This window comes from Amphibalanus amphitrite, unplaced genomic scaffold (assembly GCF_019059575.1).
Source record: "Amphibalanus amphitrite isolate SeventyFive unplaced genomic scaffold, NRLGWU_Aamphi_draft 001164F_arrow, whole genome shotgun sequence".
NCBI classification, from domain to species: domain Eukaryota; kingdom Metazoa; phylum Arthropoda; class Thecostraca; order Balanomorpha; family Balanidae; genus Amphibalanus; species Amphibalanus amphitrite.
Window position 1 is genome coordinate 96644 of NW_024882658.1, and position 70830 is coordinate 167473.

General features: G+C 49.7%; 6 protein-coding genes across 7 annotated transcripts in view; 3 read left to right on the forward strand and 3 right to left on the reverse strand.

Moving 5' to 3' along the window:
* LOC122370731 (mitochondrial import receptor subunit TOM70-like) overlaps window positions 1-5575 on the reverse strand; it is a 15650-nt gene extending 10075 nt beyond the window's left edge. The window contains exons 1-4 of the mRNA XM_043346597.1: window positions 5301-5575; window positions 4212-4385; window positions 3409-3616; window positions 2803-2962 (exon numbers count right to left, since the gene is read on the reverse strand). Of these exons, the coding sequence (XP_043202532.1) occupies window positions 2803-2962; window positions 3409-3616; window positions 4212-4385; window positions 5301-5528 (770 nt within the window). The 5' untranslated portion in view covers window positions 5529-5575. The remainder of the gene's footprint in view (window positions 1-2802; window positions 2963-3408; window positions 3617-4211; window positions 4386-5300) is intronic.
* Window positions 5576-17577: 12002 nt separating this feature from the next.
* On the forward strand, window positions 17578-21548 carry LOC122370732 (uncharacterized protein Rv2082-like). The gene is made up of 2 exons (XM_043346598.1): window positions 17578-17760; window positions 19724-21548. Exon 2 carries the CDS (start codon window positions 19729-19731, stop codon window positions 20995-20997), a length of 1269 nt encoding a protein of 422 aa, XP_043202533.1. The 5' UTR covers window positions 17578-17760; window positions 19724-19728; the 3' UTR covers window positions 20998-21548.
* A 5-nt stretch (window positions 21549-21553) lies between these two features.
* On the forward strand, window positions 21554-22588 carry LOC122370733. The gene is made up of 2 exons (XM_043346599.1): window positions 21554-22259; window positions 22305-22588. Exons 1-2 carry the CDS (start codon window positions 21554-21556, stop codon window positions 22586-22588), a joined length of 990 nt encoding a protein of 329 aa, XP_043202534.1.
* Window positions 22589-29459: 6871 nt separating this feature from the next.
* Window positions 29460-31295, forward strand: LOC122370739 (proton myo-inositol cotransporter-like). Its single transcript, XM_043346608.1, has one exon. It carries the CDS (start codon window positions 29460-29462, stop codon window positions 31293-31295), a length of 1836 nt encoding a protein of 611 aa, XP_043202543.1.
* A 1090-nt stretch (window positions 31296-32385) lies between these two features.
* On the reverse strand, window positions 32386-40845 carry LOC122370745 (eukaryotic translation initiation factor 3 subunit K-like). Its single transcript, XM_043346614.1, has 5 exons — window positions 40511-40845; window positions 40058-40277; window positions 35213-35329; window positions 34463-34562; window positions 32386-32600 (listed from the first exon to the last, which is right to left on the reverse strand). Exons 1-5 carry the CDS (start codon window positions 40561-40563, stop codon window positions 32446-32448), a joined length of 645 nt encoding a protein of 214 aa, XP_043202549.1. The 5' UTR covers window positions 40564-40845; the 3' UTR covers window positions 32386-32445.
* Window positions 40846-60594: 19749 nt separating this feature from the next.
* LOC122370742 (transforming acidic coiled-coil-containing protein 2-like) overlaps window positions 60595-70830 on the reverse strand; it is a 27978-nt gene continuing 17742 nt past the window's right edge. For both annotated transcript variants that reach the window (XM_043346612.1, XM_043346611.1), the window contains exon 2: window positions 60595-64325. In XM_043346612.1, the coding sequence (XP_043202547.1) occupies window positions 60996-64319 (3324 nt within the window). In that variant the 5' untranslated portion in view covers window positions 64320-64325 and the 3' untranslated portion in view covers window positions 60595-60995. The remainder of the gene's footprint in view (window positions 64326-70830) is intronic.

Consider the following 70830-nt stretch of genomic DNA (forward strand, 5'->3'; position numbering starts at 1 on the left):
ATTGCAATTGTTACAAAAATGACTCCTCTTTGTTTTGCACGTGGCACGTGCATAGGGGGTCACCCATATGCATCGAAAGAAGTCAAATACTTGGTAGAAGGAATCAAGCTATACAAAAACTACCGCAAGTAAATCGGCCCAGCGGTTGCTGAGTTTTTTTTTTAGCCTTTCAAAAGCGTTACAGCCCGGGCCGGGTCGGGCAGGGCCGCTCTTACTGAGCTTTATCCGTTATATTGAAAAGACTTCGCTTGCTTCGCTCGCTCCGTAACAACAACGGGAAGTTCAGCATCTATTTTCCCATTTGAAGCTAAGCCCCATGCGCACAATCTTATTTTAATGGAGCAAACTATGAGCTGGAAGATTCGTATTCCATTTCTCATCTATTTCTCGTTTGAAAGCATTGTCGTTTGTCGCCGAGGCAAAAACCCTCGGCGGTAAACGGGTAAACCACTACCAGAAGCGTGGGTACCATGACCACTGTGCCGCAGCAGCTTTAGCCTTCCAATCCGGCAGCCAGATGCACATCGATGTTTTCAAACAAAAATTTCAAAAAAAGTCCAACAAAGATCATGAAAAAATATGTCAATGTCGCACAAAAGAAACGTCTCCAACGTCCCAACGATCCGGCCAAAAGGGTTAGCAGATACGTTCGGCGCTCTCTCGCGGGGACAGATGGGGACTACGGACCCGGCTGTGCAGCACCCGACTTAGAGGACCGCGATATTCAGCAATATCAGCTCAAAACAAAGGAGTTTTTAGACAGCCTTGGAAGCACTGCTGTGGAGCGTGCCCAAATCGCTGAGAACACTGCTGATGACAAGGAAGAGTGGCACCGCGAGCGACGCAAACGCGTCACTGCGACATTCTTTCACCAGCGAATATGCGAGACTCAACGTCAAACAAAAACATCATGAACAGACTTCTTTACGATACAACAAAAGTAGATACACCTGCTCTGCAGTGGCCGCGTCAATGAGGAGCTAGCTATACAAGCATATGAAAAGCAAACAAACACAGAAGTGGAAAGACCAGTTGGGCTGGTAGTGCACCCGAAGCATCCATTTTTCGCTCAGCATCATGCCGATCTCATTTTGTGCTCCTTGTTCTGTGTCAGTTTCGTGTCATGTACGAATGCAATATGTCAATGCATGCCATGGATGCAATATTATGTACCGGTTATACTGGTATGTTTTCATTGGCTTCGCCTCTGCACTGTGTCAGCAGAGCAGACGCCATACTGGGGATTTATGTGTGATGCATCGCTGATATATAACTACTGATGCACTGTTTTATTACTTTCCGTGAGTATTACAATGCATAGTAGTACTGGTTGTTCCTTCTTGGTCTTGAGCTTCACCATGTGGTTGCTATATACCGATACCACATTATTTGCCGACGTGCTGTGAATTGTGATTGCTATACAAATGCAGCTTCAGAGTTCAGAGTAGGTACTATGCGACTGCAATATTACTGACGTATAGACAGACTGGCCACAATCAAATTCAAGCATGCCATCACAGTTCACATGCAATACCCATGTTTATTTCGGGGAAAAGGTAAAGTATAGGCGCCAAGGTTGGTAGTTGGTAACCTGTGTTTGTTTGTTTGTTTGTTTTGTTGGGTTAGGCCCTTTCGGTCGACAAGACCATTGCAGAGCCGGAAGGATGATAGGAATTAGGGGGAGACATTGGTCTGGGCAGGCACCCTAGAGAGTCGCCGGGGCTGAGCCCGTCCAAAAGGACAAGTCGACCAGCCCCCCAAGCACTCTCTGCACCCGGCTACGGGGTGCAGCTCCCTCGGGAGCAGCGGTGCCGCTCCAAGGGAGCAGCCCGCATGAGATAAAGTTGCCTGTCCAGCCCGGAGGGGGGTTGCGGCTTGGAGGAGAAGGATTTCAGTATCCTGAGGATAGAAGCACGGATAGGTGTGGTAACCTGTGCATCGATATACTACTTATATAAAATCCACTAATCTTATACAATCCACCCACCATCCGTAATTTCCTCCGACAATCCCGAGTTCGCTTCTGTTCCAGCAGAGTTTCACGGCCACCGGCACATGCGGGAACCCCAGACCGTAAATCACCGTGTGTTGACAGTCCCTCCCCGCCGGTCTGCGCGACTCGCGGGTTTTATTACATGGGGGAGCGGCAGGGACCGAGGCGGAGACCCATACGACATCTAGCGGCACTCCCTTGAACCAACAAAACCGTCAAAAAGTGGATATGAATCGGGCTTAATTCCAGTCACAGTTCAGATATTTCTGAAAAGTAAACTTCATTTTCGTGTGAAGAAATGTTCTGTGCACATTTCTATGTAGCCGGTTTTTTGTTTTATGCCTCACACAAAAAATGAAAGATGAGCAAAGTTTTACTTTCATTTTTTGCAACATTGCAAAAAGAAAATGGAAAATCGGAGTACATAGAATTGTTGTCCACTTTGAGGAGATGCGGGTGCCATTCATTTTTTGCGCCTAGTTTGAATGACATTTAATGAATTTCGGCTCAAACTTTTCAGTTTTTCCACCTTTATCGTGCAATATTAACGTGAATATTGCACGGAATCAAACAGCTTGTCCAAAGTAGGCTTTGTATACCCATGGAGCAGGTACATGCCAAATTTGAGGCTAATATCTATATCGGTTTTCAAGATATTGCGGTTTTTCACCTCCCATTGACTTAACATTAACATCGCACCCTTAAGTGTTCTATGGTTGAAAAGCCGACGCGAGGCCGAACGCGTCATCGATCGAGCGCTAGCTCAAGGTCACGAGGTCAGACCGCACCATCCTTAACCCCGCACTGACCTGAGGTCGGCGTCGTCGGCGGTCGGCGCGCTGGTGTCCTCCTTCCTCCAGCAGTCGGACAGGGGATCCTCGGCAAACGACGAGAGGAACGTCTGCACAAAGTGTTTGGACGGCATCACCGGCTGACGGTTCTGCAGCGCCTCCTTGGCGTGTCTCTTACCTGGAGAGATGAACGAACACATGCTAGTACATAACTCCCACTATGAACGTTTGGAACGCCAGGGACAGCTCAAGCGATGTACGAATTACGACGAAGTGCTGAAGAGGTATTTAAAGAAAAAAATCCAGCATGTGTAAAAGGACGAAAATGCAGACTATTTTTAAATTAAATCGTGTATTCTTAAACTCAAACAATTATCAGACAACCACTTAACTATTGCTTTGACTGGACCACATTATGTAACGACTACCACAAATATTGAATGAAGCATACCCGCAAGAAACGGTGAAGACACCGAAGATCGTATTCTACCAAAGCAACGCAAGACTATCACCCAACTCAGACCAATGCCGCTACCATCCACTGGACGCTTTGTTGCACTGATATCGGCTCCCCTATCTCTGACTCGTCCCCAGCGTCTCCCAGCCGCACCGTCGGCCACCTACCGAGCTCCTTGAGCACGCGGTCGGCCATCATTAGGGTGGCCTGGTTCTGGAAGCCCTCCAGGATACAGACGGCCGTCACATCCCGCAGCGCCTGTGACAACTCGCCCAGCGCCTCGCACGCCTTGGCGCGACGGTGCAGCGCCTTGGCGTAGCGCGGCGCCAGCTGCAGCGCGCGGTCACAGTCGTGGCGGGAAGCCGCGTGGTTACCCTGGTGTGGGGGAGGGGGACATTGTCACTAAACATGGGTCAGTCGTGACGGGACGCTGCGCGGTTACCCTGGAGGCACAGGGAGCGGACTGTCACCACAGCAGCACCTCGAGGAATGTCACACAGTGCACAGGTGGTACAGAATGATGCAAAAATATGAAAGAACTTTCCTAGTTTTGATCAACAAATGAGTCAAATGTGAGCATTGAGCAGTGAGCCCACATGGTTGAAATTTACATGCTAAAGAAGCTGTAAGAAGGCTAGTGTCCTCCTGGCCTGGCAAAAACACATGCTCCAATCTGAACTAGCCTGAAAACAAAGTGTGATGAATTTCTGAAGAAAAAAAAATAATGCATGCAGAAATGGGTGAATGAACAAATGAAGCAAGTGTAGGTAGGTAAGTATGGCATCAAAGGATTTGCATCTTTCAAGATTTCCCTTTGAGGCACAAACAAAAACATTGGTATTATCATACATAGAGCTACATAAAACCTACACATACATGAGAATCTCACTTAATAATAACTGCATGCACTCAGTGTTTACCCACTTGCCATGCAACCAGTCAGGAACTGGAATTACCAGTCACCACTTACCAGTTGTTCATGGGCAGCAGCCCGGTTCTGGTGGAAGGTAGACAGGTCCTGGGCCTGGTCTGGTGGACACAGCTCAATAGCTGAGTCATAGCACTTGATTGCCTCATTGTATTTCTGCACCTTGAAGTACTTGTTTCCCTTATTTTTTGATGCACGAGCTTTGTCAAGTGGTGTCTGCAAAAAAATAAATGAAGGTACAATTGCAAGGATAAGAAATCAAATATCTACAAAAACAAATATCAATGTTGATGTTTACTAAGCAGAGGAGCAAAACATTGATGGTCAAAGCCTAATGCAGTATTCTAAAAATAAACAATAAAAAAATTGACATCAAAAACCTGTTGACTGTTTTGAGCTTTCCTCTAATTATTGTTCCTTTTTTAACTGGATTATCTACACAGCTGTTAGTGGCATTATCAATAACAAAGCAATCAAAATAGGAACAAATTGAATTTAGTTTGCATAATCATTAACTGTTGACATATTTGTAAAATGTTGATAAGTAAGAAGAAAATAGGAATTATTAACATTTTTTCTTTTACATTGCTCCATATCCAGATAAGGCATACATTTATAAGCATAATTTATAGAATCTATTGCACATATTGATATTGATCCTAACAATTTATAGATGCCAAATATATGATACATCTTCTGATGTTAATGCACTTTTGATATATTTGGATTTTATCACTTTTCTACTAGCAGATACATTCATCATACACTGTATCTACTTGGCAGCTTTTTTTAGCAATTTTTCTTGAAAAGTAAGGATCATATATACAATTATTCTGCCTTTGTAGCACCACATTTAAAAGCATAATATATCATACAATTGAAAGTGTCTAACTTTAAGATCAAAGATGGCATGAACATGGTAAAACAATACAAAATTATTGATTTATTTATGGTAATACGATATGAAAGGAACTGACTATGAAGACCACTCACATGTTGTGATATCAACCTTCTAAGCTATTATGAAATTAAGTTATAAGCAATGTGTTAGCTCAGACTAAGGATTTCAAAATTACAACACATCAAACCAACAGAATGATCATTTTATTTTCATAAACACGCGTATTTTACCTCTGGGACTGGATCTGGCGGTGTTGCGGCATTAGCGGCGCTGTCACTGGATGCCGTTTTCTCCACTAAATCTTTCTTTTCAGAGGACTTTTTGCCTTTGTCCTCGGTCTTGGATGACTTATACAAATAATAACCAACTCCAAGTACCACTGGTGTTCCTACTGCTAACGCAATTTGCCATTTCGGTATCGCACCAGACTCGGACACTGCTCCACTGGAGGCCGCCATGTTTGAAGAGAATTTGCTACCAAATTTCCCCCATTATTTTCGTTCCGCTTTCACGTTACGGTCCAAGGGCGGACATCGATACAAGTGGCGCTACTCTAGCGGTAAATCTGAGAACTACTGACCGATCTCTGGTCAGGTGACCTTGACCGGCTCCTGAGATTGGGGTCACGTGACACTCGGCCCGTCGGCGACCGCTCCGAGGCGAAAATTCAAGTTTGCAGTGGAACTTTGCATAGACGGACACCAATGACATATGATTCTAGATTAGCATTCGATACAGCGTTTAATTCTACACAGAATGACACTAAATTTAAGAGATTATCTGCCATCACTTCATCGCACTTTTTGTGGAACAGAAAGAATGTCGAGGCGACGTTGCATACTAACGCAATGGGAGCGTAGCAGGGCGGCGTGCGATATGTACAGATTTATTGCTTTTGCCAACAAGTGGGGCAATAATAAATTGAATCTAGAATGACATTTGGTACTAAATTTAACGGGCTATTCAATGCTACTAATTAATCGAAGAATTAAAATAACATCTCGTCGCGGATTTCAATTTGCTTACTCGTTAATATTTCCCAGGTTAGGTCGGCATTGCTCGTCTGACATTAACCTTCGAGTTTGCATCAAGTTTTCATGTTGATACGTAGGGGAAGTTGGGGGAACGCCGAATACTTTTTTTCTGACGCCCGTAGCACGCAAGGTAGACAATATAAGCTATTCTTGTTGGCGTCATTCGAGAGGCCAGTCTTTTGCCTTCCAAACATACCAGGCGCATTTGATGAATTCGCATACCGTTAAGCGCACAAACTAAAAATATCAAAGAAGTGACTTTTTCGGCGTTGCCCCGGACTGCGGGGAAAGCCGAAAATGGGAGAAATGATCTACGGGGAATGCCGACATTGATGTTTTGCCACTTTATCTCAAACTTTATCCAGAATTTATCAAAGCTGACACGCGTTTTAAGAGCTTGATGACGCTTGGTGCACACTGGAAGTTATAATTGTGTGATATAATAAGAAAATGCCAGGTAAATAATTCCTTATAGGTAACAGGTCGTTGTGTCGGTTGAAAGTGTAATTTGTGTGACTAAAAATTCGTGCTGTTATTCTACAGCAGTAAAGTCCACGTAGCGTGCTTTAACGTGCGTAATTGCACGTTTTCGGCATTACCCCAGCCAGCCATACTTTCATTTGCAGGCCCATAACTTTTCAACGTGCCGTATAAATTTCAAATGGGCAGCACACTTATGCAAAGACATGCTGAAGATTACTTGACCGAATTGGCCAGACAAACGGTAGCATAATGAGTAAGAAATGCAGCTTCAAAGGCGCATGTAGTACAAGGAACGCGTACCTTGAAAACGCTCTTGGCGCCCTCACAGCCGAAGTATTCCGAATGACGACTCGTAACAAACATGCGATAATTGTAGTCACTTAAGCTTCAGAGCATCACTGACAGGTGGCATCCATGTCTTACGGTTTTCGAAATATCTCGAATTTCGGCTTTGCCCCAACTCCGGCATTGCCCCAACTTCCCCTACAATGAAATGTCGATTCTAGATGGCTTTTCAATAAAGTGCTCAATTCTACACAATATGGCACTATTGAAAAGGATAAATCTGCAATCCCTTCACCGCACTATTAGTGGAACAAAAGGATATTGCATATATTTGCGATGGGAGCGGGACGCCGCCGCGAACGATGCATGCTAATTGATTGTTGCCAATAAACAAAGGAATAATACGTTGGTTCCAGAATATTGTCCGGGAACACTTTTTACGGGCTTTCTAATGATACCGGGTATTTGAGGAATGAGAATGATATCTCGTCGCAGATTTTATTTTTCCTACTTGTCTTTATTTGGAGGCCAATGGAGCACTGCTGGCCATACCAAGCTTTTATCAATTTGTATTGGCATGCACGATAAAATGTCGATTCTAGACAAGCATTCGATACAACGTTCAATTCTACACAGAATGACACCAAATTCGAGGGATTATCCGCCATCACTTCACCGCACTTTTTGTGGAACAGAAGGAGTGTCGAGCCGACGTTGCATTTTAATGCAATGGGTGCGTCCAGGGCGGCGTGCGATGTGTGCATATTCATTGTTTTTGCCAACAAGCAAGGCAATGGTGAATTTAATCTAGAATCATGTTGGGTTCTAAATTCAACGGAATATTCAATGCTGCTAATTATTTGAAGAATTAAAGTAACATCTCGTCGCAGCTTTCAATTTCCTTACTCGTTAATATTTCCCGGCTTACCTATTCGGCATTGCTCGCCCAACAACCAATACCTTCGAGGTTCACACCAAGTTTTCATATTGATGCGCAAAATTATGTGCAGATTCTAGATAGCTGTTTGATAAAGCAATCAATTCTACACAATATGGCACTGCTGAAAAGGATAATTCTGCTATCACTTCACAGCACTATTTGTGAAATAGAAGGATGTTTCATCGTTTCGCGAGAGGAGTGGGACCCCGCCACGAACGATGTATGCTACTCGATTGTTTGTTGCCAATAAACAAAGGAATAATACGTTGGTTCGATAATCGTCTCCGGTCCGGGAATACATTTTACGGGCTTTTTAATGATACCGGCCATTCGAGGAATGAGAATGATAACTCGTCGCAGATTTTATTTTTCCTACTTGTCATTTGGAGAACCATGAGCACTGCTGGCCATACCAAGCTTTTATCAATTTTTATTGGCGTGCACGATAAAATGTCGATTCTAGACAAGCATTAGATACAGCGTTCAATTCTACACAGAATGACACCAGATTCGAGGAATTATCCGCCATCACTTCATCGCGCTTTTTGTGGAACAGAAGGAGTGTCGAGCCGACGTCGCATTTTAATACAATGGGTGCGTCCAGGGCCCGATTTCACCAAGTGAATATATTCCATTACGGCGGCGTACATATTCACTTTTGGCATATTATGACATATTCAGTTTCACTAAACTCCGTACAGGGATACTTATTCAAGACAAAGACAAAGTATGACTGCATAAGTCCGTTGTTTTTTGGCATGCTATTACATTTGAGGTACTTCTGGTACGCCGATCTGCTTTTTCAACAGCTGTTTGCCGAGTTTGCTGGCATTGAAAGTATGCTACTTTTTGTGGCATACTTTGAGAAACAGCTTGGCATACATCAATTTTTTTGTATGATAATGTTACAAATTTAATGACTTCGTCGATGCAACGTATGATAAAAACATGCCACAGGCTACGCAAAAGTTTTTGATGTCATAATGGTTATTTCTTGCTGGATATATAGGGTATCGTGTGTCAGGGCTTATATTGAAATTAAACCCCAGAACAGCTATTTTTATAAGGCTTATCTCATCGTGGCATCACTGCGATTAAAATCACCCCATCATGCAGAAACACAAAAGGGAATTCCTTTTTTCATTCGCATTCCCGATTACATTGAGTTTTCCACTTAAAAAAAAACGACAGTTCACATCGTATTTTGATAACACAAAAGGCCAAAAGCGTTACAAATCTATCTCACCGTGATTATTACACCGTGCTCTTTATACAGCGTTTTACCGAAGAGGAAGTAAATAACTGGCGAGGGCGAGAGGAAGGACTGAAGTCCAGTCCAGCAACGCCTTGTTGACATGCCCAGCATGTTGCATCACAAGTCACAACGCATTCGTTTACATTCGTTTTCATCGCCCACTTTTGCTATTTCTTTGCAGTACCCATATGCTGTACAATGTCCATATTTTTTTGTGTGTGTTGTGGCCAAATGATTCAATTTATCACCGGCTTCCCGCTTCCGTTCAGGTTCAGTCTGCCGAATGATTCCGAAATATTCTCCATATTTGAAGTCGTCGGTAGACCCTTCGATTATTTAAAAACTTGATTCAAGTAATATTTCAGATAACTTGTCGGCTAGTCGGCCGTGCTCCTTGCTATCGTCAGTGATCGGTAGTTAGATAGGTATAAGATAGGTGCCTCAAGTAGGTAATGCCATTTCTTGTTCGACTTTATTTATATTTGCTTTGAACCACTCCAGAATTGCGTAGAAGATGTGAACAAATATTGAAGCAATATCTAATGAGAAGTAACTTGGAAGAAAAAATTAATATCAATTCAAAATCCAATAAAACCCACACACGCCAGTAACGTCAACTGTGCTGCGCGGCTTGCTGCCGATTGTTTACATTTTTGGCTTTGGAATGTCATGCTCCCAGCAAAAATATCAAGAGCATTATTAGCAATATTTGTTTAGGCACTTCCTCTTGTATGATCAGCAAATTTAATTCTTATTAGCGTAGCTAGAATTTTTTTTTCCATAATATTGTATATCTGAGCATTACAGCTCGTCGACTTTAAATACGGAAAAATATAGTGACTGCATGTCCCCGACAAGAAAAGATATATGCATGCGCGCCGGTGGCTCCCAAAGTACGTAAAGCGGGCGTATTGAATATATTCCTGTGGCGAAACCGAATAGTATTATCGTCGTACTTTGTCGGTGTACTTTTCCAAAGTACACCAAGAATATATTCACTTGGTGAAATCGGGCCCAGGGCGGCATGCGATGTGTGCATATTTATTGCTTTTGCCAACAAGCAAGGCAATAGTAAATTCAATCTAGAATCATGTTTGGTACTAAATTTAACATACTATTCAAATGCTACTAATAAATCGAAGAATGAAAATAACATCTCGTCGCAGATTTCAATTTGCTTATTCGTTAATATTTCCCAGGTTACCTATTCGGCATTGCTGGCCTGGCAACAATAATCTTCGAGTTCGCACCAAGTTTTCATATTGATGCGCACAATGAAATGTAGATTCTAGATGGCTGTTCAATAAAATGCTCAATTCTACACAGCATGGCACTACCGAAAAGGATAAATCGGCTATCACTTCTCCGCACTATTTGTGCAACAAAAGGATATTGCACATTTTGCGATGGGAGCGGGGCGCCGCCGGGAAATATGCATGCCAATTAATTGTTTGGTGCCAATAAATAATGGGATAGTGCATTGGTTCTAGAATCGCATCTGGGAACACATTTTACGGGCTATTCAATAATACTGATTATTCGAAGAATGAGCATGATATCTCGTCGCAGATTTCATGTGTCCTACTTGTCTTTATTTAGAGGCCCATTGGGCACTGCTGGCTATACATTCTTCAATTCTTCTATCAATTTCTTATGGACGTGCACGATAAAATGTCGATTCTAGATAAGCATTAGATACAGCGTTCAATTCTACACAGAATGACACCAGATTCGAGGGATTATCCGCCATCACTTCATCGCGCTTTTTGTGGAACAGAAGGAGTGTCGAGCCGACGTCGCATTTTAATACAATGGGTGCGTCCAGGGCGGCGTGCGAGGTGTGCATATTTATTGCTTTTGCCAACAAGCAAGGCAATAGTAAATTCAATCTAGAATCATGTTTGGTACTAAATTTAACCGGCTATTCAATGCTACTAATCAATCGAAGAATGAAAATAACATCTCGTCGCAGATTTCAATTTGCTTATTCGTTAATATTTCTCAGGTTACCCATTCGGCATTGCTGGCCTGACAACAGTAGTCTTCGAGTTCGCACCAAGTTTTCATATCGATGCGGAAAATGAAATGTCTTTTCTAGATGGCTGTGCAATAAAGCATTCAATTCTACACAGTATGGCACTGTTGAAAAGGATAAATCGGCTATCACTTCACCGCAGTATTTGTTGAACAAAAGGATTTTATATAGTTTCGCGAGGGGAATGGGGCCCCGCCACGAACGATGTATGCCGTTCGATTGTTTGCTGCTAATGAACAGGGGAAAAGTATCCTGGTTCTACATATGGAATCACTTCCTAGATTATGTTCTACGGGGTATCAAATGATATTAGTTATTCGAAGAACAAAAATGATATACCGTTGAAGATTTTATTTTCCCTACATACCTATCGGAATTCGAACGCTCATAGAGCATTACTTGACAGACCTGCAAATACAAAGCCTGGCCAACAAAGCACCATGAATCTCCAAATAAAGACAAAAAGAAAATGAAGCCTGCGACCAGATACCATTCTCATTCTTGTAATAATTAGCATCATTGAATAGCTAGCAAAATTTATTCCAGGACACAATTCTACATACCAATTATTGTTATGCTTGTTGGCAAGAAACATCAGTCGGCATATATTCGCACGCGGGACCCGCCAGGCTCCCGTCACGAAAATATGCGACATCTTATTGTTTCACAGAAGTGCGGAGGAGTTCCATCATATTTTTCCTTTTTAATAACATTATACTGCGTAGAAATTAGTGCTTTATCGACCAGCTGTCTAGAATCGACATTTTATTTTGCACGTCAATAGGAAAACTTGATACTGAAACTCAAAGTTTATTGTTGTCAGGCCCAGCAACTGCCGAATGAGCCGCGAACTACGAACTGTATGAACAAGAAAGTTGAAGGCTGCAACAAAACAGCGTTCTTGTTCTTCGAATAATAAATAGCATTAGATAGTTCAACAAATTTAGTATCATGCATGATTCTAGATTCAATTTATCGTTCCCTTTCTTCTTGGCAAAAGCAACAAATCTGCACACAGTACACGCCGCTCTGAAAGGCTCCCATTCATTGCGTTAATATGCAATGACGGCTCTTCTATTCCACAAAACGTGCGATTAAACTATGTGGGATTATCCCTTATTTTTAGTGTCATTTTGTGCAGAATTGAACGCTTTATCAACAGCTTGTCAAAAATCGACATTTTATCGTGCATGTCGATAACAAAATTAATATAAACGTAGATCTGGCTAGCGATGCTAATCGACCTCCAAGTAAAGATAGTGGGGAAAATGAAATCTGCGACGAGGTATCCTCAATCCTCATTCTTCGAATAATTATTACCAGTAAAACGCCTTTTGGGCGAAGAACGAGCGAGCGAGATAGTGAGCCCTGCACGTGCGGTAGGGCGAGAGGGTGCTTCCAACGGGCTTGCGCAAAGCACCCTTCTAACCGGTCGCTAGCGGTGTGCCAAATTTGAACGCAATCGGCCCAGCCGTTCCTGAGATCTGGAAGCGGCATTCTGCACGTGCGCACGTGCAAACGGGGTCCAAAATGACTTTTGCACGGCACCCTACTAACTGGTCCCCAACCGTGTACCAAATTTGAGCGCAATCGGCCCAGCCGTTCTCGAGATCTGGAAACGCCCCCTGCACGTGCGCACGTGCAGTAGCACCCTAACCGCAACACATGGGAATGCATTGCCTGGTGGGTGCCTACCTGTATGCCAAGTTTCAGCGAAATCGCCCCAGTAATTACCGAGTTACTGAAATGGGAACAAATTTGGCACCTCTTATTGTTGTATTTTGCACGTGCACTGGGGGTGACCCACATGCATCGAGAGTATCCTATTTTGGGTAGAAGGGATGCTGCTACCCTACAAAAATTACGGCAAGTCAATCGCCCAAGCGGCTGCTGATATATGAGCCTCTCAAAATCACTACTTTTGCAAAACAGCTTGAACACCCTTGACTTTTCACGTGGCACGTGCCACGACGGTCACTGAGATGTATCAAAAGTAGTCAATTACGGGGTAGAAGGGATGGGGCTACCCAACAAAAAAGACCGTAGGCCAATCGGTCCAGCGGTTGCTGAGATATAAGCCTCTCAAAAGCGTTACAGGCCGGGCCGGGCCGGGCCGGGCCGGGCCGGGCCGGGCCGGGCCGCTCATACTGAGACTTTTCCGTTATATTGAAAAGACTCACTTCGCTCGCTGCGCTCGCTCGCTCGTAATCATTGAATAGCCCGTAAAATCTTTTCCCGGATGTGATTTTAAAACCAATATATTCTTCCGTTGGTTGTTGGCAAATAACAATCTATCATGGGGTTCACGTCGTTCTGCGTTCACGGCCACGCCCCGCTCTCATCGGGGAAATATGCAGCATGGCTTTGTTCCACAATTAGCGCCGTGAAGTGATCATAGCAGATTTTCCCTATTAATAGCGCCATACTGTGAAGAATTGAACACGAGGTATCGGCAGTGGCGTAGACAGGGGGGGGGCCATGGGGGCCATGGGCCCCCTTTCCGCCCAGCCGCCCAAATGGCGCCCCAATTAGCGCCGACTAGGCTGATGCCGTTTTACAGAGAGAACATGAATTAAAAAGTGCTGTGCAGGTAGGGATCGAACTCAATATCTCTTTGGGGGTGCCTGGACACCTAAATGCTCTCCAGGGCACCCCCAAATACGACCTGAGCCCCCAAATGTTGAAGGGCGCCCCTCCGGAAACCAGAATATTCCGAACCCCCAGGGTCGATGGCGCCCCTGCAGAGCCACTGGCACCCACCTGAACGGAACAGTCGCCCCATTAAAGCTTGATGGCGCCCCTCTAGAGCACCCGGCGCCCTTCTGAAGTTCACAGCCATGCCCAATTCGGCCCCATCCAAGATCGATGGCGCCCCTGAAACCACTGGCGCCCCTCTAAAGCACCCGCACTCTTCTCAAGATCACAGTCGCCCTATCCGAGATCAATAGCGCCCTCAAGAGCCACTAGCGCCTCCCTCTTGAGACTGAAGTCGTCCCGCTTCAGACTAAAGTTGCCCCATTCAAGCCCAATGACGCCCCTCCAGAGCGTCCGACGCGCTTCTGAAGATCACAGTTACTGGTGTTCGGTTGTCTAATTTTCTATTACAAGCTATTTCGGCCTTATTTCGGTCTTCGGTATTGTATATAATTCGACAGGGAATACGAACAAAGCTACTGAAATGGCGAAGAGGCGAGACGAGAACGAACCAACGAGCAACGATAGATTCGATTTCGTCTGATTTGGATACCGGTGACGAAGCCCGGTGCTGGATCCCGGTGATGGATCCCGGTGATGGATCCCGGTGGTTGAGACCGGTGATGGAGACCGGTGCTGGAGGAGCCCGGAGATTGATCCCGGTGATGGATCCCGGTGATGGAGCCCGGTGATGGATCGGATCCCGGTGATAGATTCCGGTGATGGAGCCCGGTGATGGATCCCGGTGATAGATCCCGGTGATAAAGACCGGTGCTGGAGACCGGCGGTGGTGCCCGGTGATGGTGCCCGGGTGGTGAGCGGCGATGTGCTCCGGTTTGGTGACCGATAAGGTGCACGGTTTGGTAGCCGATTATGGTGCCCGCGGTTCTGTGACCAGCGAAGTGTTGCTTGGCCGGTTTCGTGACCGAAGTCAGCATTTTTGACATTTTGTGTGTGTTGAGTGTTTTAGTGATCTTGAAGAGGTGTGTCAGAAGAGGTGAGTTGAATTAAGTGCGTGAAATTATTTCACGCGGAAATAATTTTACGTGCAGATTTATTTGGAGCATTTTTGTGAATACAGAGAGACTTTTGGCATTACTGGTGTTCGGTTGTCCAATTTTCTACTACACTGACCTAAAACTTAAACGAAGTCTTTCCGTCATTATTTTTTACGCTCTTTTGATTGCCCCTTACCGCGTGTCGCTACGTGGCCCAGGAGCCGAGTTAGAGGGGCGCGTGAAAACGCCCCCCCCCCCCCTCCCCCCAGCACGACACGGAAAACACAGGCCACCAGCACGGCGAGGGTTAACTAATAGGTAATGAGAGGTCACAAAATTGACCTGGCCCTCAATGTAGATATTTGGTCAGGGGATTACGCAAGGCGAATGCTCGGTGAGATCAGCAAGTCTCTATGGCGCTCATTCAAAGTCGATCATGCACACTCATCATCAAAAGTCGTCTTCTATACTACGTCGGCCGAAGACATCATAAACCTTCGTGTCACTATATGGGACAGTCTCACGCCTCACCCATCTGGCACTCATGCAGTCATGCATGTCCACAAGTAGGGGCTTCGCGCACTGGACATCGAATGGTAGAGGTGATTTGTGGAGAAAAAAAAATCCAGAACGTGTCAGGTCAGCGTTCGGTCGCCTCTGACTGCAGTCGCTGCTGGTATGACAATGAGTTTGGATCTCATGGTGGATATCATAGTCTTAACCCTATTCCTGGCGGGGGGCCTCAGGAGCCCCCCCTGAGGTTTTTTGGTTATTTCTCCCAAACGCGTTGAGCTAGGAAGCTCAAATTTTCTGACTTTTCCTAAAAGGCTTCTACGCAACATTTCTGAAAATTTTGAGTTGATCTGACCTCAGGTCAGGTCACCAGAGGCGGTTTGGTGACCCTACCTCAGAAAAGTTTGCAATCACGCCAGAGCTAGAGTTTTTGACCGATCAATTTCTTCTCTTCAGGCTTTAGTTAGAGTACCAGTATGTGCAATTTTTATATCTCGGAATTTTGATATCGGTGACCTAAGGTCAGGTCAGTTTCGCGACCTCCCCATTATAAGTCAATGGGGGAAAAATCAACTCCCTGTTTTTACCACTAAAACGGGTTGGAATGGCCCCATATACCATACATGACTTCATATACGATCAACCTTCACTACCTTGAGGTCTGTTTTGCTCTTGGGCAGCTGTGAGGTCATGTGACGTCATCAAAGGTCACCAAAGGTTTTTGGCCAATAACTCCGTACAGGAACAAGATACAGACGTGTGGATGGTCTCATTGTGTTCAGCTCGTCAAGACGCATCGAATGATATACATGATGACCTCGAGGTCACGTGACCTGAGGTCAACCTTTGACCTTGACCTTTCGAGGTCAACATATATATCATTCGATGCGGATTGACGAGAGGATCACGATGATGCCCTTAGTTTGTTCCTATCTTGACTAATTCGAAAGTTATTCGAGAAAAACTCTCTCCATATCTAGCACCGACATTTTGACTTTTTCGACCCCTGTGACGTCATCTTTGACCTGACCTGAAAATGACCTTTGTAAAAATTGTAGATCTTGACCGTGCGTATCCGATGCCGTTTACCGTTTGTCGCTGCGATGTGTAGTTTTTGAGATCTGAAGGGGGGGCCGAATCGGCCCCCCCCCCGCCAGTTTCTTGTCCCGGCGGAGCCCGCCAGGAATAGGGTTAAATGTTCAAGTCTTTCCTTGACTCAATTTAGGCAATTAGTCGCAGCGTGAATCCTACATACGTGCGGTCTGAGATTCTAAGCACGGCCACCCCGGTTGACCAGAGGCTGCAGTTCACAGGTCACTTGGGATCAGTGAGTGAACCTGTATTTTTTTTTTTTTGCAAAGAATAAAGATTGTGCCTATCGATCAACGTATATTTTACCGTTTCGAATTCGCATGGCTGCGTATTTTGAGAATAAAATGTCCGTAGCCTGAGCTCGTTTCCTATATCGTGCTAAATATGCATAAAGATCAAGGTTTTTGATAAAAAAAAAAACACCGGGCTGCAAATTGCATTTATTTGATTTTATGGAAAAAAAACAGCGAAACCTGGTTCTTATCCTCGTATTTTGCAACACCTAGTACCTAAATCATGCATGAATATATGACGTTACATTTTAGACTGACGCCCCTGACACTAGCTCACAATGGCGCCCCTCTCAAGGGGCAAAGTCGCCCCCTCGAGCACCATGGCCCCCCCTTTCGCCGATTTCTGGCTACGCCACTGGGTATCGGACACCTTTCTTGATCTAGAATCGTTCGTTGCATTGTGCGTGTCAACATGAAACTTGACATAGGTAACTCGAAGTTTATTGTTATCAGGCCCAGCAATGCAGAATGAGCCGTGAACACTGAGCTATGAACGAGTAAGGAAATTGAAATCTGTGACGAGATGTTATTTTGATGTTTCGAATACCTAATAAGTAGATGCCAGCGCATGGCCCGTTAAATTTAGTACCGGACACGATTCCAGATTCAAATAAATATTGCTCTGCTTCTTGGCAAAAGCAATAAGTCTGCACACATCATAGGCCACAGTGTACGCTCCCATTGCTTAACCCGCGCCCTGCTGGGGGGTGTTTGAACACCCCCCTTGTGGTTTTTCGCGAATATATCAAAAACGGGGGCGCGGAGCGCCGCCGTTTTTGGTACACCTTATTATACATCAATTCTACACATGTTGTAAAAAAATTTCAGACCACGGTCATTCAAGGTCAGGTCACAAGGTCACTTGAAGTGACCTCACCTCATAAATGCATTTGACGAGCGACACCTACGGGGTCGTGCGGCAAAAACTTTCTCTGTCCGCGGGCGCCACTGCAGCGACACCTGCCGTGTGGCTCCAACACTATTGGCTCAGTCTGTGCGCCCACGCCGTGCCGCGAACACTGATCCTACACATTGTTCAGCGTTCCGATTGTAGTTGGACCACATCTGGTGAGTTCTCCCCACGTGGTGGGTGCATTACGCCGAGATGGCCTGGCTGGGCCGTGGTGTCGTATTTTTATGTTCGCCCAGTGGGCTCGCGGCACTGGCAGCCGGCTCTCAGTTAGGAACTGCCAGACCAAAGTACCAGTCGCTGGCTGTTTTATATTTTTTTTCTATCATTGCCTCTAGGGCCCTTGCCGCAGGTTCCTGCACCACCGACAACTGTGGTGTCCCCTACGGCCGCAGGGGCGCGCCGCGGCCCGCGATCGCGTCGTCGGCCATAGCGCGTTTGCGCCGGCGACCGTATACGCAGTTACGCTCGTGCCGCAATTCAGGGAGTTACGTCTTATGCTGCCACCAGACTGCTAGCCTCGTATCTTGTTGTATTCATCGCCCTGTCCACGCGCATGACCTAATGTCTCTGTGCACCCAAGGCCAAGCCACCCTGACGCCATCTTGGCGGGTCCGAGCAGCAATCGTGTGACCTCTACCCAGCGATCGCGTGATCGTGACGTCAGCGGTAGGTGTGGACACCTCCAGCGCTGGTGGCGCCGCGGCGGCAGCGACAGCAACTGCTGGTAGCCACGTGGCCGCCAGCGGCGCAGGCGCGGGCGTGTCATTACGTAACCGTCATCCGCGCCGTGAGGCGGCCCGGGTGATTCACCCGCCGTGTCGTCAGCTGACCGTGACCGTGGCCTAGCGGCCTTTGGCCCGGCGACCGGACCGCAGGTCCGCAGCTGATTGGGGGTCGTCTTGCACCGGGTCTGCAGCGGGCCATCTGGGCTGGAGTCAGGTCACTGCTGGCTGTATGCCACTCTGTGGGAAGCAGCGTTAGTCGGTCACAATTTGGCCAGACGTGTACGCAATCGTGTATGCCTGAGAGGCAGCGTTAGTCGGTCACAGATTGGCCTGACGTGTACGCAACCGTATATGCCTGGGAGGCAGCGTTAGTCGGTCACAGATTGGCCTGACGTGTACGCAACGGTGTATGGGCTGGAGTCAGCTCACTGCTGGCCGTATGCCACTCTGTGGGACGCAGCGTTAGTCGGTCACAATTTGGCCAGACGTGTACGCAATCGTGGATGCCTGAGAGGCAGCGTTAGTCGGTCACAGATTGGCCTGACGTGTACGCAACCGTATATGCCTGAGAGGCAGCGTTAGTCGGTCACAGATTGGCCTGACGTGTACGCAACGGTGTATGCCTGAGCTGCAGCGCTAGTCGGTCACAGATTGGCTGGACGTATACGCAACCGTGTATGCTATATCGGTTTCGTCCGCGTCCCACTCTGGGAGCGTCCAGGGCTTACGTAATTTTGTTTTTCTCATTGCAGGCATGCTCGTCGTAGGGGACAGCTATGCTGTCCACCTCCCCCGCCGCTGTTCGCCCCACCTTGCCGTGGCGGCGGCCGGTGTTCGCGGAGGCTGCGTCAATGACGACGGCTTCAGGCGCTGGGCCATCCGGGCCGCAGTTCGTGCCCGTCCTCGCGTGGTCACGCTCGTGGCGGGCGGAAATGACCTCGCCAGAAGGGACTGCCGCGTTCAGCGGTGGCTCGCCAACCTCCAGGAACTGACGCTCGGGCTCCTGGCAGCCGGAGTCGTTCGCGTCTATGTGCTGCCCATCCCTCCGCGCACAGGCTTTCCATCCAGCGGCGTGTCGGCGCGAATTTTCCGGCGGCGGCGCTGGGTGGCCAACAAACTGTTGCGCCGCCTTTTCCGCCAACCGCCGGTGCTCCTGCTCCACTTTGTGCCGCCACCTGACTTTCTGGCGTCGGATGGGGTTCATCCGTCCGCGGCCGGGTGGCGCACCCTGGAGAGCGTGCTACAGGAGGCTATGGACGCCTCCTCCGGGATTTAGCGTGTACCGGGTCGCTCCCGTGCTGTGTCGTGTGTGTCCCCCCCCCCCCTCCTAACCGGCTGGCCGTTTAAATACACATTCCCGCTAACATCGTCGTCTATTTTCATGCGTTCGGAGCTGCTATGCCACGGGCCAAGTCGTCGGCGGGCCGTGCCCCGGCACGCCCCCTGCCAGCGCCACGGACGGACGCGCCGCGACGCGCCACTACGAGACGCTCCGCGGCGGCCGCGGCCGCGTCTGGCGCTGGTGCCACGAGCCGCCGCACGCCCGCTGCTGCGGCGAGGCGACAGGCCGCAGTGATGGCCACCACTCCGCCCAATCCAGGGCGGGGCCATGCTGCTACAACGTCGGCCGCCGCCGCCTCGCCCCCTGACGCCGCGGTCATCGACCCCGCCGCTCTTCAAACAATGGTGGGCGACATGGTCCGGGCCGCCGTCGCCGCCGCTCTACCTGCCAGCGAGCCATCACCGCCGGCGACGGTCGCCGTGCAGCGCGGTCCGGCACAGCGTCTCCAGGATGGGCCAGCTGCCCATCTGACGTCCGCCGACCACGCCTACACGCCGGCTGCCGAACTGCAAGCCGGGCCAATGGCGCTCCCGGCGGTTCTCTCCGGCGCCCTTCCGACCGCCGCCGGCCCTGCTCCACCTGCGCACCTGCCAGCGGCGCAGTTGCCCGTCGCCGGCCGTCCGCCGGCACCGGTGGAAAATGCCGCAGGTGACGACCTAGCGGCCCGCGCTGCCGTATCCCCCGCGGTGGCGGCCCTCATCGTGTCCCATCAATTCATTGACCTAAACACTCTCCTCAACGACTCTATCCCCCCGGCAGAACCAGGGCTGTTTTGCCTTATCGACGGCCGTCTCCGTCCCTCGGTACAGCGCCGCCCAATCCCGCATTTCGGCGCCTGGGCCACCGCGTTTCTTCGATACGCGGCCGTGTACTTGGCTGCCCACCCCGCTGACGCCTCCGGTCTGTTGCGCCACATGCAACAAGTGTCCTCGCTGCAGGCGCCCGGCCTTGGATTCGCGTGGCGCGATTTCGATGAGGCCTTTCGGCGCGCACGGGGCCTCTGCCCGGAAGCTCACCCATGGGGCTCCACGGCGGCCACGTCTCCCATTTGGCTCACCGCAATCGCTCGCGGAATCGCCGGTTCTCGGGCCGGGTCTGCAGCCGGTGTAAGCGGCGAGGGTCGGGGCGGCTCTAGCCGGCCGGCCGCCGCGTCTGGCTCTTTTCGCGCGCTCTGCCTCGGCTACAATCGCGCCGCCGGGTGCCGCCGGTCCCCGTGCCTGTTCCGGCACGAGTGCCGCCTCTGCCGTGGCCCCCATAGCGTGCTCGCCTGCCCTCGCCGCGCCGCCCCGGCCCTCCCCGGCACCCGCCGCCCCGGCCGCGAATGACTCCCTCACTCCGCCGGTATCAGTCCCGCCCGACCACCTCGCGCTGCTCCTGACAGGTTACGACCCCGCCCTGGCCGCGCAGCTAGTGCACGGTTTTCGCTACGGCTTCCCGCTCGGCAGCGCCGAGGTCCCCTCTGGTGACTCGGGCGGCAACCTTCCATCCTGCTCTCTGGCGCCGGAAGTCGTGGACGCATATGTCGCGGCTGAGACGCGCGCGGGTCGGATAGCCGGTCCTTTCTGTCCCGCGCCGCCATGGATCGTCCGTTTTTCTCCCATTGGTCTAATCCCCAAAAAGTCTCCGGGCTCGTTTCGGGTCATTCACCACCTGTCATTTCCCACCGGCGCTTCCGTCAACGATTTCATTCCCCGGGAGCGCACATATGTTCAATACGGGTCGGTGGACGAGGCTCTTCGCCTGATTGGGTCCTTCCAACGCCCCTACCTCGCCAAAACCGATATTGAGAGTGCATTCCGCATCGTGCCCGTCCGCCCGGCGGACGCCGCCATGCTCGGTTTCCATTGGCGGGACTGCGCATACGTGGACCTTTGCCTTCCTATGGGCTGTGCCAGCTCTTCCCAAATCTTCCAGTCCGTCAGTGATGCGCTCGTCTGGATCGCGCAGAACAAATTCGGGGCGGGTCCCATTGTTTCTGTTTTGGACGACTTCCTCTTCATCGGCGAGTCGCGCGCAGCGTGTCAGCGCTCGCTCGGCGGCTTTCAGGCCATGTGCCGTGACTTGGCGATCCCGCTGCGTCGCGACAAGACCGTGGCGCCGTGCCGGTCCCTCACCTTCCTCGGGGTGGTATTGGACCTTGAGCGCGGCGAGCTGCGGCTGCCAGCTGACAAGCTGGCACGTGCCAGGGCAGGCCTCACGAGCCTGCTGGCCCGCCGGAAAGCGCCCCTCCGCATGGTCCGTGAATGCACGGGGCTCCTCAGCTTTGCGTGCACCGCAGTGCCACTCGGTCGCCCGTTCCTACGGCGCATGTTCGACTTGTGTCGCGGCGTGTCGCGCCCTCACCACCGCGTCACGATCACCCGGGCGGCCAGACAGGATATGCGCGCCTGGCTGCTGTTTCTAGACCGTTTCCCAGGCCGCGCGATTCTCGCTCACCGGCGCTGGTTGTTGGAGCCGGGTCTTATCCTGGAGACGGACGCCTCCAGCTCGGTCGGGCTCGGTGCCATCTGCGGCGAGGACTGGCTCCTGGGGCCGTGGCCCGCGTCCCTCCGCGAGGCCCCTATCAGCGTTTTGGAACTAGTGGCTGTCGCTGTAGCCGTGCACGTGTGGCGAGATCGGTTCGCGCATCGCTGCGTCCTTGTGCGCTCAGATAACTCCGCTGTGGTGGCCTGTATAACCTCTCAGTCATCTCGCTCGCCTGCCCTAATGCCATGGCTCCGATTCCTTTTTCTCACCACCGTCTCTCATAACATTCTCGTGCGTGCCGTGCACACACCCGGCATCGCCAATGCAGCAGCTGACGCCCTGTCCCGCGGTCTTGTGCAGGTCTTCAAGGAGCTCCGCCCGTCCGCAGCAGCCACGCCGACGTCCTGGGACTGGCCGGCCTGCGGCACGCTCTCACCGTTCACCAGCTAGCTGGTGCCGCGCTAGCTCCTGCCACCATTCGCTCTTATCGAGCAGTGTGGGGCCAAATCCGCGTTTTCCTCACTCTGCCGCCCACTGCTGCCCTGTTTCCCATCTCAGTGGCCGACACTGCTGATTTCCTGGCCTCTCGACACGAGCAGGGCTGTTCCGCTTCCACCCTCGCCGCCGAGGCGTCTGCCATCTCCTACGGCCACAAGCTAGCCGGCGCGCCGGATCCCACGGCGGACTTCCGGGTGCGACAGCTGTTAGCGGGATCCCGCCGGCTACGGCCGAGTGCGGACAACCGCCTCGCCGTCTCCCTGACCGAGCTCGGCGAGCTCTGCGCCGCACTCCATTTCCTAGGCCTCTCCCCGGTAGACCGTGCTGCATTCCGTGCCATCTTTACATTGGCTTTCTTTGCTATGCTTCGCCCGGGCGAGGTCGTGCGCGGCCGAGACCTGACCCACACAGTCCGACTCAGCCACGTGAGTCTCGTCGGCCCCCAGCTTTCTCTCACCATTCCATCCTCAAAAACGTCGGCCTCCCCGTTCACCACCACGCTTCGAGCCCGGCCTGATCTTGCCACGTGTCCGGTCGCCGCTGTCCGCGACTACCTCGCGGTCCGCGGCACGGGCCTTCCTGATGACGCACTGTTTATCGGCGGCCATCGCCGCCCTCTGACATCGCGCGATCTCACTCGCGTACTTCGCATGGCGGGCCGTCGAGCTGGTCTCAACCCAGCCCGCCTCTCCGGGCACTGCCTTCGCATCAGCGGCGCCTCCCACGGCGCCGCAGTCGGACTAACGGAGCCTCAACTCTGCCACGCCGGCCGCTGGTCGTCCCAGGCCGTGCGGCGATACGTACGGCGGCCGGTCTCCCTCCTTCAGGCATCCTAAGCGGCGGGTCCCGTCCAAAGAGGGTTAACGTTGCCGGCCTTCCACCGCTACCGCTCCCAAACCCGAGCCACAGCTGCCCGTTCTAGGTCTGGGTGCACGGGCCGCGCCCTAGCAGGCGTAGCGGCAGTCCCGACGCTGCCTGTTCAGGCCCGGGCTCCCAAACCGCCGCCCTCGCAGGCGGAGCGGCGGCGTCCTTGGCCACCTGCCTGTTTTCGGTCCGGGATCCCGGACCGCCGCCTTCACGGGCGAGCGGCAGTCTTGTCAGCTGCCTGTTTTAGGTCCGGGCCCCCGGACCCCCGCCTCACGGGCGGAGCGGTAGTCTGTCAGCTGCCTGTTTCAGGTCCGGGCTCTGGGACCGCCGCCCTCGCCGGCGGAGCGGCAGTCCCAACTCCCGACGGCTGCGCGCCACAGTGATGTATCTGTATATATGTAACGTCGGGCTCGCGTGTTCATTGTTGGTTTAGCTCGCCCGCACAGCCATAACCCAGATGCAACTGCAGTTTCTACGCCACAGCCGCACCGCCGACGGTGCCATGTTTGTGCGTCGCGTGAGGTGAATTACGCCGTGCGCGGCATGTCATGTCCTCTGCCGTCGCGTTATCGCCACGTCTGTTAATCCAGAGGCATCCATCGTTTTCCATTAGCTTTCTGCCGCCCTGGCAATTTTGTTCATAGCGAATGCCTCTCCGTTCCGCGCGGGTGCAGATGGGGTGTTGGGCGTAATCTGCACCCAAAGTGCATGACGGGTGTACAAACGTACGAATACACAGACCCATATTCATCAGTCATGCATTTGCAAGCGCAGCGGAACGGAGAAATGCATTTGACGAGCGACACCTACGGGGTCGTGCGGCAAAAACTTTCTCTGTCCGCGGGCGCCACTGCAGCGACACCTGCCGTGTGGCTCCAACACTATTGGCTCAGTCTGTGCGCCCACGCCGTGCCGCGAACACTGATCCTACACATTGTTCAGCGTTCTTGTCTTTCCGATTGTCCACCGCCACCCCGCCGCCGCCTGTGGTACTGTGTTTCCATGCATTGCTGGCTGTGTAAGCGTAATCTGCACCCAAAGTGCATGACGGGTGTACAAACGTACGAATACACAGACCCATATTCATCAGTCATGCATTTGCAAGCGCAGCGGAACGGAGAAAAAGTTTCAATGTCTGTCATAGCTACACCGAGTGACCGATCGCTTTGAAACTTTCAGCGATTGCTAAGAGCAATAGCATGTACAAAATGTATATCTCAGAATTTTGATATCGATAACCTAAGGTCAGGTCAATTTTGCGACCTCCCTAATTTAGGGTGGCCCTCTGTATGGGGGTGAACTTTCAAACGAATATTGTCTATGCTCCAAACCCGGATTCTTGTTCCTTTTGACCCAGAAACGTGCTGTGCAAAGTTTCATTGAAATCGGAATATATTTAACCGGTGCTCAACGACTCTGAAATTTTACTCAGCGAACGCTAGTCACAAGCACTCCGGGTCCCAGTCCCACGTTGCTCTCGTGGGAGTATTAGCCGCTTTCCTCTCCTGGCGGGGGTTATGTGGTTGCTACTTGCTAGCCACTCATTGTCGCCCGGTCCGTGCAAGCGTTCCCTTCCTGGTGTCCGGGAACTGGCGCCGATGGTCCGCGACGACCTGGACGAGGAACTGGAGTTGTTCTTCGTCCTTCGTCAGGAGCCGGTTATACTCCTGAATCAGGGCGACGCCTTGTTCCGCGTGGTCATTGGTGACCGACAGCTTCTCCAGCGCTTTGTACGCCTTGCCGTACGCCTCATCCTTCTTCCAGTCTGCCGGTTCCAACGCCAGGAATCCCTTGTCGATGGACATCTTGGAGAAGAACGAGGACGTATTGGAGGTCACGAAGTCCTCAAGGCTGCAGCCGCTGATCGCTGAAGCGGGAATGGTCACTCGCTTCCGGGCTGTGTCGTTGCCGTCCTTCTCCTCAATCGCCGCTACCATCTTCTTCTTTGTTTCTGACGAAACCCGGTCGTCGAAGAACGCCAGGGCTACCAGCTCTTCCGAGAGGTACCAGAGGTGGCCGAGGAGCTTGTTTGTCGCGGCCTTGGAGACCTCCGCGTCCTCGTACCCGTCCAGTGCCTGAAGCAGCTGAAGATCGTTGAGCGGAGCCACGACAGCAAGTGGGGCTTGCGTCCAGGCTTTGCTGTAGAGGCGGGCGGAGAACATGGCCACCCTCAACAGTCCGCGCTCCTCCTTCGGCGTCAGTTTGACCTGTCCCCTGAACAGCCACACCTTGAGCGAGTACAGCACCTTGCTCATCCACCTAGCGTGGTGCATGGGGGCAGAGGCACGGAAGCGTATTCCGCGGGGAGGTACGCCGCCGAGAAAGATGACGGTTAGTTCCAGAAGTTCCCGGTAGTCGTCCCGAAGGTCTGTTCGCTCTTTCAGGGCCTGAAGGAACCACTTGATGTCGACCTCTCCTGCTCCATCCTCGATCGGCTGGAACTCGCCTTGGTTGATGAAGGGCCACCTCTCCTGGAAACGCTTGAACAGCAGGACAGCAGGCCCTGTAGTTGGCCCCATCACCGACGTGAAGACCGCCTCGATCACGAGCTCGAGAATGTGGTGCCGGCAGGCGAGGTAGAGGAGGTCGTTCTTCAGCTGCTGCTCAATCAGGGTACACGCCCCGTTGTGGCACTGGCGACCCGTGTTGGCGGCGGTGGTGTCAAAGGACATCCCCACGACCCGGTCAGCGACGCTCCACTTATCCAACGCCTCTACGACGCCCTTCGCTTCATTCGCCCCTCTTCCACTGGGAAGCTTCGCCACCTGAAGCAGCTGAACCTCCCCTCCCCCAGACACGAGGATGGGCAGGCGGTCGACGTGGACGTTGCTGGTGAGATCCGGCATCAGCTTCCCGTCCCAGTGGACTACCAAGGGGCCTTCTACTCGCAGTTTCTCCTTGAGGGCGGAGGCCAGTTGCTCGCGGTGACGACGGCGCTGGCTTTGGATCGATGTCCTGTTGATGTTGTACTCAACTGTGTCGTGCCCCAGGGCACGCGCTGTCTCGGTGAGGACGAACACTGCGCCACGGTCGCTCACCTTGACGCGATCCAAAGAGGCCGCCACGTCCGGGGTGACGATGTTGAGGTTCGCTCGAGGCCGTTTGGGTGGGACTGGGGAGATACCACGTGTGGGGCTTCCTTCGGCGCTGGTGCTAGAGGAGATTGAGGACGAATCCTCCAACTGGACTCTTGCCGCGGACGTCGACGCCTCCTCCTCCGCGCGTCGCTTCCTCGCCTCCTGTGCCGCTTGCCGCTGTGACGATCGCTGTTCTTGGGCAGCTAGTGCTGTGTCCACCCCTCCCATGCGTGCGTAAAAAGTAAAATTTTAAGGTCGTTGAGCACCGGGTAAATATTATTCGATTAAAAAAAAAATACTCGCGTGGTTTTCTCATGGAGTGGAACAAGAATCCGGGTTTGGAGACTGGATTTTCAAACTTTCGAAAATAAGGGCCACCCTACTCCCTATTATAAGTCAATGGGAGAAAATTGAAATGCGCCTCTTTTGGACGAAAAACATTATAAACACTCCCAACCACTGAATTACAAGTGGTTTAGACACACTGAACATGAAAATGGTGTCCGTGACCCCTGTTTATGCCCTGAGGTCATCTTAGGTCACGAATGGTATCTAACAGTTTTTCGCAAATAACTTTTGATAGAGGCATGCTAGAGCGATGAAAACGCCTTAGATGTGTTCAGCTTGACGATACGGATCGACTGATATGCAACATGAACTTTCCGGTCAGGTCATGACCTTGACCTGAGGTCAAATTTTCAAGTTGACCTTTCAAGGTCAAGTTATAGTTCATTCGATGCGTCTTGACGAGAGGAACACGATGCCGTTAAAATTAAGCTCGTACAAGGCTTGGGTCAAAAGTTATTGCAGAAAGACTGTTTCCGATTAAATCGGCTATTTTTGCAGTTTTTGCCCTCTGCAGGCAAAACCGTTGACGTTAGGTCAAATCTGAGAAAATTATTCAGAAAGGGCGTTAATAGGACTATCGAATGCGCTTTTCCGCGGCGCTGTAGCTCTATTGGTTCCCGAGTTATGCGTTGGCTTCTTGAAAATTGTCGACATTCGACCTGGAAATCGGCGAAATTTTGCCTTCAATGACCTCTGGTGACCTGACCTTTGACCTGACCAAAAAATGGACCGAAGTGATTTCCTCATTATTTTTGACGCTCTTTCGAACACCGCCTTCCGCGTATCGCTACGTGGCCCAGGAGCCGAGTTAGAAGGGGGGGTGTTCAAACACCCCCCCCCCCCCAGCAGGGCGTGGAAATCCAGGACCCCCAGCCGGGCGCGGGATAACCACGGTGACTATGCTATAGCATGCAATGTCGGCTGGACATTCTTTCTGTTACACAAAAAGTGCGATGAAGTGATGGCGGATAATCTCTTGAATTTAGTGTCATTCTGTGTAAAATTAAACGCTGTATCGAATGCTAGTCTAGAATCATATGTCAATGATGTCTGTCAATGCAAAATTGCACTGCAAACTTGAATTTTCTCGTGGGACCGGCCGCCGGCGGGCCGAGCGTCACGTGACCCCAATCTCAGGAGCCGGTCAAGGTCACATGGCCTGAGTACAGTTAGTAGTTCCCAGATTCGCCGCCAGAGTAGCGCCACTTGCAACGGAGCAAAAGAATGCTATATTGCGCGGTAGACTTTTAAAATGAACTTGAATATTTCTTCTTTGCCGACAGAACCCCAATGTCCCCGCTTGTATTGTCCTTGGACCCTAACGACAACATGCAAGCTTTTATTCACAGTATGTATGTACTGCACGGACAATGGACAGAGGATCAGAAAGATGTATCACGGTAGGTAGGTAACTGATATCGGGATGAAGAGGAGGGAGTATGCGAGCCAGAAGTGGTTGAGCTGGCCGGAAATTTGAAGTTTCACTTGTCTCATCTGGTCATATCGCGCACCCCCTGAATTTGAAAAGTGCCGCCATGGTACGGACTATTGGTGCCAATCGGAATTTCTTTTCTTGGAATTCCAATTTTTGTCCAATTCCAATTTGGAATTTGGACGGAATTCTTAACATTTTTTGGAAATTAATCGGAACACAAGGCCTTTAAAATTTAAAATTTTAAAACGGAGGCCTTTAAAACGCTTTTAAACACTTTTAAAATTTACGCAAAAAATGCAAAAATCGTTAAAAATTGGAATAGCCCCCGCTTTGGACAAAATTGGAAATTTACTTGGCAATTTCTTGGAATTGGATCGGAATTGGAATTGAAATTTAATGAAATTGGCACCACTAGTACGGACACAGCCGTCTAGCCGGGGGGGAGGGGGGGGGGCGGGGGTCAACTGCCATATAGTGGGATGTTCCATTTCATTTATCAATTGTTGTTTCTCCAAAGCAGCATAAATATGAATCATGAAGAAGGCCCAGTTATTGAAAAGGAGCTATGTTCACAGCCCTTTTACCCAACACCCCGCGGCCGCCGAGCGCAATTATGATCGGTAGTCGGTACGATGAATGCTGATTGTCAAGAATTTAGGTCAAAGGGTCAGCAAATCGCAGTATCTGACATAGGTAGGACCTTATCAGTCTCAGAAGTCATATGACCATTGACGGTCACTCCGGGAGGGCCCGATAGCGGACGATCGTCTCAGAACTTGTCACACCTCTCAGTTTCCGCGCCGGCGGCGACCAGGCAGGTGCTCGAGAGCTACCGAAGTCCGCGGCGCACGGTCCACTCGAACTACCGAGCAGAAGTGGGCACCCCTCGCTCGAACTCGCCTCTGTAGGTCTCCAATTGAAGCACCGTGAATTCAGGTCCCCTCAGGTTGGCTCGTCGCAGGATCTTCCCGACATTGCGACATCAGGGTCCAGGATTGTTCGTCTTTTGAGTTGGCAGCAGTATATCATCTGTCTGTCCCTTCAACCCTAAGGTTGCCCACAACACGATAGCCGCTCCACCTCAGAACCGACAACTATGGACGGCCCGGAAGCCAAGCCGTCGGTTTTGGACGGTCAGGAAGCCAAGTCGCCAGTTATGGACGGCCCGGAAGCCAGGCCGTCGTTGGGCGCCGTCGCTCCGACGTCGTCGTCGCGTCGGCTGCTGTACGCCCTGACGGCACTCTCGGCGATCGGCGGCTTCCTGTTCGGCTACGACACAGGCGTCGTGTCGGGCGCCATGCTGCTGGTGCGCGAGGACATGGCGCTCGACGACCTCTGGCACGAGCTGATCGTGTCAGCCACCATCGGCACCGCCGGCGTGTTCGCGCTGGTGGGCGGCGACGCCGCCGACCGGTTCGGACGCAAACCCGTGATCCTGGCCGCCAGCGTGGTGTTCGTCGCCGGCAGCGTGCTGATGGCCGTCTCCGGGACCAAGGAGGTGCTCCTGGTCGGCAGGATCATCATCGGAGTCGGCATCGGCCTGTCGAGCATGTCGGTGCCGATATACATCTCGGAGGCGGCGCCGGCGGCGGTGCGCGGAAGACTCGTCACCGTGAACGTGGCGTTCATCACGGGCGGCCAGCTGGCAGCCTCGCTGATCTGCGGGGCGTTTTCAGGGGTGGACCACGGCTGGCGCTACATGCTCGGCCTGGCCGCCGTGCCGGCCGCGCTGCAGACGCTCGGCTTCCTCGCCATGCCGGAGACGCCGCGCTACCTGGCCACCCGCGGCCGGCGCGACGCCGCGCTACAGGTGCTGCTGCGACTGCGGGGCGCGCCGGTCATCGCCGAGGGCGAGCTGCGCGACGTCGAGCGCGACATCGCGCAGGAGCACGAGGAGCGCTCCTCGCGTCCGTCTAACGTGCTGCTGGCGGTGCTGTCGGCGGCGGGCACGCGGCGCGCGCTGGCTGTCGGCTGCGGTCTGCAGGTGTTCCAGCAGCTAGCCGGCATCAACACGGTCATGTACTACAGCGCCAGCATCATCACACTGGCAGGCGTGCGCGACCCAACCACGGCCATCTGGTTGGCTGCCGCGCTCTCCGCCATCAACTTCAGCTTCACGTTCGTGAGTATGGCGCTTGTTGAGCGGCTGGGTCGGCGTCCGCTGACGCTCAGCAGCATGGCTGGCTCAGCGCTCAGCCTGGTGGTGCTAGCTGCCAGCTTCCACATCAGCTACCAGCACTCGGCGCCGGTCCAGCTGTGGCCGTCCGACAGTTGCCACTACTCCATCTGTGACGACTGTGTCGTCTCGGCCGACTGCGGCTTCTGCTTCCTGGAGGCGGCAGACGGCGGCGCGCTCAACGGCTCGTGCGTGCCTTTCGTGTCCCGCCAGAACACCTCAGCGGTGGTGGGACGATGCGTCGGTCTGTCCGCCGCCGCCGGAGACACCTTCACCTGGGCGCCCGACTGGTGTCCGTCCGACTACTCCTGGATGCCAATCCTCGGCCTCTCGCTCTACCTGGTCTGTTTCGCCTCCGGCATGGGCCCGATGCCATGGACCATCAACTCGGAGATCTATCCGCTGTGGGCGCGTGGCACGTGCAACGCCATCGCCACGTCCTGTAACTGGTTCTTCAACCTGCTCGTGTCGCTCACGTTCCTGACGCTGACGACGGCCATGACGAAGCACGGTACGTTCTACATGTACGCCGGCCTGGCGTCGCTCGGCCTGGTGTTCTTCTACCTGACCGTGCCGGAGACGAAGGGTGTCTCCTTGGAGAGGATCGGGGAGCTGTTTGAGAAGCCCTGGGGCCTGCACCCGCCAGCCCGACTGGCGCCGGACGCGGTGGAGGAGAAACCGGAGGGCAGCCGCGCATGCAGTGTGTCGGTCCAGCAGTACTCGAACCCCGCATTCCTCGGTGATGACGGAGCGTAGTGGGTTTGGCAGAGCCACGGAATACACTCTTGGACTACGTTCGGAGCGTCTCGAACCATATACTTTGAAATAAAACAATGTCTATGACAGTCGGCTGCTCGTTACATACATATATGAGAGAGCAAAAGGAGAGTATGTGACAATGGAGAAGCGGAGAACTGTGTGCTCCATTGGCGTGTTCGCGTCATGAGCAAAGAGCAGTGCTGCTGTCATTTGACAGACGCTGTCACTGTCATAAGACCATTTTGAAAAGACCATTTACGAAGTTCCGAACAAATGCTGATACTGTAGCATTTACAAATATGTTATGCACATATTGTGCTGTTATATAGTTGTATTGTTACGTTGGGATGAATGCAACGCAAAATGATCATTCGAAGCAACGGACACTGGTAAGTGGTAATAGTCGTGTTTCATGTTGATCTTTCCTCAAGAACACCGATAAAAAAAAACTTTCCGCTTTCGGAAGAATCAAGCAAATGCGTCTTAATGAAAATCTGTTCAAATCAGCGTCTCTGAGTTGCATTACCTGTTATGGGTCATATCAGTTAAGCGAAATGGAACGTCTTTACAATTGTTGGTGGACTAAATCCCCTCATTGTGGTTGACTTAACATGAGCCTTTTGTTTCGATTCGTTAGTACAGAAGTATCATTGATTGACCACCACTTAATCTTTCGGTGTGCGTCGCACGATGATAGCGTATCAATGCGATCACGAGAGCACTCACGGCTGGGAACCTTAGCAGTTAGCATAACATCTGGCGACCCACCCTACGTTATCGGTGTGAAGTGCGGAAAAATTTCGACGGGAGTGTCTAAATAAAAATAGTGCGACGAGTGTTCACAAACATGTTCACGGTGGTATCATACACCCGTATAACACCTGTTATTCTACCCGACACGACAAGACGACTAGGTACGTGTCATCCTTGGATCAAATACGCATGGTTCCCAAATGACTTATGAACAGTCGTTTCGGGATTAAAGATTGCATAACATCTATGTAAATGCAGCAATTGTCACCGTGAAAGCACCTGACCGATTCACAGCACTGGCCACTGCATACCCTAAATCACACAAAACAGGGAACGAGCGTCACATATGTATTAAACCATATCCCCCAACCGACAGAAAATTGAACAGGACGTCTCACTTTGACGTAGCCATCAGGCCGGCCACCGTCTCGAAGTCGATCTTTTCCCGGATGTTCTTGGTCTTGACGCTCTCGTCCTGGTTGCGGATGAAGATGGTTTCACCCTCGTCGGACCATCCGTACTTGGTCACCCAGGCGGACAGCTCGGAGGCTGCGGGACGCGGGTAGCGGTCACTCAGAAATCAGAACAACGGCTTTCACACGGGTCTGGATAGTGAGTTCGTGCATGTGGAGGGGGGGGGGGGGTCGTGCAGTTCGTGCATGGGGGCCCTTTACATAAGACGATAGCCTGTAGGTTGCCGACTGCCGAGTGCGCAAAATTGTCCGAGAACTCATGTTTGTCGAGAACAACGCAACTGTTTGTTTTTGAATAGAAAACACAGCTCTAACGAATCGTGTGTCAGCCATATTGAACACGAGCCTTCGGTTATGGTATCCTAAAGAACGTTTGCCTGTAGTAACTCAACAGAATGAAGACTGAAAGACAAAAGAAGCTTTAAGTTTGGTTCTTCATAACAAAGCGTTTGGTTAGTAGATTGACCCAATTGACCTCTGTTCAGACATTTTAACCACACTTGACGAAACATTCCACCAAGCGCCACTGGCTGAGGTCTTCAAGTCTTTAAAACATTTCTTTTTAATCTAGCTTTCACTGACCGGCGAGCCATATAAAGCCAGACTTGTACGGAAATATGTACGTTACCCTATGTAAGCAGTTCATATCGTGAGATGAACACCGTCGACAAGTAACATCATTAACCCGCGCCCTGTTGAGGGGGGTGTTCGCCTGTGTTTTTTCGCGCATATCTAAAAAAAACGGCAACGCGGAGCGCCGCCGTTTTTAGGCACACCTTATCATACATCAATTCTACACGTTGTAAAAATTTCAGACCAAGGTCATTCAATGTCAGGTCACCAGGTCACTTGAAGTGACCTCACCTCATAAAAAGTATCAATGTCTGCCATAGCTACACCGAGAGACCGATCGCTTTGAAACTTTCAGAAATTGCTAAGAGCAATAGAATGTACAAAATGTATCTCTCAGAATTTCGATATGGATGACGTAAGGTCAGATCAATTTTGCGACCTCCCCATTATAAGTCAATGAGAGTAAACTGAATTGCGCCGATTTTGGACGAAAGCCATAATAAACACTCCCGCCATAATAAACATTCCCAAACACTGAACTACAAGTAACTTAGACACAATGAACATGAAAATGGCGTCAGTGGCCCCTGCTTATGCCCCTGAGGTCATCTCAGGTCACGAATGGTATCTAACAGTTTTTCGCAAATAACTTTTCATAGAGGCATACTAGAGCGATGAAAACGCCTTAAATGTGTTCAGCTCGACGATACGGATCGACTGATATGCAACATGACCATTTTCGATCAGGTCATGACCTTGACCCGAGGTCAAATTTTCAAGTTGACCTTTCAAGGTCAAGTTATAGTTCAGTCGATACGTCTTGACGAGAGGAACACGATGCCGGTGAAAGTAACCTCGTGCAAGGCTTGGGCCAAAGTTATTGCAGAAAACTGTTTCGAAAAATAAGCTATTTTGGCAGTTTTTGCCCCCTGCAGGCAAAACCGTTGACGTTAGGTCAAATCTGAAAGAATTATTCAGAAAGCGCGTTTATAGGGCTATCGAATGCGCTTTTCCGCGGCGCTGTATCTCTATTGGTTCCCGAGTAATGCGTTGATTTCTTGAAAATTGTCGACATTCGACCTGAAAATCGGCGAAATTTTGCCCTCAATGACCTCTGGTGACCTGACCAAAAAAGTGACCGAAATGATTTCGCCATTATATTTGGCGCTCTTTCGAACACCGTCTTCCGCGTATCGCTACGTGGCCCAGGAGCCGAGTTAGAAGGTGGGTGTTCAACCCCCCCCCCCCCCAGCAGGGCGTGGAAATCCAGGACCCCCAGTGGGGCGCGAGTTAAATCAACTGACAAACATCCCAGCCGGCCGGGCAGTTCCGTGCCTAAGCCGAGACCGGAGCGCACGTGCTCACCGCTGACGTTGAGTGCCGACTGGACCAGCTCCTTGCCGATCCTCTGGTAGGTGATGTTCAGAACATGGCACACGTATCGCCGCACAGAGTCTTCGAAACCCTGCCCACGAGAGCGGCACAGCTGTGACATCCATACTATGTGCCAGCGATCATTCTGAATCAGGGATGGGGTTGTAGAGAGCATAAAACAGCTTTACCTACCAGTTACTTTACCACGGTTGTTATCTTAGCTCTTCCAATATTTATTCATAAATTCATCGAAAAACAACCAATTTCGTCCCAAATTATGCTTCCTTAATTTCTCCACAATATTGCTTGAAAATCATTACTGTCAATGCCTATAACTTGTCCTCACCCAAAATGGGGGATTGGGGAGCATGGGAAGTCACAAAAAAGAGCCCTGACCTGCACTGGCGTCTCTTGAGCTCGTACCACAGTCACTGACTCTGTATGGGAGTCGCTGGCCCCGTACCGAAGTCTATGATCAGTACCGGAGCCTGTGATCTCCTACTGAAGCCGCTGACCCCGTAATGAACCCTGTGAACTTGTCCCATCACTCCATAACGAAGTCACTGACCCCGTACCGGAGTAACTAATTCCGTACCGGAGACCGTCACCCCATACCGGAGTCAGTGACCCCGTACCGGAGCCGCTGACTCCGTTCCGGTGTCATCGACCCCGTGCCGTGCCCATGACCATGTACCGGGGCCGCTGGCGTTGATATTGGCGCCGCCTGACCCCATGCCGTACCGTGATGTCGGAGATGAGCTCCTGCTGGTCCTCGATCTGCTCCCAGAAGGTCTGGAACTGGCACAGCTCCAGCAGGGTCGACAGCCGCAGAATGACCCTGATCTCTGGCTTCTCCATCTGCCAGTACCACATCATGATCTCAGAACAGACACCAGATGCTCCCCCCCTCCCCAAGCCAAACGCAGTGGAGCAGCATTGAAACATGAGAAAAACCGGAAAATGGGTTGTGGACAAATTAAGTAGGCATCACAAATGCTCATATGACAGATGTAGATATGTCAACAAATGTATACAGGACAGTCATAAAGTATGCATTGCAAATGTTAATACTAGGTCGTTCAATAAGTAAGGTAAAATGTACCATAGTTCATTTATATGAGGAATTCAAGCAAAACCAAATATGCCATCTGAATCTTTGAACAATTTTCTACACAACCTTCGAAACTGTTTTTGGGAGTTTGGCTCATTGTCCAAACACGGTCGATGTGAAAACATTGATGCAGCAGAGTTCCGTTCTAAAAATCCCCGGTTTGTCACGCGAGCCAAAATTCACCTCAAAATGAGTGAGTGATGACGCTATTGCCATTAGCAATGCTTGCTGGTGAGCAGCTGGTACGATTTCAACAAGAACACAGCAGTGTAAGAGACAAAGTTCTAGAACAGGGTAGACTTTTGCCCGCAGGCCTCTCTGGACTTGGCACAATCTGTAAAGTCGGGGAGCTGATTATGGAGACCCGAAGCATCTGTGTGACTGCTTTCATTAACAGGGTGAAGTGTTATGTCGGAACAGTTCTAGGCATTATCAGATATGCTTGATATTTACAAGGTCATCACGAGGTTAATAAAGCCAAAGAGCTCACTGAACAACAGAAGGACGCCCAGCGAGACATCAGTGTGGGATCGGCTTTGCTTTAGCAGTACAGGAAAGCTGAAGTACAGCCGTGATCTGGCGCCGTCCCACTTGAACCTGTTTGGATCACCGGAATCTTAACTGATCAGGCAATCGATAAAATAATCAAGACATGGCTTTGGAATAGCAATAGGTAAGGAGTTTTCCAAGCAGGATTTCAACGCCGGGTGGAGTGCTGGGATAAGCGCGTGCGCCTGAACGGTGATTGGATGTAGGTGCCAGTTCCGAAGGCTTGGGAGGCTGTCCGAAGAGACCTGCTAACAAATGCTTATAGCCAATTTGTAGACGATGTTTCAATGAACATATGTTGCTAGTTTTGTGTCGTTTCATCAAATGTGGACTGAAATACGTGTGATTTTACCTTACTTATTGAACGACCTAGTACATATGTCAGAAAGTAAACAGATACAAAAATATATTAGGCTAGGTCAGGATAGGTAATGTTGGGTTGTTAGGCTTTGGTGACTGTAGGGTAGATAAGGACTAGGTTGCTGGTTGGGTTTGGTTTTGTAAGGTTAGGTCTTGTAAGGTCAGAAAGTATGGAGGTATGTCATTGAAAAGTGGATTGACATACCTACCTACTCCAATCCGAATTTAGGAAGTTAAAATAAAGCAATGCAGCTGTCAGACATGGGAGGGAGTGATTATTAGGGTGTATCGTCGAATTTTGATTTTTTTTAATCGTCTTCACTTCTAAATTTTATTGGTCCCTGGCATGTTTGAAGCCGTAGGATACCAATCACAAAAATCTGGGACGAAAACCTAGCCTGCTGCGAGCGGTTGAACGGAGGCCTGTCGGGACGGCGCCAGGCGTTTAAGTCTCCCCGTTAGTTACGCGCACACTAGCACCACGCGGCGGCTGGCGCCGTGCCGCCGCGTTCCCGGTCAGCCGTGTTTTAGCGTTCACTGACGGGTCGAAGTGATTATTCTAAGCTTTCCTAAGAAGCTTTCTGCCCCGCAGCTCATTATTGAGCAAGAATATCGCACAAACTGCATAGAACATTGACATGCAGGTTGTCGGCACATATGGAGAAGGGGATGTTTTGGTTAATGCCTCCTTTAATAGGAAGAGATTGTGGAAGAACAACACATTTCTCTTGGAAATTACTCATCCTCCTTCTTCCTACGTGCCTGCTTTAGTAATCGAAGTACCCCTATTGACTCTACGTTCTTGATTCGGCTGTCGATTTTATGCATGGAATTCCGCTATATTATATTTTCTCGCTCAATGTCCCCTGAGCTATATTGAGGCGTCACGGGACAGCAATGCTCAGCACACAACCGCAGAGAAAAAGTCAATGTGGCCATGCGTTTTGTATGCCAAAATGTGTGAGCCTTGGTGTGTACCAGCAGCCGTTGTCACCATTGTAATTTTCACGACTTTATCTTTATAAGGATGCAATTGCCCACTTCCTAGTTCCCAGACTGGGTTTGGAGATATTATAGTTTTACAGAAACATTTGGGAATGTCTGTAATGTAAGTTTAAGCGAATACCGAAAGGAATCCACATATTTTCGATTTCCTGTTTGCTGTATTGCTTATTAAATGCCAGACGTCATGATGGCATGGCTACGATTGATGGTATGCCGGATGGCCAGGGTACGAACTCACGGTAAGTCAGCTTGGCCGGCAGGCATCAACAGGCACAATAGTCTTACACTGATATCGTCACCCTCAGTTATTCGTCACCATTCAGCAACAAGCCCAGAGCTTCGGGCTTTGAACCGTAAGGTACAGGTGTAGGAGCAAGACATTGCGCCGATTCGAAGGGCTGGAAGGGCAGCATCGCGGGGGCTGGAATGCGCCTGAGCGGCTGAGACCATCCCATTGGGACGGGGGTGTTCTGGGTGCACTCAGCCGCTCATGCTGGGAAATGCATCCAATGGAGCTCTCCATTCGAATGATTAGGGTGACCTTTAGTCTAGAACAAGGAAGGATGACTGTTGGCTGGTCCCGAGGATAGATACAAAGGGCAGGTAATGACATCATATAATGAATCGAAGACGGCCCCGGTCCGATCATCTGATAGAGGTTCATCAACACGTATCTCGTTGTGGACCATTTCGTTTTCCTCCACCGTAGTTTTTGCACCGACCTGAACCGGTTGAAAGGTAACGATGTTCAGAAACCATTAAGATCGTAATTGTATATTCGTTGTATATTCGTTCACTGAGCAGGTAGGACAGGTTCAACACAGTGAAAACCTCATCCTATCATCCAATAATTATAAAGTAGTCTTCATGGAATGGAAAGGCTAACCTAACTCAACGAATATACAATTACGACCTTAATGGTTTCTGAACATCGTAATCTTCCAACCCGTTGAGGTCGGTGCAAAAACCACGGTGGAGGAAAACGAAATGGTCCACAACGAGATACGTGTTGATGAGCCTCTATCAGAGGATCGGGCCGGGGCCGTCTTCGATTCATTATATGATGTCATTACCTGTCCTTTCTATCCTCGGGACCAGCCAACCATCATCCTTCTTTGTTCTAGACTAAAGGTCAGCCTAATCATTCGAAACGGGTGGGGATGGGGTAGAGCTCCATTGGATGCATTTCCCAGCATGAGCGGCTGAGTGCACCCAGAACACCCCCGTCCCAATGGGATGGTCTCAGCCGCTCAGGCGCATTCCAGCCCCCGCGATGCTGCCCTTCCAGCCCTTCGAATCGGCGCAATGTCTTGCTGCTACACCTGTGCCTTACGGTTCAAAGCCGGAAGCTCTGGGCTTGTTACTGAATGGTGACGAATAACTGAGGGTGACGATATCAGTGTAAGACTATTGTGCCTGTTGATGCCTGCCGGCTAAGCTGACTTACCGTGAGTTCGTACCCTGGCCATCCGGCATACCATCAATCGCAACCATGCCATCATGACGTCTGGCATTTACTAAGCAATACAGCAAACAGGAAATTCGAAAATATGTGGATTCCTTTCGGTATTAGCTTTTAACTTACATTACAGACATTCCTAAATGTTTCTGTAAAACTATATCTCCAAACCCAGTCTGGGAACTGGGAAGTGGGCAATTGCATCCTTATAAAGATAAAGTCGTGAAAATTACAATGGTGACAACGGCTGCTGGTACACGCCAAGGCTCACACATTTTGGCATACAAAACGCATGACCACATTGACTTTTTCTCTGCAGTTGTGTGCTGAGCATTGCTGTCCCGTGACGCCTCAATATAGCTCAGGGGACATTGAGCGAGAAAATATAATATAGCGGAATTCCATGCATAAAATCGACAGCCGAATCAAGAACGTAGAGTCAATAGGGGTACTTCGATTACTAAAGCAGGCACGTAGGAAGAAGGAGGATGAGTAATTTCCAAGAGAAATGTGTTGTTCTTCCACAATCTCTTCCTATTAGAGGAGGCATTAACCAAAACATCCCCTTCTCCATATGTGCCGACAACCTGCATGTCAATGTTCTATGCAGTTTGTGCGATATTCTTGCTCAATAATGAGCTGCGGGGCAGAAAGCTTCTTAGGAAAGCTTAGAATAATCACCTCGACCCGTCAGTGAACGCTAAAACACGGCTGACCGGGAACGCGGCGGCACGGCGCCAGCCGCCGCGTGGTGCTAGTGTGCGCGTAACTAACGGGGAGACTTCAACGCCTGGCGCCGTCCCGACAGGCCTCCGTTCAACCGCTCGCAGCAGGCTAGGTTTTCGTCCCAGATTTTTTTGATTGGTATCCTACGGCTTCAAACATGCCAGGGACCAATACAATTTAGTAGTGAAGACGATTAAAAAAAATCAAAATTCGACGATACACCCTAGTGATTATTCAATGACATGGCACATCACTAAAGGAACAAACATCAAGCATATGGCTCAGTATTATCAATACAGGTTAAAACAGCCAGGCAATGTTACATACCGCCAATACAAGCCCCTCTAAATCCCACAGAAAATACCATATCACTCACATTTTCTGATGCCAGCAGGCACTTGCAGAGGATGATGTCTGTGTGCGGCAGGTTGGTGATGGCCTTCAGCAGAATGCGCTGGGTGATCTCCTGGTTATAGCTGTCCGGATTGAACTGGTACAGCTTTAGTAGGGCTAGGTTGGCCTCCAGGTCATATGTGTTGTCCTGGCACTGGCGGTCCACATACTGCTCAAACATCACAACATTGTTCGGGTTGTACCTGAAGAAACAAAGACAATATCAAAAGACGGAAAAGGATTGACAGCTATTCAAATCACTTTCATCTATTAGGTGCATATTGATTCATACCTATCAATTTATGGCTAATTTCATTTCATTCTCGTGTGATTTCAATTCAAATTTGGGCCTTGGGGCACGGGACACGGGTTTGGGTTGGGGTGCCAAGTCAACTAGTAAGCTAGCTTAGTCAATCCCGGAGTTCTAACAACTTACCGATCTATTCCTTTTAGCAGAGCGCTAACCGCAGCTTTCATGTCTTCGGCCATTTTATTATCCTATAAATTACTTTTCAATCTTAAAGGAGCAGCACACCGACAATCCCTTGGAAACAATCTGAATCCGGCGTGTAATGCGTTTTGTGCAAAAGCACGCGTGGGAGGCAATTGGTGTGCGCCATTTAATGTCTTGGAAAAGTTGGTTTTATAATAAAATTACGTCATAGAATTTATCTAAAATAATGGCTTTTCTAGCAAGTGCTCGCAAATAACGGACAATCAACATCAGAACTTGTGTCGTCATCAAATATTAAAATTTACCAAAAGTAGTCTATCATTGCTACCAGTCAAGGCCCTATATACCAGGTAGGGTCGTCCGGCGATTCTACCTGATCGTGACGTCAGCTTGTGACGTCATCTGGGGGCAAGTCTTGAAGCCCCGTTTGAGTCCCATGTAAATGGGCGATTTTTGAAGCGCTGTAGAACAAACTCTGTTGGAGCTAGCACAAAACTAATTGCATCATCGGAAAGACGAGACATTTTTCTTTGAATTATCTAAGAGCAGTTTTTCACTAAACCCATTAGTTTTTCCGAAAATGCGTAGAAAAGTCCCCATGCCTCCGCAGCCTCCCTTCCACCGGCCGCTGCGCCGCCGCGGTAGTGTAGTGGTTAGGATGCTTGCACCGTGAGCCAAAGGTCGTGCGCTCGAATCTAGGCGCGGGTCGGACTCAAATCGAAATTGCAAGCAGAATATGTGTTTTTTCTTTAAAAATCACTTATATTACAGCTAAACGTTCATAAAACTATCGATAACAATTGACTGAAAACCAAAATATAGATAACATTCTTATAAAACAAATTCAAATATGGCGGCCGTTGCGCTAGGCTCCGCCCCCGACTCCGCCCCCGACTCCGCCCCTTCGTGTGACGTCATCTGTGCACTTGGACACACAGGGAGATAGGGGACGACATGGGCCTGCTACCAGTGGTTGGGTTGGTTGGGTTGTTGCAGGGTATATTGAGTGAATTGGTATATTGGGGTTGTTGTGCCAATACGTCAACGTCCGTGGTGGTTGCAGGTTGTTGCTTGGTTCGCTTGGTTCAAGCTCAAGCTTGGTTGTTAGTCTATCATTGTCCGAAAACAGGTGGTTGTTGCCACGGTGACTATAAATTGGAATAGTTGTTGCAAGGATTGTTGCACGGTGACGGTTGTCTTTATTTCTATGGTTGTACCGCATAAAAACAACGACCTCAACACAATAGACAGGTGTGCAGCCGCAGGATATTTGCGAGATAATATTTGCAAGATAACATGAAGTTCTATAATGATAACTTTTATGCTTACCGAACAGAACATTTTTACTTTGACCTTTGAGCGTAGGTACCAGTACCCCTGACCGTGACTTGACCGTGACTTTGACTTTTCTTGGACTTTTCATGACCGACCGGTCCACCCATCGATGTACCTACGTACCATACCGATCTGATTATCTATTTATACCTACCCTGGGTTAATCCCATTCCCTTCCGAAACCTTCGTCTATCGCCTTGGTCAAGTCTGTGACTCAATTTTAGCAGCCCCCCCCCCCTCGGTCGGGCTTGATTTCTTATACGATTACGGCCTTGGGCTTGATGGCACCGCTGCGGCGTGACATGGTATGTATCCGGTACTTTCAAATCAAGAGACTACATTGTACAGCGTTCCAGTCAGCAAAATTGATCTGGGCTGTGTCTGGTTTTACTCTGGGACTAACCCCGGCCCTTTACACAGGCCGAGGTACGGGCAAGGTCTGGGGCTCTAATGGAGCTGACACGTGATCCCAGAGCTCACCCGCACCACGGCCGGACTTCTGCCGTATCAGCCGTGCCGTACCTCAACCCCCCCCCCCCCCATACTTCAGCCACTGTGAGCCAGAACAGCTCAGGCAGCTGCTAGCTACGAGGCAGCCGGACCCGGCCGTAGCACGCCGTGGCAGGGAGCCGTACTTAGCGGTCCGAAACCATACCAACTCCGGAGCACTACGGCAACCTTTGTTTCGACGGCGTTCCGTTTATGTACACTCACCTACTAAGTGATGTTCGCCCCCCGACGGCCCAGCGTTTGACTGGAGCGGTAGACTGCGCCGCCTCACACCCAGGTTCAGCGGTACAGTATACCCCTCTGGCCTCACGCTCGGCACAGACGCGTTGGGCTGGGTCAGGGACGCGCCGCGCTGCGCTGGCCGCCTTACCACTCATTACGGAGCGAGCGAAGTCTTACGTAGAATAACGGACAGTATGAGCGGCCGGCCGGCCGTGGTCACGCTTTTGCGATGCTTATATCTCAGCAACCACTTGACCGATTTACATGCGGTAATTTTTGTAGGGTAGTTTCATTCCTTCTACCAAGTATTGGACTATTTCCGATGCATGTGGGTGACCCCTTATGCACGTGGCACGTGCAAAACGAAGAGGTGTCAGTTTTGTAACAATTGCAATATCTCGGTAACTACTGGGCCGATTGCGCTGAAACTTGGCATGTAGGTAGGCACCCACAAGGCAATGCCTTTGCATGTGCCACAGTTGGGGTGCTGCTGCACGTGCGCACGTGCAGGGGTCGATTCCAGATCTCGAGAACGGCTGGACCGATTGCGCTCAAATTTGGTACGCGGTTAGGGACCGGTTAGCAGGGTGCCGTGCAAAAGTCAGTTGGGGCCCATTTTGCATGTCCGCACGTGCAGGGTGCCGCTTCCAGATCTCGAGAACGGCTGGGCCGATTGTGCTCAAATTTGGCACATCGCTAGAGACCGGTTAGTAGGGTGCTGTGCACAAGTCAGTTGGAGATACCCCTCGCGATTTCGCACGTGCAAGGCCCACCCTCTCGCTCGCTCCGTTAGTCGCCCCAAATGGCGTTATGCTGGTTTTATTTTTATAGGTGGAATGCGTTGGCGGTTGAACCAGCACGGCTCGTCGGAAAGTCATTTCATCCACCAAAGAAACGAAATATACCGTTCGAAAGCTGACGGTGAGCTGATTCCAAAACAGTATTTTATATAGAAATCGTTCGATGGCCTTTTTTAAGAAATTGCGTTTTTGTAAAATCGTAAAAATCTTTTATTTTATTCAACGAGCTGTCCAGGACAATCTTTAAATCATAGTCATGTTTTTTCGATTACCAGTGAAAGCTGAATGCCAAAAGAACAATACATAGCGAAAAAGTATTCTGAAATATTAAGATGTGTCTCTCACAGCCGGCAACAAGGCGCAATCACACAACACAGTGTCACGACGGATCAAAGTAAGCCACACAAAGGCGTCAAATGACCCTTATCGACGCGCAGACCCGGCGCTCTCAGCTGTCTGACAGGCCACAGAAGAGACGTTCGGCTGTCGCCCTACTAAACAGACGTCATTTTTGTTAGTTTAACAATTCAAGTCGGTACTTGAGCTGTTCAGGATACCTGAGAGGAAGCTTCATTGCTCTGTCATTTTCACATCATGTATGAATTTGCATTTGTTTTTGTCTACTTTGCTCAACTCAGCTATGCCCATACAAGAAGAGTTGGCCGCGCTGAGCTGTCAGAGGCTGTATCGACTTCAACTGGTCAGAAGTGGGGGTAGCGCCCGGCGGGGCGGGGTAACCTTCGACCGGTCACAGGGCCAAACAGTTGTCACTGGTACAACCTCTGACAGTGAAACCCCGCTAACTTTCCCCGCGCGGGCATTGAGCGCAGCGGGACGGAGCAAAACCTGTATAAGAAAATGTAAGTTAAAGCATGTTGTAAGTCAATCTAGCAGACAGGGCGTATTTTAAGGGATTTTCACTGGGTCGGCAATCACAATTAGGGGCGGCATTTTGCACTCAGAGGGGCGGCACTTGGCATCTGAGGGGGGCGGCATACCTACTAATATTTAATGACCAAAAAAGAAACGTTCGACGGTTCTTTTATAGCTCCTTCTAAGTAATGATTTCAGATTCAACCTAAGCTCAGCGGTATTATGTTTATTTTCCGGGATATAGTATTTCTCTCGTCATAATGCGATAAATGAACTATAATTTGACTTTACAAATATTAATTTAAAATTTTTACCTGAGGTCAAGTTCATGACCACACCAGAAATAAAACATGTTGCATACCAGTCGATTCGTATCGTCAAGCTTAAAACATTCACGGTGTTTTATGGCTCTATCTATACATAGAACAGTGGTCGGCAGGTCGCACGAGTGGTGTCCACTTTATGGGCGCTTGACGGGGCCATTACCCCCACTAATCATACCCCATTGCTTACACAGCAAGGGTCGCTGATATTCGGCCATACCCTTTGACGCATCTATTTTTCTGCATATAAATAAAATGCAACACAATTAACTCTTTTTTATGGAGAGGGAGAGCGGGTGGAGTAAGGATGAACTCATACATTTTTTATTTATTAGTTACTCGCGTGATGAACAGCGTATTGCAACGATACGTTCATCCCCCCTCACGTTAATGAATGGTATACCTACCTACTCAAATATTTTCGTGACCCCAGTGACATTTTCATTGAGTTTTTGAAATTTGAATGAACTTCACTCGGTAACTTTCTCTCCGGCTCGGCCGGCGGACAAAACGCAAGCGAAGACAATGCGGGGAGTCCGGTGCTCTACCAACTGAGCTACGGAACAGGCAAATGCTCACCATAGATACACCGACTGAACGATCCCTTTATAACGTCAGCGATTGATAAGACAAACAGTGTGTAACTGTATATATAAAATGTAAGTCTCGAAATTGCTATGTCTATGACCAAAGGTAAGGACAATTTTGCGACCCTTCCATTAGGTATAAGGAAATGGGAGAAAATCGGGGCATATGCCTCTTTTATAGGTAGAGAAATGTCAAAGACAAAGTTAACGAATTTAAACATCATAAAACAATTAAAAATGACACACTTAATCGGAAAATTGCCACCCACGACAACGACCCCTCGTTATGTCCTTGAGGTCATGTCAGGTTATGGAAGGCCTCCAGCAGTTTTTTCAATAACTTCTGATAGAGACATGCGACATGCCTGAGCGATGAAAACACCTTAGATGATTTCAGTTTGACGATACAAATCGACTGATATGCAACATGACCTTTACCAGTCAGGTCATGACCTGGACCTGAGCTCAAATTTCCCAAATGACATTTGAATGTCAAATTATAGTTCATTCGACGCATCTCGACGAGAGGGGCAGAGTACTGAAAAAGCAATGTCATAACTTTCGTGAGTCAATAATTATAATAATAATAATTATTATTATTATTTACTGTAATAATTATTACAGTAAAAAGGTTCTTCATTAAAACAGCTCAGTAGAGGGGTGGAGGGGGTCCACTGTCCACTCCAACCCTCCCCGGCCCGGCACGGGTTAAACTAGTTGTGCTCTGGAGGTTAAGCCGTTGATGTTAGGTCAAGTCTGAGGACTTTATAGGAACGTTGAAGAGCTATCGAATGCGCTTTTTTTCGCGGTGCTGTAGTTCTATTCTTCCCCGAATTATACGCCAGTTTGTCAATAAATGTTGAAACAGACAACATTTCACCCACATTTCACCTTTGATGACCTCTGGTCACCTGATATTTGACATTTGACTTGACCTAACCAAAGTACGGTTAACCAACTAACCCAAGTAGTTTTTGACACCCTTTCGAATGCCGCTTACCGCGTGTCGCTACGTGGCCCAGTAGCCAAGTTATAGGGGTCGGGAGGGGGGTTCAAACAGCCTCAGCCCGGCGCCGGTTAACCCGCGCACCGACGGGGGGGGCGGATATCCGCCCCCCCCCCCTGAGGTTTTTCGCGAATAGCGGGAAAACCTACGCGCCGCGAAATTTGGTATGACTATAACCTCATCAATTTTACACATGGTGTGCAAGTTTGAACCTCCTACCTTTTAAGGTCAGGTCACCAGGTCACTTTGAATGACCCAACCTCAAGTCACTTTTTTGCAACTTTGTCACCGTGCCAGAGCTACATTAGATGTCGGAGGCCTTTGAAAGTCGCAGGATATTATTAGGTCATTAGTAGCTATAATTTGTATATCTCGGAATTTTGATATCGGTGACCTAAGGTCAGGTCAATTTCGCGACCTCCCCATTATAAGTCAATGGGGGAAAAATCAACTCCCTGTTTTTACCACTAAAACGGGTCGGAATGGCCCCATATACCATACATGACTTCATATACGATCAATCTTCACTACCTTGAGGTCTGTTTTGCTGTTGGGCAGCTGTGAGGTCATGTGACGTCATCAAAGGTCACCAAAGGTTTTTGGCCAATAACTCCGTACAGGAACAAGATACAGACGCGTGGATGGTCTCATTGTGTTCAGCTCGTCAAGACGCATCGAATGATATACATGATGACCTCGAGGTCACGTGACCTGAGGTCAACCTTTGACCTTGACCTTTCGAGGTCAACATATATATCATTCGATGCGGATTGGCGAGAGGATCACGATGATGCCCTTAGTTTGTTCCTATCTTGACTAATTCGAAAGTTATTCGAGAAAAACTCTCTCCATATCTAGCGCCGCCATTTTGAGTTTTTCGACCCCTGTGACGTCATCTTTGACCTGACCTGAAAATGACCTTTGTAAAAATTGTAGATCTTGACCGTGCGTATCCGATGCCGTTTACCGCTTGTCGCTATCTTGCTTCGTTCTCGAGATCTCAGGGGGGGGCGGTCATCCGCCCCCCCCCCGTCGGTGCGAAGTTGGCGCAGACCCCCGTCGGTGCGCGGGTTAAGGGAAGGCACCATCATTTTGGGGGCGCTGCAGATATGCTAAGGGACGACAGCATCATTTTGAGGCGCGCCATCAAATTTTTTTAGGGCACTTAAACCACTTTGAGGGGCACCACGGACACTGTGACAAGCGCAATTATCTCTTTGAGCGTTGGGGGTGGCAACATTACATTGGAGGGCGCCATGTGCGTAGTGATGTGGGGCAAAATGACAATGAGGAGTGCCTCCGATACTTAAAGAAGAGACGCCAACATTACTCGGGGGGCAACATCACTTTTATTTTGAGGACACCACCACATTGTAAGGAGCGGCACTGTAACTTTAAGGACCACCGCGGATACTTTAACCCTCGCCGGCCGAGGGGGGGGGGGTGCCGCCCCCCCATAGGGTTTTTTCGCAATAGCTCCGAACACGCTGGCGATAGAGAGCTGAAACTTGGCATACCTGACCTTTGATCCAAGCCGCATCTTTTGACACCAACCGCATTTTTGGGTCAGGTCAGGTCACTGCCCTATGACGTCATAAGTGAACCTCTGCACGGTCTTCAGATGTCGCAACTTCGCAACGCCCTCACTGCCAGAGGAGATGTCACAGGGAAATGAAACTTGCAGGATCTAGTATCTATTATGAGTCCCACAACTTGTATATCTCGGATTTTTCCTAAAGGTCATATGAGGTCAGGTCATTTTCGTGACCTCACCATTATAAGTCAATGGGGAAAAATGAAAACTGCTATTCTGGCGCCGGGAACGATCTCCAACTATCTCAAGCACACAGAATCGTGATTTTATGCACTCCTTGCAAGGTTAGATGCGTCACTTTTGCAATGTTGACCTTGCGTGACGTCATTTATGACGTCATCAAGGTCATAATAGTTTTTCGTCAATAACTCTTGATCAAATTGAGCTAGCGAGTCGGAAAAGCCACCAATGGACTCAGGAAGACCTGCCGAATCGAATGATATGCGACATGACCTCTTTCGACCAACTTCGTGACCTGGGGGTGCTGACCTGACCTTGACCTGAGGTCAACACCCTAAGTTGACCTGACCCGGACAAAAAGTATACCATTCGACGCGCCTGAGCGAGACGAACACGATGCTGCCAAAATCGGCGCTCTGCGGCCGTTTTTTTGCGAAGTTATTCACCAAAAACTGAACCGTACCTTGGGGCACTTGACCTGACCTCAGAGGTCACCGGTTGACCTAGGACCTTAAAATCGGGTACCAATCTCTGCGTCTCGTAACGGCGCACACGCTCGTTTTTTCCGCGACGCGCTAGCTTCACCAGGGGCGAAACGGCGAGGGGGGGGTCGTACCCGCCCCCCCCCCCTCGGCCGGCGCGTATGTAGAAAACCAATAGGTCCGGCGAGGGTTAACCCGCGAGTTGCTGGGGGGGGGGCGTTGAACGCCCCCACTTTTTTCGCCGGGTCATAGCATAAAAACGGTGGGCCGCAGGCGCGCCAAATTTTGGGTACCTGTAGGGAATTGATTGAAGGTCATTTTGAAAAGTTTCAAAAAAAAATCGGTCGGAAAATTTTTGAGATATCGAGGTTTTAGTGACGTGATGATTTATGAGTTTATGACCAAAAACGGCATATGTTCAAAAAATCATATAAAATCACAAAATAGACACAGACATGTCGTAAACGCCATTAGACTGCCAATACCTTGAACAATGAAATAGCTATCTTCGTTTATTGATTATCGTTCCGCATTTTCCAAAATCTTGAACTGAACCTTGGCAATTTCTCGTGACTTCTTCACGACCATGATACATGCATTTCTTAAATTGAACTTTTTGAGCCAAACGCGTACACATATGACAAAATGAATGTCACCATCGTGTTCTACGCCCCAAATTACCCATAAAACATGTGTCACAGGCTGCGAATATCAGTTTAGATTTTCGGGGATATGTGCCTACCCGGTTGACCTGACCTTGACCCTGACCTATGCTTGACTGACCCCTACATGGAGCTGACACTCTTGTAGACCTTATTTGATGGCTTGTGCACCGTTTTGACAGAGTTTATGACGAGAGGCGCCCATTGCGAAGTCCTGAAGTCCATGCTACTGAAAGCCCGATTTTAGGTGTTTGACCTGACCTTGACCCGATCTGTGACTTCAAAATTCATTTTTAAAGTACTCATCTGAAGCGTCTCGTCGCGTTTTTTCGTTTGCCGCCTCGTGCAGTTCGCTGCGCCTATTGGTTCTCCAGTTATCGGCTGGGGGCGTTTAACCCCCCTCCCCCAGCAAACGGTGGGTGGCGAAATACCCCAGCAACTGCCGGGTTAAGGGGCGGCTCCATCATATGGAGGGGCGCTACAGATCGTTAATGGGCGGCAATAGGTATGATATTTAGGGACTCCGATACTTCGAAGGGCGCCACCGTTTGTTTGAGCCTTGAGGGTGACATCATCACTTTGAAGGGCACCACCGATACTGTTCGGGGCGCGATCGACGCTATAAGGGGCGCCACCGACACTGCCAGGAGCACAGTCATCACTTTGACCGGCGCTTCTATCACATTTAAGGGCGCCGTGAGCATATTGGGGGGCGGCACCATGACGTGGAGGGGCGTTACGGAAGGTTTGAGGGGCGGCAACATGACATTGAGGAGCGCCTCCGACACTTCGAGGGACACCAGTATATCTTTGAGAGGCGGCGCCTTGACTTTTGAGGAGACACCACCGACACTGTAATGGGCGGCACCATCACTTTGAGGGGCGTCTCGGATGGTTTGAGAAGCGGCACCATTACAGAAAGTTAGAGGACGGCAACATTGTATTGATGAGTTCCTCCAAAACTCTGAAGGGCGCCACTGACACTGTAAGGGGCGGCACCAGCACTTTTAGGGGCGGCAGCATCATTTTGAAGGCCGCCACCGACTCGTTGACAGGAGACACCATCACATTTAGGGGCGTCACTGGCACTTTGAGGGAGGCATCATCACATTGAGGGGCGCCACCGATACTGAAAGGGGCGGCATCATCTTCTTGAGGGGCGGCATCATCTGCTTGAGGGGCAGCTCCATCACAATGAGGGGCTATGTGGATACCTAGAGGGGCGGCACCATTATATTGGGGGGTTCCTCTGACACTTCGAAGAGCGTCACTGACACTATAAGGGGCGGCACTAACACTTTAAGGGGCGGCAGCATCATTTTGAGGGGCGCCACCGAGTCGTTGGCGGGCAGCACCATCACATTCAGGGGCGGCATCATCTTCTTGAGGGGCGGCATCATCTGCTTGAGGGGCGGCTCCATCACAATGAGGGGCTATGTGGACACCTAGAGGGGCGGCGCCAACACTTTAAGGGGCGGCAGCATCATTTTGAGGGGCGCCACCGACTCGTTGGCGGGCAGCACTATCACATTCAGGGGCGCCAACGGCACTTTGAGGGCGGCACCATCACATTGAGGGGCGCCACCGATACTGAAAGGGGCGGCATCATCTTCTTGTGGGGCGGTATCATCACATTGAGGGGCTCCATAGATGCTTAGAAGGGCGGCACCATTACATTGAGTGGGGCTACTTACAGGTTTAGGGGCGGCACTGTCACATTGAGTTGCGGGATCATCACTTTCTATAGACGGCTGCTTCACTTTAAGAGGCGGCATTATCATTTCGGAGGGCAGCAGCCTCACTATGAATGACGGCACCTAGCCTGCATGTGCGTGCTGCATCCTAGAGGGGGCGGCAACTGGGTCGGCAAACGGCTGTCACTGGGTCGGCATTCTCCGTGACTGGGTCGGCAATTGCCGACCCAGTTAACATGTTAAAATACGCCCTGCTAGCAGAAGAATGAACTTTCTTCACCGGTATCCTGAAAACTTTGATAGTGATATGGATCGTTAAACAAACAAATATGACACTTGTTTAGTAGGACGAGACTCGAACGTATTCCGTGGCCGGTCAGGCGGACCTATCGCACAGTGATGCAAATGGGGTTGACGAGTGGCTATAAATACCAAAAAAGTCAAGTTTACCAAACCGAGTAAATCACTATATGGCTAACCAAATAAATGTCGCATCTGAATCACATAGTTTTCATGTTTTTGTCAAAACCGGCCTCGTGTATGATTGTCAGAAGTCGTGACATTTTCTATGTCGTAAAATGACTGTCAGATACTTTCAAGTTCAAACGCCGCTAGCGTGCGTTCATTTAATACAAACTGCAAAAATCATGCATTACAATGATTCCTAAGGCCTGCTGCTTCTCATGCGGGGTCACAAAAAGCCGCATCTGTTTTGGTTTGGCGGTCATCGAGTCATTTGTCATCATGTTGCAATCGCAGTTTTTTACTAAAAAATATTTGCTTTCGTTTCACCTACAGCAGTCTACACAGTGTGTGCCCGTTAGTGCACCATACCATAGCATTCCCTAACCATTTCTAAGTCACACCGTGAAAGAATTAAGGCGCTAGCACAGGGCAGACCGACGCTATTGAAGTTTTTGTCCGTTGCGGTCGGGTGTCGCAGTCGGGGCGGATTGCTTTCACCGCGGATTGCAATTTCGACAGACGTTTAACTTTGACCTGCTATAAGTGGGTCAAATATTGACCTTAACTCAAAAGTAATATGCTCACGCGCGAGATCTTGTCAAGAGCAATCCGTTGGATTTTGTCACGAGGCGCTAGGACACTTGATTTAGGAACAGCAGAGGGATGCACCGACGAAACCCCGCTGTGGCCGCCCGCCCGCGGCGCGGCCGCCCGGGCCGACCACCGCGCCGCGGCACCCGACCGCAACGGACGAAAACTTAAGTAGCGCCGGTCAGCCCTGTGCTAGCGCCTTCATTCTTTCACAGTACGGCTTAAAAATGATTAGGGAATGCTATGGTATGGTGCACTAACGGGCTCACACTGTGTAAACTGCTGTAGGTGAAACGAAAGCAAATATTTATAAATAAAAAACTGCGATTGCAATATGATGACAAATAGTTGGATCAACGCCAAACCAAAAGAGATCCGGCTTTTTGTGACCCTGCATCAAAAGCAGAAGACTTTGTGGATCATTGCCATATATATATATATATATATATATATATATATATATATATATATATATATATATATATATATATATATATATATATATATATATATATATATATATATATATATATATATATATATATATATATATATATATATATATATGTATATATATATATATATATATATATGTATATATATATATATATATATATATATATATATATATATATATATATATATATATATATATATATATATATTTGCCATTTGTATGAAATGAACGCACGCTAGCGGCGTTTGAAGTTGCGAGTATCTGACAGTCATTTTACGACATAGAAAATGTCACGACTTCTGACAATCATACACGAGGTCGGTTTTGACAAAAACATGAAAATCATGTTTTTCAGACACTCCAAACATTTGCCTGACTGGCCATTTTACGATTTATTCGATAAGGTGAACTTGAAATTTGGGCCTTTTCGGCATTTATGGCCACTCGTGAGTCGTGAACCCCATTTGTATCATTGTGTAGCGGTGGGTCGGCGAGTCGATAAGGGTCATTTCACGCCGTCTGTGTGGATGACTTTGATCCATCGTGACGCTCAGTTGTGTGATTGCGCCCTGTTGCCGGCTGTGAGAAGCGCATATTAATATTTGAGGATATTTTATTGCTACATATTGTTTCTTTGGCATTCAGCTTTCACTGGAAAACGAAACAAACATGCATATGTTTTTAAGAATGTCCTGGACAGCTGGTTGAATAAAGAATTATTACAAACACAATTTTTGAAAAAGGCCATCAAACGATTTCGATAAAAACACATTTATGGCATCGTCCCACCGTCAGCTTTCGAAGGGTATATGTCGTTTCTTTTGTGAATGATTTGACTTTCCGACGAACCGTGCCAGAGCGATGCCATGCCGTTCATCTCATCCGGATAGGCTACAAAACTGCCGGTGCAGCTTCAAAACACGGCATCCTTCTGCCTTGCCCTCAGAATCTCTGAACATCTGAACCACTCTCATACTTATTCGAAATTTCCTTCCTAATTTTCCTTCATCCTTTCTTATAGTATGCCTAATACAAGGCTCATTATAACTATGCTATAACTGTGTTTATTGTAACTATTTTATGAAGAATATGGAATGCCTAAACCTTGACGGCTAGATTGGGCTGTGGTCCATGTTGGCACTTTGCAGCCCATTCATGGCAATATTTCACATTAATATTATCAGAATATTATCTCTATATTCTCAAAAACCCTCCGTGGTGGTCCGTTAGCGAACCCTACCTGTGGCCTTGACACAATGGTCGAAATATCTGGCCGTTGACATTGGTCTAGAGAGAGAGTGAGAGAAACGGTCACGAACAGCTCCTTGGTTCTGTCAGATGCTGGGATTCGCTGACCACCGGCGCCACGCAACCACTGCACTCAGCTGTTTTCTCCGAAGCGCCAGTGAACGACCTCGCGACCTTCGTTCTCCCCTGCCCGTAGCCAAGCTGCGGCTGAACAAATCCGTCAGCGCTTGAAAGGAACTGCGCGGCAATGGAAAACAACCCGGCTATCCCGCTAAAAAAAGAGTGAGAAAAGCAAACAACCCAAAGTCTGCTCTCACTTCTGTGTTGGCCCGTCTCTTGTGTCCTGATTATTTATTTAATTGCTTATAAAACGCATCAATCATACATCATCACGAGACCCACCACCGCCAGCAGCCACTCGCCCACAAACAAGTGCAGCTTTGTAGGATAACTATATAAACTTTATAGGTAATATAGACTATAAAAAAACTTTATTTATATTGTCCGCATATAAACTTCGGCCCTCGAGACCCTGGTGGTGGTTCAAGTCCCTAACTACAGGCACGTGGTTATGCCCCGGGGCTCCGTATCTCACTCACTACTGGATTTTGTGTGGGTTCCCTCACTTCGAACCGGTCACATGACTTACCTCGCCCGAGGCTGGGCAGGCGGTGCAGGCTGGGCGGTGCGGTGCCATAGGGTCGCGACCTATCGACACTGCAGCCGGCCGGGCCGGGTCAGCCCGCGGATCCGTGGCGCTGTGGTATGGCGTCGGGCTGGCTTTTGAATTGTCGTGTGTTCGGATCGCGCGGGAGTCGTTGCTTTTCTACAGAAAGGAGATCTGTGCTATTGTAACTTGACAGCTGATTGGTTAATAGCTTCGTGTTTATCGTTGCGTGCCTTACCTGTTTAGTGTTTATGCGTTGCATTTATTTTAATTATCAAGAATAGAAAATCATACCTATTGCAGCGACTTGCATACCTACTTAGATCCCACATATTTACAACTGCATAGACATGTCATTTCCTAAATGTTACGTAAATGGTGTCAAAGGTGCCGCCAACATCTCTGCTCGTTGCACCAATGCAATAACAAGGACCATTTTCACTTAAGCCTGCATCTGTAAACTGTAGGCCAAGGCCCTACCTGTCACATATAATCTGGCACCCCTGACCCCACGGCCGTTAGTTTCATCCTTGGCTCCCGGATCTGGCTCCGCCTGTGTTTACAGTGTGGAGTCCTTCACCACCAGTCGGTCGGTCACGTGACTGACCTAGCCCGAGCCCCGGCTGTCTGACCAGAGTGCGGGCCGCGTGCCGACTGATCGTTTCGCCCACAATTGATACACCTCCGCGGCTTCCGACAAACTTATCTACTTTCAAATTGGGAGTCTGTGCCTTGGTCTGTGCGTATTCCATGGCGTAGCAGCAGGGTGCTGGACTATAGATTGGAGGGTTGTGTGTTCGGGCCACGCTGGGGTGATTGCTTTTGTTGGGAACTTGTTTTTCCTAGCGCGGCATTAAATTAATTCTTGTCCTCCTCGGGACGAAGTCATCATGCTCCTCACGTTTCCCTTTCCAGACGGCGGTCACCCCACCACACGACCGGTGCAGGTGACGGAAACTCCTCATTCGATTACACCATTTCCGGGGTGACCGTTTGAGCGGCAGGACGGGCTGTCCTATCGGGACGTTCCCATCCCACTATCGGAACGATCTCTGCCGCTGCGGCACACCCTCGTAGGCCCGCGCAGCCCAGCGTTTTACGCCCGTGGAGGTGCATCGAACTCAGCGAAACGATCAGTCAGCACGCGGCCCGCTTCTGTCACCCGGCCAAGCCTCGGGCTAGGTCAGTCACGTGACCGGCCGACCGGTGGTAAATGACTTAACACTGTAAACACAAGGCGGAGCCAGGTCCGGGGCCCACGACCTAACGGCTGTGGGACGACAGCCTAGGTATCAATTACAGAACTTGCAATTGCAGGCCAAAGCCTGTGTAAATGGTGGAACGTGCGGAGGTGTTGGCGGCATGCCTTGACACCACTTAGCATCCTTGATGACATCTCTCTGCAGACATAAGTAACTGGGCTTTATCTAATGAAGTCGCTGCAATATGCTTCCTTTCTATACACACTAGTAGATAATTTCGAGTAATGCTACGCGTTAACAGGTAAGGTATGCAACGACATACAGGAAACTATGAGTTCATACAGCCAGCTATGAGTTCAATGGCACGGATCTTCTTTCTGTAGAAAAGTTACGACGTCCGCAGGATCCGAACGCACCGCCTCTCAATTACAAGCCCACCTTCTAACCACAGCGCCACGGACCTGTGGTAGTTTTCGAGTGTTATCGCAGTGAAACTGTTGTTCTGATAGGTGGCGACCCCATGGCACCGCGGCGCCCAGTCTGCGCTTTGGTCACTTGATGAGCCTCGGGCGAGGTCAGTCATGTGACCAGTTCGAGGTGAGGGCTCAGCCACAGCTTGTCTGCGAGGCAGGGGAGAACGTGGGTCGCGAGGTTGTTCACTGGCGCTTCGGAGAAAACGGTCGAGTGGTTGCGTGGCGCCGGTGGTCGGTGAATCCCGAGCAATTGACAGGTGGGCCTCTCAGCCAACGTTACCATGGTGGGGGGTGAGGGAGGGGGCTACACAAGTATTTGACCACGCATGGTTATCTCGGAAGGTAAGAAAGCAAAAAAGAAAAAGACGCAGTAAAAAGCAATCTATAACCCACTGTTGGATTTTTCATGGGTTATTATTCCATCAGATTATCGCTAAGGTCACTGCACGTCACCAGCATTATAATTATCACGAATTCTGGTTCCCCATTTTGACAACTTCTCACAAGCGGCGCATAAGTCAAGTCTGGAACTGTTAGAGCTACAGCGCCGTAGAAGAGCGCATTGAATAGCTCTTTGAGTTTTTTTTGTGTGTGTATTTTCTCAGATTGGACCTAGAGTAAATGGTTTATACTCCAGAGGGCAACAACTTTCAAAATTTGACGTTTTGCGGATAGTTTTTCTGTAATAACCTATGGCGTCATGCTTTTATTACGTTGATTTAACCGGAATCGCGTTTCTTTCGTGAAGACGCGTCAAATGAACCATACCTACATTGAAATTTAATTTACAAAAATGATCTCAGGTCAAGCTCATAGAAAAGGTCATGCTGTGCATATCATTCGATTCCTATCATTGAGCTGAACGCATCGGTGTTTTTCAGCGTTCTATCATGTGTTATCTAAAGACATTGTCAAAAACTGTTAACCCTCGCCGCAGGGTTGTGCTTGACTCATGAGTCGAGTCAGAAATTTGACTCAACTCTGACTCAAATTAGTCAGATTTGAGTCGAGTCGGATAAAATGTTGAGCTGTTGAGTTGAGTCAGAGTTGAGTCGGACAAAAATATTAAGGCGTTGAGTTGAGTCAGAGTTGAGTCAGCAAAATAGCTTTTGACATTGAGTTGAGTCAAACATTTAAAAACACGAGTCAGCTGACTCAACTTTCCAGAAACAGTATATATATATATATATATATATATATATATATATATATATATATATATATATATATATATATATATATATATATATATATATATATATATATATATATATATATATATATATATATATATATATATATATATATATATATATATATATATATATATATATATATTCTTAGTCCTGGCTTTGCTGCCAGATTTTTTCACCTCCCCCGCTCAACAACTTGAGTCAATTTTGAGTCAACTCACTTGACTCAACAAAAGATTTGAGTCAAGTTTGAGACGACTCATATTTTCATCGAGCCGCTTGAGTCATGAGTCGAGTCAAGGGAAAAAATCAGTTCCTTGTTTGAGTCAGAGTTGAGTCAGGGCTTTTTGAAGTTGAATGATGAGTTGAGTCGGCACATTTTTTTGAGTCGAGCACAACCCTGCCTCGCCGGCACAGGCCATTTTGCGTCCTTCGACGGCACAAGGGGAGGGGAGGGTACAACCCCACTCGCGTTTCGCCCCTGATCAAGCTAGAGCTTTATGGAAAAAACAAACGTGTTGCCCGTCACGAGTGGAAACCGATTATATCCCATTTTTAACCCTCGCATGTGTGCGGCGTTTGCCAGCTTCTAAAGTGTAGGGGGGGGGGATCGGTTGGACCCCCCCTTGCCGTTTGGCCCCTGATCGAGCTAGAGCGTCGCTTAAAAAACGAGCGTGTTGCCCGTGACGAGAGAAAGCCGATGATCCCCAATTTTAAGGCTCTAGGTCATTGGTTGAGTGTCGCTGCTATGTTTTTTTATTGGGGGGGGGATTGCTGATCACCAATATCGTGCTACTTTTGATCACAGATGATGTCTTTAAGCATTTAGACCAGGTCAGGTCAGGTCAGGTCAGGTCAACCAGTAGGGGTCGTGACGGATATTCGTAGTACCTGTCAACCGCCTCTGACAGCTTCGTAACATGTTACGAAGGCTCCAAAACTACTTCGTAAATGTTCAAATGCTTTCTAAATTCGAATTCATCTCCAAAAACCAGCATAGATATATGTAAAACTCGAAAAAGTGAACCGAGGTCACCAAAGATCAATGACCTGACCTGGCCTGACCTTCAGGTGACCTTGCCATCCACCCTATTGCATGGGAGCAACACCAAATCACATGTATGAACGTTTGAAACCACGAAAAGCTTGCAAACGCGCGGCTAATGCGAGCCGACATACGCCGAATCGCGCTTCCGGCCAAACATGGCCTCGGAAAGTAGGTCACATGTCAACGGTCATTTTGGTCAGGGTCATGAAATTTTCAGGGTAGATGTGAAATTGATCAATGCGAGGGTACTGAAAGCTTTGTCACAATCGGCTGCTTTTTACGCGAGTTATTCGCTTGAAGCCTTGGGTGGGGGGGGGGGGGGTGGCGGGTGCATCAACTTCCCCCCGTGCCGGCGAGGGTTACGGAGACGTATCATGATGTGAGATGACTTCAGGGGCATAAAATGGGTCAAGAGTGGCGATAGGCGTTATCACAAGTGTATTCGCGGCCATTGGGGCGACGTAAGAAAAGAAGAAAACAACTGGCCCCAAGAACTTTAAATTATCAGTTAGCATGCACCTTTTCCTTGATCTGTAGAGAATTTACCATTAATTGCTAGAGAAAATTGCATTTAAAATCTTCTATCTATGCTTTTTTCATCGTTTGCACAATATGTTCTTTTACTAAGCTAGAAACACTAATTCGAAATAGTTCCCGCATCATCAAGAACAATAGGGTAGGCTTGAAGTGAATACAATAATCTAAACGGTTTTGTAATCTATGTGAAGACACTTCTAAAATTGCCTGTAGAAATATTGAAGGCAAAAGTTCAACTTTTTCACAAGACGGATGTCTATAAACCTATTCAACGTGTGACAACTCAGCCGGTATTTCGTCGCCTACAGCCCAGCTTTCCCTAGTGACCGATAGAGGCGCTGCTATCGATGTCCGCCCGTGCCGCCTAACTGAATTTTGTGATTCGGTGTGCCATTATTCACCTGTATCCGGGTGCCATCGCTAAAAAGAGGAGCATTTTGACCTGACTTTATGATGTGACCAGGTGTCAACAATTCCAGACACGATACGAAATTCATAAGTTGTGCCAAGTTTTGCGTCGCTGTGCGCCGCAGTTTCCGTTACAGACACACACAAACATTGGCAAGTGTGGCCAAACACCCCACCCCCACCCCCACCCCACCCGGGAGAAAATAAACGATGTAAATTGCTATAACTAATCTCACTGAGCTAAATGCGATCGTGACTACTTACAAGCATCATATTCGAGTCGACACAGAAAGACCAGCGATTCGCAGCAGGCCCCCTAGCCACAGATATGTGACTGTGAGCGATAAGGCAACCAGCGCGGCGCGTCCCTGACCCGGTCAAACGCGTCTGTAGCGAGTGTGAGGCCAGAGAGATATACTGTGCCGCTGAGCCTGGGTGTGAGGCGGCACAGTCTACCGTTGAGGCCAGAGGGATGTGCTGTGCCGCTGAGCCTGGGTGTGAGACGGCGCAGTCTACCGCTCCAGTCAAACGCTGGGCCGTCGGGGGGCGAACATCACTTAGTAGGTGAGTGTACACCGGCCCAATCCTGGAATGTTGTATCATCTGCTTCGGTACGTTGCCTTATTTATCCGTCAACAACCGCTGCATACACGGGAAAATGGATGGATGCGTCAGAGAATGGATCCAAAACATCTGCACCCACGGGTCAGACAATCACCAGTTAGTTCTGTATTTATGCATATATTTTCTTAGCTCGCAATGACACACGCTCAAGATATTTACAAACGAGGCATGACAATGAATACATGCAACTTCTCGACTATTGCTCTTTTTACAACACTTTGCAAGCATCATAAGTACGGGGACCCGCAGTTGCTACTGTACACGAACCCCAACTCTAGCCGTTTGTCCTGTCCAGTAACAACCGATAACATTGATATCGACTGCCGGTCCTTGTATAAGAGCAGCTGAGGTCTTCTGTGCGTGCCCTCTGACAGCTTATTTTTGTTCCCTGTGAGTGTGCTGGGACAATTTACTCAGGGTCGCTGTACAGTAGCAACTGCGGGTCCCCGTACCTACCTATACGCCATACGGGTCTGCTATACCTACGCCATACGGTTTAGATAGGCACGCACGTGCTTGTATTGGAGGGTTGCCGCGCAAAGCTGTCGCTTTCGATTCGGTGGATGAGTATATACCTTGCCTCGATTGCAATGCGTGGCACAAGACGCAACATTCTCCCACCGGCCGACATATCGATAAACATATTGCATAGCTATATCGAGCACTTGTGAATGACTGTCGTCAGCAACTATCTTGAATTGGTACTAAAGGCATCTCTGATGTATTAACATCAGCAATCAGCATCGATTGCCTAAAGAAGAACCGAATGGACTATTAGGCTACCTTACCACCAGCAACGCCATGTTCGCACACTCGCACAACCAAATTCAACAATCCTTTGATTAGTTAGCAATGACACTGCAATCCACATCTCGGCACAACTGCATTGTTACCCAAATATATTTCCGTTTCGCACGCCTAAAACCATGCACTACCCACGGGCGGGCCGCGGCATACAAGCTCATAATACGTGTACTTTTTATGTACATTTCCTATATTTGATGACGGACGGCCTGATACCGTCTGAATTAAACTGCATGTTATTCGGAATACCTTAGGTCATGACGGCTTCAAATGTCCCCAGGCCGGCCCATATGAATACATTTAATAGGTCGAATGTTTCCATTGCGCAGCTTTCGCCAGAAGATTCATTGCACAATGCACACATTCAGTAGACGTACACGTACGAAGCTGAAGATTCATTGCACAATGCACACATTCAGTATACTACCTACATCACAATATCTCACTGGTCGGCACCTTAAACCCCAGGAGCATTTGGTGGCTCAAGGTCCCCAGCAACAGCAGCAGAATGACAAGCAGTCTTCGAACCAGCTAGAAGACTTGCTGACGGTATCGCGACGATCCGCCACACCATCCGGGAGGAACGGGTCCCTGGCTCCGCCATCGACAGCCTCCTCGGTCCCCTCGTCAATCAGCAGCACTGGAGAGGCGCCTTCCTCCAGTTCTGTGGGGTCCCCTGTCCTTGACGTGGTGAAGTCCCTGAGCTCACCTTGGATCACCACGGACGAGGGCCGGGGCAATGGCTCTGCCTGGAGGGGGGTGACTCCACTGTCAGCCTTGCTGTCTCCGCCAGATGTGGGCTGGTTGAGTTCCTCTGCGGTAGACGAGGTTATTAATGGAGTGGTTTCCGAGGCTTCCGCGGTCTCCTCTGGTCCTGGACTGTCAACGCTGTCTTTGCTTTGTGTGGCTGGGGATTCGTTTGATGTAGATTTAGACGGTTCTGTCTCACCCGAGTTTACTTCCGTGACGCTGCTTACCAACGCTTGTGGTGAGGCTTCCCTCCTTTGGATATCACTTGGTTCTCCGGTATCTTTTTCAGGCGTTGCAGGTATTTGAGGCAAGTCTTCATCCTTTGTACGATCTCCTGTTGTATCTGAGGCTGCCAAAGGATCTTCTGAGTTATTATCTGGTGGGCTTTGAGCGAGGATCGTATTCAGTCTAGTTGGTTGTGATGTAACAACGGGTTGCACTTCCCTTTGGCAAGGCTGAATTATTTCTGGACTGGAGTCCTCATGATGAGGGATGGGAATGTGTTCCATTTCATCGGGCTCAGATGTGCTGCTGATCAACACCCTCTGCGCCGAGTGTGCAAAGTTGACTCGGCGCAGCGACGGGGACTGTTTTCCTGGAGACTTCTCCATTGAGCGTGACGGCTCAGGGGACCGCGCACTTCTCTGAGCTCGTAGCGCTGAGGGTGAACGGTCGGAGCTTCGCCACTTCCGCTTCTCTACCGGACTCTCCATTCGTTGAGGCGTGATGGACTCAAAGTAGCTGATAACTTTCGGTACCGAGACGGGCTCTGGCTCCTCCGGACCTTCTACATTTTCACCCGAGGGGCCGTGAAGCTTAGGCCTTGCAGCTTCAGTTTCTCCGCCTTCCCCTGAAGCTCGCTCTTTGTCATCGCCTTCACTGCCATAAATACCGTACCCCAGTTTATGCAGAATAGAGTTAAGCTTGTTACGCATCGCCTCGTCCTCTTCACGTTTCTTGAATGGATCCTTGAGGTGTGCGACGGCTTTCCTGCCACAAGGGCTGTGTCTGTCGATCTGGCCACCCTCGTCTTCGCTGCGTCTCCGAAGGCGTGGCACATGAGTCGGGAGGCGTAGGCTATCGTGATGGGCCAGACGGTGTTCTATGACAGGTTCTTTTTCGTCCTCGGTTTCCGCTTCAGTCTTTTTGGTGGTATCGCATTCTTCGATTCTCTTACCTTGGCTTGATGTTTTATCAGCGTCTGACTGGTTAACCTGAGCAGCGGCATTCGGCTCCTGGTTTGTCTCGGAGTTGGTAGAGTCGTTGCTGGTCCATTCACAGAATGGCTGCTTGCTATCACTGAGCTTGGCTGCATTGTTGTCGAAGGAAGGTTCCTGGTCTTCTGCCACTGGAGTAAGACACTCTTTCAATGATGACCTTGAAGGCGACGAAGAGTTCACTGAGGCGGATGGTTGCATACCTTGAGATTGATTTTCTGAAGGTATATCTGTTTTGCAGCGGCTATCATTTGCATCGACGCTCTCGGCGTCGTTTCCCCGTTTTTCTTCGAGAAGCATTTGGGCTGGTAGCTTAGGTACTTCGTCACGTTGAGTTTCATCCGCTGTTTCTGATGTTGTATCTTGTACCTCTTCCGTTGTTTCACATCGTGTCTCAGCCGGTGACCCTGTCTGGTCTTCCATCAGTGCTTCGCTTGGTTCTTCGACAGGCATACAGGTGAAATCCTTGGCTGAGTTAAGCGTTGCTGATTCACTTGGGGGATTATTTTTGGCCTCGGCTGGCGACAGTTTCTCAGCTATTTCCGATACGTCTGATGGCGTTTCCTTGGAACTGTTTGTGCATGGCGCAGTCGATTCCTCCGACGGTGATTCTGTAAGGCTTTCGTCTGGCACATTATTACTTTCAGTGTGCTCTTCATTCGGCGCTTTCTTGGAACTGGCGGCGTCCTCTGTCGCTGTTGTGATTACGTTTGCTGGTAAGATTACGTCGGATTCTGCCGGTACTGGGACCTCCTGCGACTTTTCATGAGACGCGTCAGGTGCCTCGGTCGAGTCCTGGTCGATCGGTTCCTTCACCTCAGCTGAGCTCTCATTGGTCGAATCTGGTTCTTCAGCTTGTGTCTCATTGGCGGGAACCGGCTGCTCAGTCGGTGTACCATTGTTCTTTACTGGTTCCTCAGACGATGCATCTTTGGTTGACTCTGGTTCCTCGGTTTGCGCTTCCGGTAGCTCAGATGGCGTATTGTCAGTTGATGCTTGTTTCTCGGCTGGCATATCATTGGCTGGTACCGGTACCTCGATTGGTGCCGCATTTGTCAGTATCGGCTCCTTAGGCAAAGCCTTACTGCTGTTCTCCAGTACTTCAGTCGCTTTTTCATCTTCCGACACCGGGATATCGGTTGGTACGTCACCAGCTTCTGCTGACACCTCAGCGGCCGCTGCACTGCCCGGTACCGATACCGGTTCCTCACTGGTTGCTGTGTCATTCTGTGCTGATGCATCAGCTGTTCCCTTATCTTCCGGTGCGGGTACTTCCGCGGTTACTGTGCTGTCCTTCGCTGGTTCCTCGGGGGTCTCTTTATCGTCTTGTGCCGGTACCTCAGGAGATGTTGCGTCGCCCTGTGCTGGTCCTTCAGTGGTGCACTTGTTCTCTGCCGGTGCCTCAGAAGATGTTGTGTAGTCCTGTGCTGGTCCCTCAGCGGTGCCCTTATCGTCCTGCTCCGATCCTTCAGCGATGCCCTTGTCTTCCGGTACTGGTACCTCAGCGGTCTCCTTGTTGTCCTTTCCCGATACCTCAGCGGTACCGTTGTCGCCCGGTGGCACCGAGTCTCCCTCTGATTTCACGGCGGATACCTCGCCCACGCGGATGGTGTGTCGGACCAGTGCGGCGCGTCCGTCCGGTCTCACCACCCTGCGCTCGATGGTGACGCTGCCGCCGGCCTCCGGCAGCGCCAGTCGCTGGCCGTCCGAGAGCTCCAGCGCCCCCTGGCGAACGGTGGCCGTGCAGCCGTCGGGCAGTGTCATGGTGGCGCCCTCTGTCAGCCGGAAGGTGGCAGCACCGGCGGCCGGCGCCGCCGAGCCGCTGCCGCCCCGCGCCATCGTCCCCTGGAACAGAACGAGGAGCACGTCATAGTTCAGCAATGCACGGGGAAAGCGAGCGTGGGGCGTGCACAGTGAAGGTGGGAGCTCGTGGAGGGACGTCTGGGGGGGGGGGGGGGCGTGGAGAAGCGAGGGGTGTCTGTGAGGGTAGAGGGAGGGTTGGTTGATGGCAGTGACCGGGGAGGGGTGCTGGGTGACTATGATGGATGTTGCAGTTCATCGCTGCAAAGAAGATAAATGGGAAGGAAGCAATCTGTTTACAGTCCCCGTGGATGATTTGTTTACATTCGTTCTCATGATGCTTGTCACGTGAACCGTCTTCATCGCAACGTCGTTCGTCCGTAAAGCAGTCGCTGAGCAGTTTGGTCGTTTACCGTTCACCGATTTGCATTATCTGTTTGGACCGTCCGGTAAACATTGATGTTTCCATTCAACATCATGAAAGACCAAGAAGACAATGGTGGACCAATCAACGTAAATGTTATTTTTTCGTGAGTCATGGCTGAAAGATTCATTCCTTTTCCTTGAGATCGATTAATAATTTTAGAAAAACTCAACAAATAAATGGAAAGGAGAGATGTGATAGATTAAAGAAGTAATGGAAGAAGTTCGTGTGTCCTGACATCATGAAATTACCATTGTCTAAAATAAACCTCTCAGTTGCAAAGAAAAACCTTTTAGAAAAGGATACGCATGACCGATTCAAATTGTCTTTAAAGCCCACAAGACGCTAAAATCGAGAAAGAATTTCTACTTTGCAAAACTGACGTAGTAGTTAAACTTCTAATTCAGTTGTGGCGTTCGGGAAATTAATATTTCGCGTAAGCTCGGAACGGTACAATAATGTTGCGAGGGACCCTTCAACCTTGTTTAAGTTCATGAATTGGCATAAAAACGGTGTCCCGTCGTTCCGAAATATCAAAAATGAATATCTACCAAATTTCACCAAAGTATATTCACTGGTTTTCAAGATATTTAACTTTTACTTTTGTTGATTTTTTGGGACCTCAGCTGTTCCTACGACGTCATTTAGAAGCAATAATTTGGCATCCTAAAAGTACGGCAGAAGTTGCGCGCAAAGCAGTATATACCACCCGTTTTACCGATGTTTTTACCGATAAGATTAAAAATCGTCGGATCTGCGCTGACGTCACAAATTCTAAGGGGGCATTCAACATGAGTTTCCATGTGTGACGCTACTGCTGATGTCCGAATTCCGACTCTCACGACTATTATTCCCCCATCCTGTCTGTACGGATCAATAAGATGATTACTGATCATTGAGTATATTAGCAGTTCAGACTCCTGTCGTGAGAGCCCCGTTACCAGGGCCTCCTCTAACATACCCACTGGGTGGGCAAATGCCCACCCAGTCGCCACAATTGCCCACCCAGTGGCGTCGATTTGCCCACCCAGAAGCAAATGCAAAAATAAAGGTCCGGCCGGACGTCCGGTACTACCTTTCCGGTCTTAAGCAAACTGGATGCTGTTTGAAGGTCAAAAAAAGTTTTCTGGTTGCTCGATATTCAGGAGCGTAGCCAGGATTTCCTCAAGGAGGGGGCTAAACGCACAAGGGCGCAAGATAACCCCCTCAAAATCAAAAAAGCCATCGGGTTGCATCCAATATTTTTTTGGATGGGGCCCAAATAAATGGAAAAAATATTCATTAACAAACAATGCTAGAACTGAGGGGGTAAGCAGTATATGGGCCCCTGTTAGACAGGCCCACGAATAGCTTCATAGAGTCGCCAGCCGGTTCTGATGGCGGTCTGAAGACCCGTAGGTCGGATGAGGGTTCTTCAGACCGTCACAGGCCCCTATAGCCCATGAGAGCCTCGTAAGCCGTCTGAGGGTCATATAAGCCGTCTAGGGCCACTCAGACCGACAAAAGGCCCCTTGCACTTGCAGAGGCCCAGTCAGGCCGACGTAGGGCCCTCTCAGACAAACTAAGGGCCCGTTCAGGTCATTTGAGGGCCTCCTCAAACCGATAAGGGCCCCTCAGATCGACAGTGGATCCGATCCGAGCTCCCTCAAACCGATATAGGGTCAGACCAACAGTCGGAACGCATTGATTCTGTTTACACACCGTTGGACCCAAGCTGGACCCATCCCATCCAACTGGCCCCCTGGTTTCAATAGGGCCCCAAGGCTCTAAAATTGGGTCTCTCTTGGCCAAAGAATAACTACTCAGCTGTGTCAAAGGATCTGCCGCAGGGCCTTTGCGTCGCCAAGGGCCCACTGTGTCAGTCAGGGGCCTCTATGGAATAAGGACCCCTGGCTTCCAGGAGGGGCCATGGTCCCTTTGGCCCCCTCCTTGGCTATGCCGCTGCAGGTGACAAACGTTCTTTCAGACGACCAGGGGGCAGGGGCCCAGGCGACCAGAACCCCAGGTGACCAGGGGCCCCCAGGCGACTAGCTCCCCCCAAGCGACCAGGGGCCCCCTGGGCGACCAGAGGCCCCAGGAAACCGGGTGTCCTCGGATAAGTGCAGGGGCCCATTGGGTAATCAGGGGCACCTCGGGTAACCAGGGCCACAGAAATGAAACTTGAATTGATATAAATTTGCTTCCGAGTAAAATACGTTTTATCCAGTGTTAGAAAAAAATATCCCGGGGCCTGTGGGGCCCCCATGGCGCCTTCTGCGCTCAAGGGAGGGGGCCATTGCCCCCGTGGCCCCTCCCCTTGGCCACGCCCCTGCCGATATTGGAGTTATCAAGTAATTGTCTCGTAAGTGAAAAGGCACGTACAATAAAGGTACAACCCTCTGCAAGCTGCGTGGTAGGTATCTTTTTTCGACAAAACCGAGAATAACGCGAATACGCTAACGGTCATTCGGAAATCGTAACAGCAAGACGCGCGAGACTCCGCACCTTAGATTGGGCTTATTTTGGTATACATTTTCCATCTAGTTTGACAACAACACACAAAAGTTTATATTTCCCCCCAAAACAAACTTTTGCTTTTTTGCTACGGTAAGAGTACACATTGTTCAGTGACTGAATTAATCGAAGGGGTGGAGCATGGCGCATCTATATGCAATGTGTTCCGACCGACTGATTATCATAACCTTTGAGATATTAGGTATCGGTTTTGTCGAAATAAGAATACCTACCACGCAGTTTTTGCGGAGGGCTGCAAGTACAGCCCTCTGCAGACTGCGTGGTAGGTATCCTTTTTTTCGACAAAACCGAGAATAACGCGAATACTATGCTATCGGACACTCGGAAATCGTAACAGAAAGATGCGCGAGACTCCGCAGCTTAGATTGGCATTATCATCGTATGCATTTTCCATCCAGTTTGGCAACAAAACCCAAAAGCTTATATTTGCCCCCAAAACGAACTTAAACATTAGGGTGTGTCATTTTGGGCACTTTTTTCGCAAAACATGGTGCTCCACTGATTTTATCGTGCCCCAGACACGTAGAAACCGTGTGACATTTTTTATTTCCCCCAAATATTAACACCCATGCGGCGCCGACCGCCGACACTTTGGCCTATCTCTCAGCATTAGCGACCTCAGCGCCCCTAGCGGCAATGTTTTGAACTAACACGCTCGCTATGCTTTGTGAGCTTACGATCATCAGTAAATGCATTTTACCGAACTGACGCCTTGCTGTTGGCTTGTCTGGCACTCAGAATGTTGGTGAAAATGTGATGTTATGCATCTTAAAGCACGAGCTAGTTCTGTGTTAATGTATATTGCATAGTACTACCCCCGATCCCCGTCCTGGTCTGACGGGATACGTACGAGCGCATGTTTATAGTGCCTGCTATTAGGTGTCACATGTTTTTTTTTTTTTTGGTAGCGTCGTTCACTGCATAGACCCCGGGGAACAGGGGGGGGGGGGCAGTGGGGGCGCTTGGGGGCCCCCTCCAACTTGAGAGCCGAGTGGGCGCCGCCCCCTCAACATTGATGCAACGATGAAGGATCTCTGCTCCCTTTTATGGACCTACATGTCTGTTTTTTATATAAACATCAGCACAAGGTATTTCTCTTGCATGTGAATGGTTTCTGCTGATTCGGCATCGATTTAAGAACACCTGCTATTGTCATCCCACTTTGATTTTATATGAACTTGATCATAACTTTGGTACGTCAGATTTTATACTGGACCATTTTGGTTCCGGATGGTATTTGATTTGGCGTGATGAGAACATTATGACGTACAACGGTGGTAAAGTCATTGATTGATACAGGTTTACTCGCTCCGGTGGGAGGCAGTAGCGGCGGAACACCTTCAATTAAGTGGAGGGGGGGGGGGACACTGCCGACTTTTGGTCCCATTCTTTCCATGCAACGCCCATAGGGCTAATGTTAAAATGCCCAAATCAGAGGGGGAACGGTGCCCCGGTGCCCTCCCCGTTCCGCCGCCTATGGTGGGAGGGCGGCGTGTGGGACTCAGAAGGAGACTAATGGCTTGTGTTGTGCCTTTGGTAGGACCCTCAGTATCACCGATGCAGGGCCTTCAGAGCCTCCAATTAAGGGCCTTTAGAGGCACTGGTGTGGGGTCCTCACAGACGCCCGTGTGGCCCCTCAGAGGTGCTAGTGTCAATCCCTCATAAGCGCCGGTGAGGGTCCTCACAGAATACAGACGCCGTTGTGGACCCTCAGAGACACTGGTGTGGGTCCGTTACATGTGGGTGTGTGGCCCTTAGAGCTGCTGGTGCGAACCCTTTAAAAGTCGGCAGGGGGGCCCTCAACGACCGGGGAGGGGGACCTCAGACCGGCAAGGGGCCCACAGAGGCCGGCGGCATTTTCAGAAGCCCTGTGGGGTCCTTAGATACCGACAAGGTACTCTGAGACGCCAGTGCGGCCCTCAGTCTCCAGTGTAGGGCCCTCAGAGTTGCAGGTAGGTGGCCGTCAGATATGCTTTTGCCGAACCCTCACAGGCGCAGGTGTAGGTACCTCAGAGCCACCAATATAGGGTTGCATAAATGGTGTGGCACTGGCTTGGGGGACCCTCAGTGGTGTCCTTATGGGCCCTTAGAACCACTGGTGTGGGGCTCTCAGAGGTGCTGGTTGTGAACCCTCAGAGGCCCTGCTGAGGGCCCTCACAGTCTCCGTTATGGGATCCTCAGAAGCCGGCGTAGACTCTGACGGAGATCTTAGTGTGGCTACTTAGGGATTCATGAGGTGCTCTTACGAGACCTGTGAGGTCTTTCTCAGTTGAAATATAGTCAGCGTGGACCCTCAGAGGTCAGTTGGTGCCGCAGGGCCCTTTATGGCCGGGTGGGCTCTCAGAAGCACCAGTGAGGGCCCTCAGTCTCACAGTCGTCGTAATGGGGCCGTCAGAGACATTGGTGTGAGGCCATTACTGATTACAGGTTGGCGTAAGGCCCTAGATATGGCCCCTCTTGGGGGCCGGCAAGCACTCTCAGAGGCACGCTAGCGGCCATAAGAGGCCGGTAAAGGGCCCTCAGAGGCCGCCAGTAGCCTTCAGAAGCCGGCGTGTAACCCTCATGGACAATTTAGTGAGGCTTCTTTGGACTCACGAGGTGCTGTTACGAGCCCTATTCTTTCTGAATCGAAATATGGCCAGCATAGACCCTGAGCGGTAAACTGGTGCCACAGAGCCCCTCCGACCCGAGGGGTCCTCTGAATGCGATAGGGGGGGGGGACTAGAGGGCACGTGCCTCCTGGGACCCCCTGACTACGCTACTATTTCATATGCGTCATGTCAGGTATTTTGGGCTTGCACCCCAACTTGAGGAATGTTCCTGGGCCCCTGTGACAATATATTGTATTCATTATAGGTATTCGTCATTAGCTTGCACTCTCTGCAATCTGCCCATACTATTATTTGTCCCTAGACGCGCTTACAGAGAGCAGGGATAAGCCCATACAGTCAGCGGCCTGTTAGTTTCGCAAACAGCCGCCAGGGGCGCTAGGGTCGCCTATGTTGTGAGATAGGGTAAACTTCTCTCGCTCGGCGCCGCCTGGGGGTTAAAATTTGCGGGAAATTAACAATGCCACGCCATTTCCACATGAGTGGGGCACAATAAAATTGATGGAGCACCTTGCATTGCGATTAGTGACACACCCTATTAAACATTTTGTTGCCACACAAGGCGTAGGTATGCTTTGTTTATTGATAGGCCCTATCGAAGGAGTGGAGCATGGCGCATCTATTTGCAGTGAGCTTCGACCGACTGATAACATGACTTTTGAATTATAATCAGTTTTGTCGGAAAAAGAATACCTACCACGCAGTCTGCTGAGGGCTGTACATGTAATCTGGAACGAATCGCTCGAGCATCGCTAACCATAAAACATACGACAAACGTTAACTATCATTTTATTTCCAATAATGGCACAGCTTATTTCTTCTCATCCCCGCACCCCCCCCCCCCCGGTAACAGGTTTTGAAATTGGTTGAACCCCAAAACAAGTGGCTGGATCCGCCCTTGGGCGGGGAAGTGGCGACAATTTTGCCCACCCAGTGAAAAATCCTTAGAGGAGGCTACCTATACCTATCCGAAACAGTTGGTCTTGTACGATCAGCTGTTCAC

Excerpts from the sequence above, each read along its gene's own strand:
- LOC122370745 (XM_043346614.1), bottom strand. The coding sequence starts at position 40,563 with ATGGCCGAAGACATGAAAGCTGCGGTTAGCGCTCTGCTAAAAGGAATA. Across the intron at positions 34,563-35,212 it reads AGCTCATCTCCGACATCACG|GGTTTCGAAGACTCTGTGCG; the intron begins GTACGGCATGGG and ends TCTCGTGGGCAG. Across the intron at positions 32,601-34,462 it reads GTCGGCACTCAACGTCAGCG|CCTCCGAGCTGTCCGCCTGG; the intron begins GTGAGCACGTGC and ends CGCGTCCCGCAG.
- LOC122370739 (XM_043346608.1), top strand. The coding sequence starts at position 29,460 with ATGGACGGCCCGGAAGCCAAGCCGTCGGTTTTGGACGGTCAGGAAGCC.
- LOC122370733 (XM_043346599.1), top strand. The coding sequence starts at position 21,554 with ATGGGCTGTGCCAGCTCTTCCCAAATCTTCCAGTCCGTCAGTGATGCG. Across the intron at positions 22,260-22,304 it reads CGTTTTGGAACTAGTGGCTG|GCGTCCTTGTGCGCTCAGAT; the intron begins TCGCTGTAGCCG and ends TCGCGCATCGCT.
- LOC122370732 (XM_043346598.1), top strand. The coding sequence starts at position 19,729 with ATGCCACGGGCCAAGTCGTCGGCGGGCCGTGCCCCGGCACGCCCCCTG.